Here is a 72,089-nt window from a genome sequence, read left to right on the forward strand (position 1 = left end):
GAGAAAATAATTTAGGCAGATAAAGAGCCGTTAGAGCAATTTTAGGAAGCATAAAAGGCAATTAAAACGGGCAAAAAAATAGCCGTTGCTGACATTTTCCGTCGCAGGGGTCGACTCATGCCTGGGGGTTGACTCATGAGGGTCGACTCACAGGGTGTGCCAACAAAAATTCTGCGTGCCAATCAGCTCATAGTGCCATGAGTTGACTCATGAGTCAACTCATGCACTTCAAACCTTCATAACTTCAAAAATATAAGTCCAAAAATAATAAAATTTTCACCAATAGTTTACAAATCATTTGTTCTATCAAATGATACTATCAAATCAGGATTTTAGTGAAATTATGATTTTGCCCTTGAAGAGCATAAGGACTTTTTCAATTTAAAATTGTTTGTATCCCTTCAATCTGCTTTGTAATCATCAAAATCAATCTAGGAGCAACATCCTTCGCTCGAAACTCGAACTCGAAAGTAGGGGGACTGGTGTTGGGTATAAAATTCTCCCCAGCCGAAGTTCGTGTCAGGAGTAACCACTCAGGGATTCTACCGACGTCCGACCTTCGACGACATCTCTCTGGCGACCGAGCCTCAGTAGCATTCCCAAGTTCTGCCGATGGATAAACCCCCTCCAGCGTCGACCAGATTCTTCACGACTGACGGACTCCTATGGGAGCCGGACTTCGTCCCCGACTCCGACTACAGGAAGACTTCGTCCGGACTCCTACGGGAGCCAGACTTCATCCCTGACTCCGACTGCAGGAAGACTTCGTCCGGACTCCTACGGGAGTCGGACTTCGTCCCCGCCTCCGACTGCAGGAAGACTTCATCCGTACTCCTACGGGAGCCGGACTTCGTCCCCGACCTCAACTACAGGAAGACTTCATCTGGACTCCTACGGGAGCCGGACTTCGTGCCCGACTTCGACTACAGGAAGACTTCATCCAGACTCTTACGGGAGCCAGACTTCATCCCCGATTCTGACTGCAGGAAGACTTCGTCCGGACTCCTACGGGAGCCGGACTTCATCCCTGACTCCGATTGCAGGAAGACTTCGTCCGGACTCCTACGGGAGCCGAACTTCATCCCCGACTCCGACTGCAGGAAGATTTTGTCCGGACTCCTACGGGAGCCGGACTTCATACCCGACTCCGACTGTAGGAAGACTTCGTCCGGACTCCTACGGGAGCCGGACTTCATCCCCGACCTTGACTACAGGAAGACTTCGTCCGGACTCCTACGGGAGCCGGACTTCGTCCCCGACTCCGGCTGCAGGAAGCCTTCGGGAGCCAGACTTCATCCCCGACTTCGACTATAGAAAGACTTCGTCCGGACTCCTACGAGAGCCAGACTTTGTCCCCGACTTTGACTATAGGAAGACTTCATCCGGACTGCTACGGGAGCCGGACTTCGTCCCTGACTCTGACTGCAGGAAGACTTCGTTCGGACTCCTACGGGAGCCGGACTTCATCCCCGACTTCGACTATAGGAAGACCTCGTCCGGACTCCTAGGAGAGCCGGACTTCGTCCCTGACTTCGACTACAGGAAGACCTCGTCCGGACTCCTAGGGGAGCCAGACTTCGTCCCCGACTTTGACTACAGGAAGACTTCGTCCAGACTCCTACGGGAGCCGGACTTCATCCCCGACTCTGACTGTAGGAAGACTTCATTCGGACTCCTACGGGAGCCGGACTTCATCCCCGAGCTCGACTACAGGAAGACTTCATCCGGACTCCTACGGGAGCCAGACTTCATCCCCGACTTCGACTACAGGAAGACTTCATCTGGACTCCTATGGGAGCCGGACTTCATCCCCGACTTCGACTATAGGAAGACTTCGTCCGGACTCCTACGGGAGCCAGACTTCATCCCCGACTCTGACTGCAGGAAGACTTCATCCAGACTCCTACGGGAGCCGGACTTCATCCCTGACTCCGACTACAGGAAGACTTCGTCCGGACTCCTACGGGATCCGAACTTCATCCCTGACTCCGACTACAGGAAGACTTCGTCCGGACTCGTACGGGAGCCAAACTTCATCCCCGACTCCAACTGCAGGAAGACTTCGTCCGGACTCCTACGGGAGTCGGACTTCATCCCCGACCTTGACTACAGGAAGACTTCATCCGGACTCCTATGGGAGCCGGACTTCATCGCCGACTCCGACTGCAGGAAGCCTTCGGGAGCCAGACTTCATCCCCGACCTCGACTACAGGAAGACTTCGTCCGGACTCCTACGGTAGCCAGACTTCGTCCCCTACTTCGACTACAGGAAGACTTTGTCCGGACTCCTACGAGAGCCGGACTTCATCCCCAACTTCGACTACAGGATGACTTCGTCCGGACTCCTACGGGAGTCGGTCTTTGTCCTCGACTCCGACTGCAGGAAGACTTCGTTCGGACTCCTACAGGAGCCGGACTTTGTCCCCGACTCCGACTGCAGGAAGACTTCGTCCGGACTCCTACGGGAGCCGGACTTCATCCCCGACCTCGACTACAGGAAGACTTCGTCTGGACTCCTACGGGAGCCGGACTTCATCCCCGACTCTGGCTACAGGAAGCCTTCGGGAGTCAAACTTTATCCCCGACCTCGACTACAGGAAGACTTCGTCCAGACTCCTACGGGAGTCGGACTTCGTTTCTGACTCCGGCTGCAGGAAGCTTTCGTCTGGACTCCTGCAGAAATCGAACTTCATCTATAGAAAGCCTCTGACTGGGCTCCTACAACAAATGACCCTCGCCTATAGTACTAACGCTCAAGGCACCCAATGGTAGACGGCCCGCCAGCAACATTCGAGCTCCTTTCAGAGGGATAGCCACCTCTCTCCGTCAGACGCATCAACCGAGCTTCGGCCGACAGGCCTGGACTCCCTGACAGGTCATAGTAATGGCCACGACTCTGCTCTACCTCCTGCAATGGATTCTACGTGGCTCCACCACTCCCCGTAATAGGCTCCATGTGGCAGGCCGCAGTAATGGCCATGATTCTGCTCCACTTCCTGCGACGGATTCTGCGCAGCTCCACCACCCCCTGACGAGTCGCGACAACGGACGTCGCTCCACTCTCCGCAACAGACTCCACGTGGTGAGCCATGGTGACAGCCACGACTCCCCCTATTACTCTTCATAATAAACTCTTTCTGGCCTTGAGCGGCCCACTACTAGGCAGTTACAAACGTCGCTATCAATCCGTTGCTCCCTCTGCCTATAAAAAGGGGGCCCTAGATACGTTGTTCTCTAAGCTCTAATTTCTATCCCAAAACTCTGCTAAAATTTTCGTTCGAGCACTCCATTCTTGTTGAGGCAGAGAACTGACTTGAGCGTCGGAGGGTCTTGCCGGAGCAACCCCAACTTTGGTTTAGACTTCTTTTGTAGGTCCTGGCAGCGACTGCGACTCCCTCGACTCCAGCTTTTTCGACACAGGCAAATTTTTGCACCAACACTAAAGATTATTCTTAATTAGTTAAAATTCTCTCATTTCTTATATAAAATAGATAAAATAATCATTTTGATCATTTTGAAAAAGATCTCCCCTTTTTTTATATAAAAAGTGTTCAATTTGTGAAAAAAAATTTCTTATTGAAGCAGAGATGGTTCATAAAAGAATTTTATTCTTTTCTTCCTTATTTTTAATATCAGAGCAATAAATGTGAAGAAATATATTTTTTTTTATTTTGATATCAAAGCAAGGATAAAACCAAGAATTAAAAGAAAAAAAATTGAAGCATTTTATAAAATAAAAAATGAATGTATTGAGGTATTTTGGCATTCATGCAAAAATAAAATTATCAAAAATATCAGAGCACTCAAGAAAAATAGATGTATCAGAGTAATTTTTTAAATAGTATCAAAATGAGGATAAAAACAGATGTATCAGAGTAAAAAATGAGCGTATCAGAGGCATACCAAGGGTGTATCAAAAGCATACCGAAGGCATATCAGTATAAAATATTGTATTAGATCAAAAATTTAAAAGAGCTTAAAAGAGCAAAAGATTTAAAAAAAAATGTAGATAAACAATACACTACTTTTACCATTATGATACCATTCTTTCCCTTTTTGACATAATAAAAAAAATAGACTAAAGGAAGTAAGATTTTTCATGATTGCATATCAGGTATCAACGTAATAGTGCATTCATTCATGTATAATAGGTATTCATCCATTTATTCATCTAAAAAAGAAATGAGCCAAATACAATGATAATAACCTCATTCATTAACACCAAAAAGAAAACTTATAAGAGTCATAAGGAGAATAAAGCTCTCATACATCCAATCTACAAAATATAACTAAGTAACCTAATACAAAATGATGAAATCAGTGAGACTGGGCATCGAGCACAAGATCAAGATAGGTGAAACATGATCAGCCTTGTCCTCGATCGAAGGGTCTGGTCTGAGAGGAAGATACCGGAGGATAGAAAGCAATGGGCTGAACAAAGGCTGGCTCACTAGATGCAGAGGGCCTAAACTGTAGCTGAGTCCTAATAGCATCAAGCTGGGACAAGATCTTCCTCACTGTAAGCCGGAGCCCATCTAGATCAGCAGATACGAAGTCTCTGGAGTCTCTGATATTTGTCTGAGTCAGCTCAAGAGAAAAATGAAGCAGGCTGTGGAGTCTCTCTATCTCTTGAGCTAAATCATCCAGCTGAGGTGAAGTGGTGGTCGAAGTGCTTGCTCCTTCTGATAGAGAAATTAAAATCCATCTGATCTCCCTCTCGATATCAAAAATCTTGCCACTAAATTTGAAAACAAAGCTCTCCACACCCTCCAATCTAATACTCAAGTCAGACAGGAGCTCCATCAAAGAGGAAATGTATGGCACAATGGACGAATCCAAGGATAGAATAGAGAAGTCACTCAAATGAGTTGGGTGAAACTGCTGTGGCTGCTATTGTGCCTACTACTACTGTACTTACTGTAGAATCTGCTGCTGTACCTATTATAGAATCTGCTGCTGGAACTGATGAGACTGCTGAAGAAGCTGATCCTAAAATCACTATAGCTGAACAGATAAAATCTTTGTCACTCTCTCAGCTAGCTGTCCCATATCAACATCCTCCAAGCTAAAAGTAGGCACGATATGGCTCAATGGGGGTACTCTGACTGAGGATCTTGCCTCAGACTCTAAAACATGGTGATCAACTGGACTCAATCTTGGCATAAGAAAAAATGGATCCTCCCCCTCAACATGCTCCTCCTCCTCATCCTCCTCATCAACTATAGCTGCATGGCCCTTGGCCCAATGGCCATCAACTCTGACAAACCCCATGCATCGAAGAGAGTGGTTGTTGTAGGTATCGGTATATGACAGTCTACAAACAACCTCTCCCTCGAAACTCACTCCAGACTTCCTAAAAATCATAGTGAGAGCCATGCCATATGGCAAGAGAGCCTTGGATCTGTTCAAATCTTCCCTCATGGCATCGATCATCAAGAAAGATAGGTTCAAGGGAGTCTCAGAAACTATATGGTACATCAGACAAATATCTCTACCAGTCATCAAATCATATCTTCCCCCTCTAGGGAAGAAAATCCTAGACACCATGTGGTAAAGTAGCCTTATCTCCACACTTAGATTCTTGGCTTCAATTTTCAGAAAATCTTCCACATCATCTCTCCCAAGAATAGTTCTAAGTCTAATTTTCTTTTTGGGTAGCTCATCTAGGCAACTACCCTCATAAGGCATCTAAAGAAATCTTCCTAGCCTAGTTGTATTTAAGATAATTTGGACTCCCTTCACAGTAGACCTCAAAACACCATCAGAGAAAACTAAATTTGAATAAAATTCCTTGACCAAATCCATATACACTGGCTTAGACAAACTTAAGAAAGACTTCCACCCTTGCTTAATTAGTTTTTCTCAAATAGAAAAACCATCATGCTTCAAAAATTTGAAGTCTATATTTTTACCCAAAGCAACCTTCCTTGCAGATAGGAAAATCTTACTTGGAGTGACCGATGGAGATGCTTGGATCGACTCATGTGCTGCCTTCTTCCTCCTTTCCTCTACCTTCAAGGATCTAACCGACTTCCTTCTTTGTGGCATTCTCATTTTGGGGGCCATGTCCCAAGAAGAGGATGAATAATGGTCAAGAAGGTGGAGAAGGATATGGATTGAAGTAAAACTAAGAGAAGAAGATGATTTTGGAGAGTTTCATATGGATTCTGTGGGTTAAGGTTTGAAATTTGGGAAAATCAAGAGAGTGAGTCATGAGATCAAAAAATTTGAGGAGAGTGATCCACGATTTTGTGAGATTTTGAGGTTTGGAGAGATCTAGAAGGAGATTCCTAGGTTTGGGATGAGAGGGAGATTAAGGGTTTTGGGATTTGACATGCTCCAGAGGCCCTTTTAATGAAATAGGATTTGGGTCGACTCACATGAAAACTGTTTACCCAATCAATTGGGATGTCCTACATGGGCATCCCATCTAAGAAAGGTTCAGATGATGAAAAAAGATTTAAAAATGAGAAAAAATTTAGAAGAAAAAATTTAAAATTGGTCATATCGAGTTGAGATGATCATTGAAAGTCCGGATAAATTTTGATATGATTTTTGATTGAGTATTTCAATGAAAAAAATCCGAAAAGATATCTGAATAGCACTGATGATTTTTAGTTATCTTGAAAAAATCTCAAAAAAAAATAGACAGCTCTCAAAATTAAGATAATGATGTCAAGAGATTTTAGAAAGATTTTGGGAGTGAAATTATGATTGAAATTCAAGCAGAAGGATCTAAGATATCCAATTCTCTTCTAATTTCACAAAATTTATTTTTATTTAATACTTTGGTGAAAATATCAGCTAGTTATTTTTTAGTGTTTATGTATTCAAGTGTTATATCATTATTTTGAACATGTTCTCTTATGAAATAATATCTAATTTTAATGTGTTTTGACCTAGAGTATTGAATTAGATTTTTGGTCAAATTGATGGCATTAGTATTATCACATTTTATAGGGATGTTTTTAAATTTAATATCAAAATCTATGAGTTGTTACTTAATCTACAAGATTTGAGCACAGCAACTTTCAGCTGTAATGTATTCGACCTCGGTCGTAGACAATGTCACTGAATTTTGCTTTTTGCTAAACCAAGAGATTAAATTTACTCCTAAAAATTAGCAAGTTTTACTAGTACATTTTCTATCTAGTTTACTTCCAGCAAAGTCTGCATCTAAGTAACCTATTAAGTCTATAGAAGATTGTTTTGAAAATAAAAGACCTAGATTTTGTGTCCCTTTTAAGTATCTAAATATTCTCTTAACAGTATTTAAGTGAGATTCCTTAGGATTAGATTGATATCTAGCACACATACATATACTGAATATTATATCAGGTCTACTAGTAGTTAGATATAATAAAGAACCTATCATGCCTCTATAGAGCTTTGAATCAACATTTTTACCATGCTCATCTTTTTCTAATTTACAGGAAGGGGTCATAAGTATACTTACAATTTTTGAGCTCTCTATTCTAAATTTCTTTAATAGTTCTCTTGTATACTTACTTTGGATGATGGAGATCCTTTCTTTTATTTGTTTAATCTGGAGTCTGAGGAAGAAAGTGAGTTCTCCCATCATGCTCATCTCGAACTCCCCCTGCATGAGCTTGATAAACTCTTGGCACAAATCTTCATTAGTAGATCTAAATATAATGTCATCAATATATATCTGTATAACTATAATTTCTTTATCTTTTCTTTTTATAAAAAGAGTAGTATCAATATTTTCTCTTGAAAAATTATTTTTTAATAAAAATTTACTTAATCTTTCATACCATGTCCTAGGAGCCTATTTTAATCTATATAAAGCTTTGTTTAACTTAAACACATGATCTGAAAATTTATTATTTTTATTATTCTACATATACTTCTTCAGCAATATAACCATTAAGAAAAGTACTCTTAACATCCATTGGAAACAATTTAAAGTTCATAAAACAAGTAAAAGCAAGTAACATTCTTATTACTTCTAGTCTAACAACAGGAGCAAATATTTCATCAAAATTAATTCTTTCTTGTTGATTGTATCCTTTAGCAATTAATCTTGCTTTGTTTCTTATTATATTTTCATCTTTATCTAATTTGTTCCTATATACCCATTTAGTTCCTAGTATGGGGTGATTTTTAGGTCTAGCAACTAGTATCCATACATTATTTTTTTCAAATTGATTTCGCTCTTCTTGCATGGCAGTTATCCAATTATGATCCTTTTCAGCTTTATCTATTATTTTAGATTTTAGATGTGAAACAAAAGCTACATAATTACAAACATCTCTAAGTGAGGATCTAGTTCTTACTCTTTGTGTCGGATCATCAATTATTAATTCTTTAGAATGATTGTAGACATACCTTCATTCCTTTGGAAGATTACCTGTGTCTTGAGATTGTTCTTGAATATTTTGATCATTGATGCTTTCATCCAATTGATTTTTATTTTATTCATTTGAGTCATTGAGAGTGAGTTTTTTTATTCCATCTTCTATGATACCTGCATTATCAGTATCTTCTCTCTTTCTTGATGGAAGATCATTAGTTTCATCAAAAACAACATGAATTGACTCTTCCACTACTAGTGTTCTTTTATTGAATACTCTAAAGGCTTTGGTAGAAGTGGAATAGCCAAGAAAGATAGCTTCATCAAATTTAGCATCAAATTTGTCTAAGCTATCTTTGCCATTATTCAAAACAAAATACCAACAACCAAAAATGTGAAAATAACCTATATTAGATTTTCTATTTTTTATAATTCATAAGATATTTTTTTTAAAATAGGTCTTATTAAAGTGTGATTTAAAATGTAACATGCTATGTTAATTGCCTCTGTCTAAAAATATTTTGAGAGTTTACTTTCACATAGCATGGTATGGGCCATTTCTTCTAAGGTTCTATTTTTTCTTTCAACAACTCTATTTTGTTGTGGTGTTTTAGGTGTTGAGAATTATGATCTATATCCTTTTCATCACAAAACTTTTTAAAATCTTTATTTTCAAATTTAGTGCCATGGTCACTTCGAATAAAAATAATTGATAAACTTTTTTCATTCGAAATCTTTTGACAAAACTCAGAGAATGCTGAAAGTACTTCATCCTTAGAAGCTAAAAATAAAATTCAAGTAAAATACAAAAAATTATCAATGATTATAAAACCATATCTCTTTCCTCCTAGACTAGTTATCCTTGTAGGACCAAATAAATCTATATGCAAGAGTTCTAAAGGTTTAGAAGTTGAAACAATATTTTTAGATTTAAAGGAAACTCTTGTTTGCTTACCTAATTGACATGTGTTGGTGCAAAAATCTGCTTGCGCCGGAGAAGCTGGAGTCGAGGGAGTCGCGATCGTCGTCGGGACCTGTAAAGGAAGTCTAAACCAGAGGTGGGGTTGCTCCGGCAAGACCCTCCAATGCTCAAGTCAGTTTCCTGCCTCAACAAGAATGGAGTACTCAAATGGAGAATTTAGCAGAGTTTTTAGGTAAAAAACTAGAGCTTTTCCAATAACGTATCTGGGGCCCCCTTTTATAGGCGGAGGGGGCGACAAATTGATGGCGACGCCTGTAACCGTCTAGTAGTGGGCCGCCCGAAGTCAGGAGGAATTTATTCCGGAGGGTAGTAGAGTGGGATCGTGGCTATCGCCGTGGCTCGCCACGTGGAATCAGTTACGGGGAGTGGAGCGGCGTCCGCTGTCGTGACTCGTCAGGGAATGGTGGAATCGCACAGGATCCGCCATAGGGAGTGGAGCAGAATCATGGCCGTTAATACGGCCTGTCAGGGAGTAATGGAGCTGCGTAGGGTTTGCCGCAGGGAGTGGAGCAGAATCGTGGCCATTAATACGGCCTGTCAGGGGGTCCAGACTGGTCGGCCAAAGTTCGATTAGAGTCGGTAGCGAGGTCCGGTACCCGTAGGAGTTTGGGTGGGGTCTTCCTGCAGTCGGAATAGAAGACGGAGTCTGGCTTTCGTAGGAGCCCGGACGAAGTCTACTTGCAGTTGGGGTCGTGGATGGAGTCCGACTCCCGTAGGAGTCTGGATGAAGTCTATCTGCAGCAGTTGGAGTCGAGGACGGAGCCCGGCTCGGACTCCCGTAAGAGTCTGGGCGGAGTCTTCTTGCAATTAAAGTCAAAGGCGAAGTCCGGCTCCCGGAGGAGTCCGGACGGGGCTTACCAGCAGTTGATGTTGAGGATGGAGCCCGGCTCCTGTAGGAGTCCGGGCGGAGTTTACTTGCGGTTGAAGTTGTCGGCAGAGTCCGGCTCCCGTAGGAGTCCGAACGAAGTCTGTCTGCAGCCGTTGGAGTCGAGGATGAAGTCTGGCTCCCGTGGGAGTCCGAGTGGAGTCTTCCTGCAATTAAAGTCAAAGGTGAAGTCCGGCTCCCGTAGGAGTCCGGGCGGGGCTTACCAGCAGTTGATGTTGAGGACGGAGCCCAGCTCCCGTAGGAGTCCGGGCGGAGTTTACTTGCGATTGAAGTTGTCGGCGGAGTCCGGCTCCCGTAGGAGTCCGGACGAAGTCTGTCTGCAGCTGTTGGAGTCAAGGTCGAAGCCCGACTCCCGTGGGAGTCCGGGTGGAGTCTTCCTGCAATTAAAGTCAAAGGCAAAGTCTGGCTCCCGTAGGAGTCCGGGTGGGGCTTACCAGCAGTTGATGTTGAGGACGGAGCCCGGCTCCCGTAGGAGTCCAGGCGGAGTTTACTTATGGTTGAAGTTGTCGACGGAGTCCGGCTCCCGTAGGAGTCCGGACAAAGTCTGTCTGTAGCCGTTGGAGTCGAGGATGAAGCCCGGCTCCCGTGGGAGTCTGGGTGGAGTCTTCCTGCAATTAAAGTCAAAGGCGAAGTCCGGCTCCTGTAGGAGTCCGGGCGGAGCTTACCAGCAGTTGATGTTGAGGACGGAGCCTGGCTCCCGTAGGAGTCCGAGCGGAGTTTACTTGCGGTTGAAGTTGTCGGCAGAGTCCGACTCCCGTAGGAGTCCGGACGAAGTCTGTCTGCAGTCGTTGGAGTCGAGGACGAAGCCCGACTCCCGTGGGAGTCCGGGTGGAGTCTTCCTGCAATTAAAGTCAAAGGCGAAGTTCGGCTCCCGTAGGAGTCTGGGTGGGGCTTACCAGCAGTTGATGTTGAGGACGGAGCCCGACTCCCGTAGGAGTCCGGGCGGAGTTTACTTGCGGTTGAAGTTGTCGGCGGAGTCCGGCTCCCGTAGGAGTCCGGACGAAGTCTGTCTGCAGCCATTGGAGTCGAGGATGAAGCCCGACTCCCGTGGGAGTCCGGGTGGAGTCTTCCTGCAATTAAAGTCAAAGATGAAGTCCGGCTCCCATAGGAATCCGGGCGGGGCTTACCAGCAGTTGATGTTGAGGATGGAGCCCGGCTCCTGTAGGAGTCCGGGCGGAGTTTACTTGCGGTTGAAGTTGTCGGCGGAGTCTGGCTCCCGTAGGAGTCCAGACGAAATCTGTCTGCAGCCGTTGGAGTCGAGGACGAAGCCCGACTCCCGTGGGAGTCCGAGTGGAGTCTTCCTGCAATTAAAGTCAAAGGCGAAGTTCGGCTCCCGTAGGAGTCCGGGCGGGGCTTACCAGCAGTTGATGTTGAGGATGGAGCCCGGCTCCCGTAGGAGTCCAGGCGGAGTTTACTTGCGGTTGAAGTTGTGGATGGAGCCTCGCGAGGGTCGACCCTGCCAAGAACTTCGGCCGAGGGTATTTTATGCCCAACAACATGCATCACAAATTTTGTCTTTGTCAAAATTAATTTTTGGCAAACCAAAAACTAAATTATTTTTAATGATTTTAGAAAGTGTGTACATACTAATATGTGCAAGCCTACGGTGCTAAAGCCAACTAGTCTCATTAATTTTAGCATTCATGGCCACAAGACATTGCATATTTCATAAGGATAGATCATCCAAATCAACTATGTATACATTGCCATACCTATGTCCAATGAATCTAATGCTAACATCAATGGAACTAGTTACTATGTATATAGATGATTCACAAACTACTTTATAATCTTTATCACATAATTAGCTAATACTTAAAAGATTATGCTTAAGACAATCTACAAGTAATATATTTCAATATAAGTGGAGGGAGTGATACCAATGTTACCAATACCGATGATCTTCTCTTTGCCATTATCTCTAAAGATGACCATCCCTCCATTTTGACTTCCAATATGATGAATTGAGATTCATCACCAGTCATGTATCTTGAGCATCCACTGTCGAGATACCACTTTCATTTTGTTGCTTGGGATGCAAGACACACCTACACATATGAAATCAACTTTTAATCTTAGGTACCCAAGCTAACTTAGATCCTTTGGAGTTAATCACAATAGTTCCTTTTGGAATCCAAATTTTTTTAATATTTCTAATATCAAATTTATTTGATAAATATGAACAAGCTTTATGCCCTACCTTGCCACATCTAAAACAAGTAATATTTGACAGTTTTCTTGTAAATACATTAACAAAAATATTTTTCAAAAATTTTTGCTTTCTTAGAGTGTTATAGCCAAGTCTGGCTTTATCATATATAGCTTTTTGACTGTCAATGATCATCTGAAGTTTATTTGAACTTAATGTAAATTTGTCAACTATAAATTTAAACTTGGTTACCTCTTCCTTTAGTTTTTGATTTTTTTTCACAAGAGTTTTATTTTGACTAAAAATTTCATCTTTTTATTTTATTAGAGACTGATTCTTTAGTTAAAATTTTTTATTTTTCTTATCAACTTTTTCTTTTTCCTTAGCTAATGCATGATTTCTTAATTTTAAATTTTTATTTTTTATTTTTAACTTTTTTAGGTCATTCAAAATTTCATGAAAAGCCTCTAACAGTTCATCATAAGTAAATTCACTTTGAGTTTTGGATGATACCTCATTTTCATGTGCCATAAGGCACAGGTTAGCTTCTTCATGAGTTTCTTCATCAGTGGTAGAGTCATCACTGTCACTCTATGTAGTCATTATGGCCTTCTTCTTTTTAAACTTTTTTTGGCCTTTCTTGAGCTGGAGGTATTCTGATTTGAAGTGGCCCGACTTCTTACATTCATAGCAAATGATGGACTGTTCCTTTTTTTTTCTCTGCTCGGCTCCCCCTTGACTAGTGGTTTTCTCTTGGTCTCTTATCTTTTTCTCCTTATGAAGAATCTAAATTTTTTGGTAATCAGGACCAAGTCCTCATCTTTCTCGCTATTGTCTGATTTTTCTGTGTCTTTATCTTTCTGAGCTGTCGACTTGAGAGCTATGGTCCTCTTTCTTTTGGTTTCCTCCTCAGTGTGTTGCTTTATGATTAGTTCATGAGTCATGAGGGATTCAAGCAGCTCCTCCAATGGTAAAGTATTCAAATCCTTGGCCTCTTGAATTGCAATGACTTTTGCCTCTCATGATCTTGATAAGGACCTGAGTACTTTTTTTACAAGATCACTATTAGAATAATATTTGTCAAGACTTTTTAAATCATTTATGATGTCAGTAAAATGAGTACATATTTGAATTATTATTTCTTTAGGTTTCATTTTAAATAGTTCATAGTTGTGCACAAAAATATTGGTCTTAGATTCTTTTACTTGGTTTGTGTCTTCGTGTGTGACTTCTAATCTATCCTAAATCTCTTTAACTGAGTTGCATATAAAAATGTGATTAAATTCATTAGCATCCAAATCATAATATAAAATATTTATGACTTTAGCATTGAGCTGAGCTATTTTCTTATCAAGTTCATCCCATTCACCTTCCGACTTAGGGAGAGATACCATCAATCAATTTAGTGGATGTATATGGTTTATTTACTATGACACTCCACATATCATAGTCAAGTACTTGAATAAAATTTTTCATCCGAGCTTTCCAATAGGTGTAGTTTGTGAAGAAAAAATGGGTAGTTCAAAGCATGTATTTTTAAAACAGTAAAATAATAAAAAAATAAATATTTTAATTTTTTAAACATGTCTTAGATTAGATCTAAATTATCATTAAGGATTTATGATATAAAAAATTTATATAAAAAATCTAAAATAAAATAGAAAATTGTATCAATCATATCGATACCCTAAATTTGATCTAACCTTTAGATTATGTTGGTAAAGTTCAGAACTCATCACCTTTTTATGGATTGATGATCTCTGCTACTGGTAAGCATGTATGAAGCTCTCACTGATGTCGAGCAGCTACACAAGCGTCCGACCTCTATGGATGGTCCACACGAAGTCCCTCGACCGATCAGCCCTCCACAGGAGTGCTAGCTCGCACAGTCGGCTTTTGATAGCAGATCTGACTTGATCTCCTTCTTCGATCACCTCAGATCTTTCTAATGTCGAAGATAGATTAGAGAAGGATATTGGATGGTGAAAAAAATTTAGATGAAGATTCTCTTCTCTTTAGTTTTTTCCTCACCCAAAAACTTAGAATAGTTCTAGGTCTCTCACCCAAGAGGAGAACGGTCTCCTCTTTTGTTCATGCCAAGAAGGAAAGAAACCCACCCAATCCTTACATCTCAAAGAAGTATTTTTGACTCTCTTTCTTTTTAATATCTCATGGTGAAGAGCTCTCTTCTTTTGGCACACAAAATTGTAGCCTTTTTATAGTTGTCGCACAAACCAGATAAAACTGGATAAGGACTGGAGTTTGTTGCAATTCAAATTCTTTTAAATTTTAATTTAACTCTAACTTTTTCTCATCCTTATCTAACTAAAAGAGAGACTTACTAAAGATAATTGGGGATAAAAATTAATTGGGAAGATCTCCTTTTCTCGTACACAATAGACCCCTTCAAAAGCAACCAACATGTGGAAGGATATGGATAAGGTTTTAAGTTAAAATTCAAACTAATTTGAATTTAAATCAAAACTAATCAATTTCTATCTTAAATGAGTGAAAAAAGAAGGATTATTTTTTGGTTTTCTCACATGCAAACTGATTTTATGCAGTGAGAAAAGATGTGAGATAATTTAGGTGGCACAAGGGATAGTGTCCTACTCATTTAGGACTCTAGAGTTTAACCAATTGGATTTCTTTCAAACCCAATCCAATTAGATCCAAATAAAATATGATAAATCTAATCTAATTATATTTTTATAATCTTAATTAAATTTGATCAAATTAATAAATTAATTGAGCCATAGATCCAATCAAATCTGGATTATTTCTTCCTTATCGATTAGGTCATCTCATAACCTAATCAGACTTGACTTAATTGAATCAAATTCAATCAGACTTGATCCAGACTTTAATGCTTAATCAAATTAAGCTAATTAGTGATCTAATCACTAATTAATCCTTCATTAAAGATAGAGTTCAAGTCTAGTGAGACTCTTCTCTAGAGTCCCCATCCAATGGGACTCTTCAGCAGAGTCTCTGTCAAGTGGGACTCTTCACCAGAGTCTCCGTTGACTGAAATTCTTTAGATTAGCCAAGTGATCAGAGAAGAACTTCTAATGTGTGTGACCTCATAGGTTCGAATCTAAGTCGGTAGCACAGGAACTGATTTCTGTACCAATCGGAGTAACTATCTAGCAATAGTATCCGACGTTCGGATAGGCCGAATGTATGTTAAGCAACACTCAAGATCCTATTTGAATATAGTTATCGTATAATTCATCCCTTTGACCCAAATGCTCAAGATGACCTAGGGTTTAACTGTCAATCCTGATATGATCATCCACATTATATTTCAATTTTCAAAATCCATCATATGGATTATCCCAGACAAGATTTTACTGAATTGAAATACACTGATACATTAACTCCTACTTATTCGGAGGGGTTAATTTCATTTTAACTCACACACCAATTTTACAAGTGCTTGACTACGTCCAAAAATCTTTCATTGCTGAATTAGAAATTCAGATAGTCCGACACTAAAGCATAGTGAGTTACTTGCAAGTCACTATAGTGATCTCAGGTCGAAGGGATATTTATACGTATATCCCTTTAGAGTGACTCTTGATAGTAGAGTACTTCAGAGTTGGTCACGTTCAGTAAAATATACTCCTATATTTCACCTACATGCCATACCAGCATCTCTACGCTCCTTAGTTAAGAGGACAACCAATCTATATAGCACACAACGATCTACACTTGATATATCTATCATCTTAATAATAGCATATCATTTGGTTGCAAACTCATTTAAGGACTAAATGATATATTCTTCTATATCGAATCAAATAGTCCTAAAGACTTCATCACATAATAGAAGTTCAAAATGAGATGTACACAGTGATGAAAAAATCAAATAATATCTATTAATTCAATAATTTATATATAATTACAATGATAAGTACAACCGTCAATAGGCTGACGATTAGTTTTGAGGCATAATTTCTAACAGTTTGACCCATTGAAAAGTGGAGGTCGGTTTGTGGATTACCCCTCGGCTAGGGATGTGCCAAATTGGGCTGCCATTGATCTTTAGCTCTTGATGGTTAAATCAAGCAAGAATTAGAGCACCGTGCTCTGATACTACTTATTGCCCAGATATAGAGCCCATGAGGGGGGAGGGTGAATTGGGTCTTTTTAAAATTTTAAAGATTAGTGCACTAAAATAATGTGCTAAAGTGTTTGAATGGAGAGGATTGATTTTCAATAAAAATAATTCAAATACAAATGATAAGATTGCAAGTATAAGATACAAAGAACAAGTAAAGAGAGGTCAGCACAATAAACACAAAGAATTTATAGTGGTTCGGTGCTAACCTTGCACCTACATCCACTCTCCAAGTCCCTACTTGGAAATTCAATCCACTAAATAGATTCAAAAGATTACACCACATCAGACACCTCTGACCTTTGCTATCCAAGCAAGAGTACTTATTTTTTAGATACAAGCCAACCCTCAACAATCTGATTCAAGGTTCGGATCAATCTAATCGAGTTTTGAAACCCCCCAAAACTCAAAAATCCAAATACAATTTCAAAAAAATAGGGTACAAAAAATTCAGCACACAATCCCCTTAAATAGATACAATAAATGCAATAAAATTATAATACTCAAGGGAAAGAAACTTTTGCTAAACACCCTCAAAGAATTCCACACATGATTGCTGCTAGAGAGTAGTTGGTGAAGTGATTAAATGCTTCTTTTCTCTCTTTTAGGGTTGAATGAGCTTTTCTTGGATTTAAAACTGAATGCCTACAAAATTTTATGATTTTTCACTTTAAGAAAGCATTTATAATCATCATTTATCCTTGAAAATATCTTAGAGTTGGTTTAGAGCCATTGGAGAGTGTTTAATATGCATTAAATACATAAAAAATGGACTGAAAACTAGCCGTTACGAACTCATCCAGAATAGATCATCCCAGGTGGGTCGTCTCACTGTGACTGAGAAGTCTCATGGGATGTCTCATTTGGCCAGATAGAAAGTTTAGCTTTTTATTTTGGTGTCAGGGTCTCAGGGGTCGTCCCAGGTGGGTCGTCCCAATTGGGTCATCCCAAGTGCATGTCATGAGCCAAAATGAAGCGTGCCGGCTACCCAATGAAAGGGGATGACCTAGATGGGTCATTTTATTTTATTGCAACCTAATTTTTTATGCATTTAAGATCCAAAACTTATCAAAACACTTTCAAATACTCTCAAATACATTCAAAATAATTTGTCACTCTCAAAAGGCTTCGAAAACTTCTCCAATTTGCAGAAAACTTCAATTTTGACACACTTGATAAAGTTTTTCAAATTTAATCTTTTGGACTACCTGAAATATCATAAAAATATTCTTTCAAAGATAAGAAATACATTAGTAGTCTTCTCAAATAATTTGTAATCATCAAAATCAATTCTTGAAGCAACACCACCTTTCTACATGCCAAGAGTTGAGGAGTTGTTCATCTACGTCGAGGAACGAAGAAAAAAGGCTGCAAATCAAAGAGTTGATTTTGCAGTCTAGATCAAAGAGTTGATCAAGGTTCTAAAAAATTGAGATTCTACTTGGAGAAGAAGGATCTATTATGAGAAGATCGATTTGAGGTTAATATCAGTAGATACCTGTAGAAGCCGGATACGTATGCGGCTCGAGAAACTTCGAACCTGAGATCATCAATAGTGGTGAATTTCTACCTGTACTAAGGTATTGAGATTTGGTCTTATACTTATTTTATTTTTAGATTATATATATGTCATTTCTCCTAAGCTTGAGTAGGATTAGATATGATCTAATGCATGTGGGGTTAAAAAGTTTAACCTGATTATTTTTTTGCTGCGATCAAAAAGATTTTTGAAACCTACACATGCACCCTACCTGATTTTCTAATAGTGGTATCAGAGTCATCGATTTTTAAAGACACATATGATCTGATTTTTGTCTTAGACATAAAATTTTTAATGATTTAAAATTGATCTTGTGCTAATATAAGGTTGTCCTGGTATAGGGTTTACCCCTTATATTATAAAGGTTGTCCAGTACAAGGTTGATCAATTTTGAAAATTATTTTTGAAGTAATTAAATTAATCTTTTAGATCTAAAAATTAACATATGTGATATATTTTATTTTATATTTAGATTCAAAATTAGAATGATTAAAAGTTTACGTCAAACTAGTATAAGGTTGTCTTGGTATAAGGTTTACCTCTTATATTGAAAAGGTGGTCCTAGTTTAATGTGAATCAATTTTTTGAAAAATATTTTCAAAATATTTTAATTTTTATTTTAGATCTAATTATACAAGTATTTAATACATGTATTTTTAGTTTTAGATCTAAAATTTGATGTATATGTGATGCATGTTTTAATTTAGATCTAAAACTACATATATATGAAATATGACATTAGGTTTAGATCTGAAATAGTTTCAAGATCAAAAACCACTAATGTATGCAATGAAATATAATCTAAAAATTATTTTTGGATCTAAAATTATATTGTTGTATGTGGGTATGGGTTGAACAAATTAGGTCCAATGATCAAACTATAATTAGAGTCAAATTGATTAGATCAGGCTAGAATTCGTTGTCGATTTTGAGCAGTTGATTGAACCTAATTGATGGTTGATTAGGATTAAATCAAAGGGGCTCAAAGTCGAGTTTAGTTATAGTTGGTCACATTGATTCATATTTTGATGTGCATTGATTGACTCAAGATCAAATTTGGCTCAATAGTTTGGATCTGTTTTAATAGGTTAACCTGATCGATTCTAATTGATCAATTTAGTGTCTAAGATAAGTATTTAGGTGGTAGTTATTTAATTGATTCCGTTGTCTGACTTGATCAATTTTAATTGGTGTCTAAGAAAAGCAATGGGGGGATCCCCACTCATCTTAACTTACCTGGCCATCATGGGAGATTCAGTTTCATACTAGATTACTTGTTGACTCGAGTTCACCCATGCCGACTAGGCTGGTTAGACATATTGATATGCTGACCTAAATTTAATCAGTTAGATGTCAAATCTGCTAATTTAGAAGAGACTTAAACTTAAATCTTCTCACTAAATATTAAGTCTAGAGGTCTTCCATCATTGTAAATATGCAGGTACCTTCTTGACTTGATCATTCTCGGCTGGTTACAGTAGTTTGGTTGCATCGAAAAGGTACAACTACTCTATTGACATTTGATATTTCAGGGTAGAGATGGGGTTGGGCTCATAACTATTAGGTGAGGATCTCAATGATGGCTTTGTGTCTGCTGATGAATGATGGGTCTGACTTAACTAAGAAATGTGTCAATAATTATTAGGTGAGGCCACAGGACTTCGAGACCAAGCCCACTGCATCTTGCTTAGTGAAGCAATGGATAAAGTGTTATCCACTCATTGGTTTGTACTCATCAATAACTATTAGATGAGGTGTGTATAGATTAATGGGATCGCAGTACCCACTTGAAATTGATCACATATAGGTTTTTGTTTCTCCACCCGAGGAGTGTGAGAGATTCAAAGAAATAGTGAGAGCCTTTATTTATTTTTAAAGTCTCTAGAATAAATAATTTTATAAGTATAAATATTTAACTAAAAATTATTCTCTCTACAGATAGCAATGTTGAGTTTCAACCCTTTAGCCCGTATCTTCGATACCAATAGGTTGATCGGTACCAACAATAAAGATTGACTCTGAAATTTGAGAATCATTCTTAATTTCAAAAAACTCACCCATGTCCTTGACCAGGATGCACCTATGTTACCTGCTCATTCATCTCCTAATCAATGAGCCACACTTGAGAAGTGGATGGATGAAGATAATAAGACAAAGTGTTACATTTTAGCATCCATATCCAATGATCTTCAGCAACAACATGAAGACATGAAGATTGCTAGAGAGATGCTGACTCACCTGCAAGAGTTGTATGATGAGTAGAATCACACAGCTCGCTTTGAGGTCTCTCGAAGACTTTTCAGAGCAAAAATATATGATGGGCAATCTGTCAATGATCATTATTTGACAATGATCAAGAATATCGAGGAGCTTCAGAAACTTGATATGAATATGGATAAGGAATTGTAGGTACATATGATCCTTCAGTCTCTTCCTGATTCATATGGGCAGTTCATTATGAACTATCATATAAACAAAATTGATAGCATTTTACCTGAGTTACTGAACATGCTGGTAACAGTAAAGGGCATCTAGAAGAGTTCAAGAGGTATAGTTCTGGCTGTGGAGCGAGTTTCTTCCAAAAAAAAATTTTTTTTCAAGAAGAAAAAAAAGCCTACGAAGAAGCAAAAGAACAAGGCCAAGCCCAAGAAATAGGTTCTAAAGAAGGTCGACAACAAGGAAAAGTATTTTCATTGCAATGTCGAAGGCTACTGGAGAAGGAATTGTCGGGCCTATCTGGCGACTATTAAAAGCAGAAAGAAAGATGGACCTTCTGAAGTATGTTTGATATGCTCGTTATTGAAACTAATCTAATGATTTTCTCTTATTCTAGTTGGGTTCTAGATTCTGAATCAAGTGCTCATTTGTGCACTTTTATGCAAGGTCTTAAAGAAGTGAGAGGGCTGAGGGAAGGCTAGATCACTCTTTGGATCGACAATGGAGTAAGGATTACTGCTATGGCCGTTGGGACCACCCTCTGTGATTATCATTAGGACTTAGTTTAATTCTTAAAGACTGCTATTATGTACCTATAGTCATTAGAAATTTGGTTTTCATATCTATGCTGGCACATGATAATTATAATTTTCATTTCAATAAAGACGTATTCAATTTATTACAGAAAAAAATTATTGTATGTGCTTTCTTAATTGACGGTCTTTATCATTTGCATATGGATACGAGTGTAAATATTAATGAACAAATTGTGAATGCAATAGGATCTAAGAGACTTAGAGATAGGATTAGCCAAAAGTATCTGTGACATCTTAGACTAAGCCATATTAGAGAGGATAGACTCAATAAACTAGAGAAATATGATCTTCTCAGACCATTAACTTTCGAGTCTTATCCAGTTTGTGAATCATGTCTTCAAGAAAAAATGGTCAAGCTGCCTTTTGTGGGACAAGGAGAAAGAGCCATTGAGATATTAGCCTTAGTACACACTAATGTGTATAGTCCATTCGATGTACAAGTCAGGAGTGGCTATATCTACTTCATAACTTTTACTGATGATTATTCATGGTATAGGTTTGTGTGTTTAATGCACCGAAAGTCTAAAAGTTTTGAAAAATTTATAGAGTTCAAACATGAAGTAGAAAAATAGATCGAAAAATTTAATAAAGGTTTTTCGATCAAATCGAGGAGGAGAATACCACAGTGAAAAATTTTGAGTCTATCTCAAGGATAATGGTATAGTCTTATAGTGGATATCTTTAGGGATGCCCCAGCTCAACAGAATATTTGAAAGAAAAAATTGAATCCTATTAGATATGGTTCAATCCATGATGAGCTTCACAGACCTTCCAATCTTTTTTTGAGGATATGCATTGCTCGTTGCGATTCATCTTTTGAATCGAATTCTCTCTAAATCTATTCCTACCGCACCATATGAGTTATAGCATGATAAAAAGCCAACTCTTGACTATCTCAAAATTTGAAGATATCCGACCCATATCAAGTGACAGCAGGCGGACAAGTTAGAGGCTAGATCTCTTAGGATTCACTTTATAAGGTATCCTAAGAAAACCATGGGATACTACTTCTATCTTTTTGAGGATTAAAATATGATTATGAGCAGTCATACCATCTTCTTAGAAAAAGAGTTTATCCAAGATAAATGCAGTGGAAGGAAGATTGAGCTGGAAGAAAAAGTTTTTGAAGAGCATCGAGTCTAAGAACCTGAACCCAATAATGAGCCAGTAGATGCGATCTCTCCTCCACCACATAGATCAAGTAGGGTCTCCCGTCTTTCTGAAAGGTACTTAAGTATTCTTATAGAGGATTTAGAGGAAGCATTCCTTGTGAGAGATAGGGATATTATGAATGATCCCAAGATCTATGATGAGACAATGTTTGTTGCCCAGCTATGCAACCCAAGAGGGGGGGGTGAATTGGGTTTTAAAAAATTTAAGTTTAACTAATTACTTATGAAAAATATATATCAAAAGCTTGATGAATGAGGAGAGAGACTTTAGTTTGAGATTAATTGCTTAAAGCAAGAATGCAAGGATATAATGGAGAATTAAAGAGAAACAATAAAGCATGCCACAAACACAAGGATTTATAGTGGTTCGGTGCCAACCTTGCACCTACATCCACTCCCCAAGCTCCTACTTGGAAATTCTAATCCACTATACTTTGTATTCAACCCGAATACAAACGTCGGAACCTCCGACACTAGCTATCTCAAGCTAGTCCACTTGTTTCCCGGGTACAAGCCGACCCAATACACTCCGATTTCAGGTTCGGATCAACCTTCCCTTGTTTTGGAAACCCTCCAAAACAAAACAATTACTCACAAGATAAAATCAGTTTAGAGCACAAATAAGTACAAGAATAGCTCCTTAAATGAGCGAGAATAACAATAAATACGCTTTACTCAAAAGAAGAAGCCCTTCTTTGATTTCCTCAAAATGGATGAGAAAAGGAATAAAAGCTTGAGGAGTTGGTGAGCTTTGATTGAAGGCTTCTTGAAGGCTTTAAATGAGCTCTTGAATGAGATTGAGAAGTTGGCTTGAGAAACCCTCTCTTGAATGCACTTGAATGCCCTCTTGAATGCTCTTTCTTTTTGTCTTTTCAAATCTCTTGAATGCCTCTTGGATATTTGATGTCTCTCCTTATTGTTTTCCACCTTTTGAAACCTTTTATAGCCTTAAGAAACAAAGGAAAACAAACTAGGCAGAAAAAGAGCCGTTAGAGCACAAAAGGTGAGCATTAAAAGCAACTAAATCTGGCAAAAAATTAGCCGTTACAGGCAAATCCCATCGCAGGGGTCGACTCATGAGTCGACCCATGCTTCAGGGGTCGACTCATGAGTCGACCTCTGATGCAACATCCAGAAAAACAAGTTTCTGGAAATTTTGGCCCACACTAACAAAGGTCGACTCATGAGTCGACTCACAAGCCGTGCCAAGCCAAAAAAGGTTGCGTGCCAACAGGATTTTTGCGTGCCAATCAGCTCATTGTGCCATGAGTCGACTCATGAGTCGACTCATGCACTTCAAACCTTCATAACTTCAAAAATATAAGTCCAAAAATAATGAAATCTTCACCAATAGATCACAAATCATTTGCTCTACAAGATGATACTATCAAATCAGAGTTTTGATGAAATTATGATTTTGCCCCTGTAGAGCATAAGGACTTTTTCAAAATAAAAAATATTTGTATCCCTTCAAACTGTTTTGTAATCATCAAAATCAATCTAGGAGCAACAATGTTAGATATAGACTTTGAGAAATAGATAGAAGTGATGAAGTTAGAAATTGACACCATGCATTCCAACCAAGTTTGATCCTTAGTAGATCCACTTGAAGGTATTGTACTAATTGAGTGTAAATAAATTTATAAAAAAAAAATTGGATTGGATGGTAAGGTAGAGACCTATAAGGTAAGGCTAGTCACGAAAGGTAATAGTCAACGCAAAGGCATTGACTATCATGAAACTTTTTCACCCGTGATAATGCTGAAATTTATCTGTACTTTGCTTGCGATAGCAGCCTTTCATGATTATGAAATTTGATAGATAGATATAAAAACTACCTTCCTGAATGAATATCTGGAGGAAGATATCTATATGGAGCAGCTTTTGAATTTTTATAAGGTCTGCAAGCTGCAAAGGTCCATATATAGACTCAAGCAAACATCTCAAAGTTGGAATACTCACTTTAATGCTATGATCAAAATGTTTGATTTCATCAAAAATGAGGAGCTGTGTGTGTACAAAAAAGTCAATGAGAGTGCTGTCACATTACTCGTACTCTACGTGGATGATATCCTCTTAATTGAGAATGATATTTTCATACTGACATCGGTCAAAGTATAGTTATCAAAAGAGTTCACCATGAAAGACCTAGGAGAAGCTTCCTACATTCTTGATATAAAGGTGTATAGAGATAGATCTAAGAGAATGATAGGACTCTCACAATGAATGTACATAAAGGAGGTGCTGAAGAGGTTCAGCATGAAAAACTTCAAGAAGGATCTTTTGCCCCTTAGACATAGCATTCATCTCTCTAAGAAGATGTATCCTGACACACCTGAGGAGATCCAACGTATGAGCAAGATCCCTTATGCTTCGATAATAGAGAGCCTCATGTACGTCATGTTATGTACACAACCTGATATAGCCCTTATCGTGAGTGTTATGAGTAGATATTAGGCGAATCCAAGTGAAGAACACAGGATTGCTGTTAAAAATATCCTTAAGTACTTGAGAAGGACTAAGGATTTGTTGTTGATCTTTGATAGAGGATCGGAGCTGAAAGTTGAGGGATATACTGATTCAGACTTCATGACTGATATCGATGATAGAAAGTCTACATTGGGGTCTATCTTCTTGTGTAATGATGGTGCGACTAGCTGGAAGAGTTTCAAGCAGCCGATCATTATAGATTCGACCATGGAAGTCGAGTACATCATTGCCTCTTAAGTTGCTAAGAAAGTTTTTTGATTCAAGAAGTTTGTTGCAGAGCTGGGTGTGATGACATCAGATGCCATTGCACTACACTATGACAACAATGGTGCCATAGCCCTCGCTAAGGAGCTCAGATCTCATTAGAAGTCCAAGCATATAGAGCAGCAATGTCATATCATACGCAAATACCTCGAGAAGAAGTTCGTCGAGATGTAAAGAGTTGACTCCACACTAAACGTGGTGAACCCGCTAACCAAGCCTCTCAGCCAGTAGAAGATCGAAGCTCACCTTGAGAAAATGGGTCTTAGGTATATGGCCAATTGGATTTAGGTCAAGTAAGAGTTTGTTAGTGAAGGAAATTTGCGATAGTACAGTACATATAATTTTTAAATTTCATGCAGTAAAAATAATAGATTAAATAATTTAATCTTAATTATATGTATAAGATCTAATCTTATACTATCACATCAAGATCTTTGATATGAATTATATATATTTTAGATCTGAAAATAAAAATTACATCGATCTCATCGATGCTGAAATTCTAGATCTAACTATTAGATCTACCATAAGAATCAAAATAAGTTAGAGATCATTATCAAACAAATTTTGATCTTGATCTTTCCTAGTCCAATGGTTGAAGAGGGTGTTCTTCAAGTCACTCACAGCCACACAAAGTCATCTGATCTCTATAAGAAAATTCATGCAAAGACTGGCATAGATTAGGGGCTCGAAAATACTAATTTGCGAACAACTTCGACAGCTGATCTCTTCCTTCTTCTACAAGCACCTTGGATACTCCAAAGTGATAGGAGATCTAGAAGATGAAGAGAGAAGGAGGAGAAGAGGCTCTAAAAATAAAAAATCTACAAGAGAATTGATTATGGGACGTCTAAGAGAGGGGTCCCCTTTTTATAGACTAGGAATTGGGACTTTCTAGAAAAGGATACCATGAATCAATGCCAAAATCTTCTTTTGGCATCCCAAAAAATTTCAAAAAAATTATTAGGATATGGAGAAAGAATCTAGAGTCTCACACAAAAGAATTCTTCAAAAAAAATAAGAAAAAAATGATATGGCTCTAATAATATACCATATACAAAAAATCCCTTTCCTAGTCTACATCTTATCTCTAATTCGGATTGCATTCGAATTAGGCAAGAGATAATATTATGACTCATCAGCTATAGCTGACCACCCTTATTGGATCCTCTCTCATGATGCCAAAAATCACAATCCAAATCTAATTAGGGATGGAGAAATTGGCATGGATCCAGATGTGGCACAAAAGATAAGGATAGAGTCCTAGTTTGACTTGGACTCTTCATTTTTAATTCAATTCTAATCCAAATCAAATTTGGATTGAAATGACTAATAGAAATAAATTTAATTCAATTAAAAATATAAATATCTCATCAAATTTTTAACCCAATTAGAAATTAGTCGAGTTCAAACCCTGATCGAATCAGGATTAAATTTTTCTTGTAATCGGATTTGATCATATCAATCCCAATCTGAGTCAAACTGAATCTAAATCAATTAGACTTATTCTAAAGCTCTTTACTCAATCAAATTGAGTCAATTAGTAATCTAATTACTAATTAATTTTTTATAAATAGTAGAGTTTCAGTCTCAGTGGGACTCTGTCACAGAGTCCTAGTTCAAGTAGGACTCTTCACCAGAGTCACAATCCAATTGAACTCTTCAACCATCAAATCTGATCAAATCTTCTAATGCATGTGACCCTATAGGTTCAAACCTAAGTCGGTAGCATAAGAATAACTTTCTATACCAATCAATGTAACCATTTAGCAAAGATGACCTGACGATCGGATAGGTCAAAGTGTTGCAAAGCAACCTTCTAGAACCTACTGGCATCGGTTATCATATAATTCATCCCTTTGACCCAAATGCTCAAGGTGATGTAAGGTTTTACTGTCAATCTTAATTAAGTCAACCATATTATATTTCAATCTTTCAATTTCATCTCATGGATTATCCTGATCAAGATTTTGCTAAATTGAAATACACTGATGTATATCTCTTTCCAATTCAGAGGGGTCAATTCTATCTTGACTTACACACCGACTTGATAAGTATTTGACTGCACCCAATATTTTTTCATCACTAAGTTAGAAACTTAGATAGTATGGTACTAAAGTACAATGAGTTGCTTATAAGTCATCGTGGTGGTCTCAGGTTAGAGGGACATTTATACCCATACCCTTCACAAGATACTCTTGACAGTAGAGTGCTCAACACATGATCACGTTCGATGTGAATGTACTCCTACATTCCATCTGCATACCATAACAGTGTCTTCACACTCTTTGGTTAAGTGGATAACCAACTCATATGACACACAACGACCTACACTTGATATCGCTATCGTCTTAGTAATAGCGTATCGTTTGGTCGTAAACATTTTTAAAGACTTAACGATAAATCCTCCTTTATCGATTAATAATAGTCCTAAAGGTTTCATTACAATGCAGGAGTTCAAAGATGGTCAATTTATAATAAAAATATTAAATAATTTTTATTAATAAAAACTCATATACAATTTATAAGATGAGCACAATCGTCTAACGATTGGCTTTGAGATATATTTTTCAACAACTCTCACTTGGACTAAAGTCAATCGGTACAGTATCGTATATCCATCTTCAATTTATGGTCATCGAACTCTTTGATTCTGAGAGCTTTAGCAAATGGGTCAGTCAGATTCTCCCTCCCATCGATCTTCTGAAGATCGACGTCACCTCGATCCATGATCTCCCGGATAAGGTGATAACGATGCAGAATATGTTTGGTGCACTGATGGGATCTCGGCTCTTTGGCTTGAGCAATGGCTCCAGTATTGTCGTAGTACAATAAGATAGGGCCATCAATGGAGGGTGCCACCCTGAGCTTATCGATGAATTTTTGCAACCATATAGCTTCTTTCGTAGCATCGGATGCCGCGATATACTCCGCTTCACAAATAGAGTCTGCCACAGTATTCTACTTAAAATTTTTTCAGCAGATTGCTCCATCATTTAGGATAAAAATATAACATGACACACTCTTACTATCATCATGGTCTGACTGAAAGCTAGAGTTGGTGAACCCCATAAGTTTCAAGTCAGTTTCACCATACACAAGCCACTGGTCCTTAGCATTTCTTAAATACTTAAGAATGGTCTTTACGACCTTCCAGTGATTTTCTCTTGGATCAGACTGGTATCTACTCATTATCCCTAATGAGTATATCACATATGATCTCATACATATCATGACGTACATAATAGAATCCACTGCTGAAGCATATGGAACTCTACTCATATGCTCTCTCTTGAGGAGTTGTCAGACAATCTCCTTTCGAAAGAAAAATTTTTTGGCCTATCGAAAGATAGATTTTCTTGAAATTCTCCATTCTGAATCATTTCAGCATGATATCTATATACGTGGATTGAAAAAGTTCGAGCAGCCTCTTAGATCTATCTCTATATATCTTTATCTTTAGGATGTAGGCTGCTTCTCTCAGATCCTTCTTAGAGAATTATGACGACAGCCAAACTTTTATTCCCTATAATACAGGGATATCATTTTCGATTAAGAGAATGTCACCCACATACAACATAAGAAATATAATTATTAGACCATTTGCCCACTTATACATGCAGGGTTCTTCTCCATTCCTAATGAAGCCATACGTTCTGTGTTGGGAAATATATCCCAAAAGCCATTTGTCAAGCTGTTGACGGTTGAGCAACTTTATATTATATTTGATTTGTTAATAAATGAAATATATTTTTGATATTTTCATCCCAAGTTTTCATCTTCTAATGAACTCCGTTGTTGTGATGAAGTCCTTAGGACTATTTAGGTTCGATAAAGAGAAGATTTATCGATTAGTCCTTAAAACTGTTCACGACCAAATGATAGGCTGTTAATAAGGATGACAGCTTCTATCGAGCATAGGTCGCTGTAGGCCATATGGGTTGGTTGTCCTCTTAACCAAGGAGTGTGGAGACACTGGTATGGCATACAGATGAGATGTAAGGGTACATCATCATTGAACGTAACCAACTCCAGAGCATTTTGCTGTCGAGAATGTCTCTGATGGGATATAGGTATTAGTGTCCCTTAGACCTGAGATCGCCTCAGTGACTTGCAAGTAACTCACTGTGCTTTGGTACTAGACTAATTGAATTTTTAATTCAATGATGGAAGGCTTCAAGGCACTATCAAGTACTTAGAAAGTCAGAGTGTGATCGAGATGGGATTGACCATTCCAAGAGTTGGAGAAGAATAAGTCACTGTATTTCAATTTAACAAAACCTTGGCTAGGATAATCCATTAGATGGATTTGATATTTTGAAATACAATATAGACAACCTAATCAGAGTTGACAGTGGAACTCTGAGGTATCCTATGAGCATTTTGGTCAAGGGAATGAATTATATGGAAACTATATCTGCATGGGTTTTAAGGATGTTGTTCTACACATTCGATCTATCCGACCGTCGATTACCATTGCTAGATGGTCACTTCGATTGGTATAGAAATTTATTTCTATACTATCAGCTTAGGTTTGAACCTATGAGATTACATACATTAGAGTTCATGATCCAATCGGATGGTTGATCAATGATTAAGAATCATTCTCGGGTTAAACGATCAATATGATTGACATTTAACCTAGTGCAAGTGTTGCAGGAGGATCGATTAGCAATTTGATTGCTAATCAGCTTAATTTAATTAAGCCAATGAGCTAAAATTAAGTCTAATTAAATATGATTTAATTAGATTTGGTTTGGGCTTGATTGGATCAAGTTCAATTGGTTTATTGGATAAGCCAAGTGCAAGGAAAAACTAGTCCTAGTTCAATTAGGACTTGGGTCAACCTAATTTCTAATTCAATTAAAAATTTAAATCAGATTTAAATCTAATTTAATCTGATTAAATTAGATTTTTAATTGGATTAAGATCTATTTTAATTGGGTTAATTTATTTTTGGTTTGATTTGGTTTGAGAAATCAGATTGGAATAAGACATAAATTGAATCCTAGTAAGACTAGGATTCCACCTTGCGTCAATTTAGCCCCCACGCCCACTTTGTCTTATCCCACGCCCACTCTCCCTTATTTTATGCAATAAAACTTCTCTCTCAAGTCTTCACACATGTGTAAAACTTTCCTCTCTTTCTCTCTTATATGGAAAGTGGTTGTGGATCAAGTCAAATTAGGAATTAGTTTGGATTTCAAATTCTATGAGATAGAGTTTTAGGAAACCAAAACTCTTTTCTTATGGCACTGATTTTATTCAAATTTTTTTTGAGATTTTTGTGACTTTTATAGAATATAATATGCATCCTTTGCTAGTGGTCCACACACAAAATGAAAGAGGAGGCACCCAAGAGTTGGGTGCCCCTTGTCTTGCCTTGTTTGGATAATCCTTGACTAGGTATTTGACCTAGATAAGGACTCTATCATATCTCTCTATTTAAAATAAATTTTTTCATAAAATTTTCATAAAAAATAGAGAAAAGAGAGACCTTTGGGGCATGTAGAAAAGGAAGAAAGAAGATTAGGGTATAGAGATACAATAGACACAAGACTAGGTATCTAGGTGAGAGCAAAGAGAAGAAGAAGAGGGTCATCTTCTAGGGTTGCTGTGTTCACCTCTTCCCTTCCTCCATCCTGAGTTTTCTGAGAGTGTCTCAGATCTAAAACTCCTTCTCCTACTTTTCATCTTTGAAAGATTTCTAATCAAGAAGAAAGAAGCATCTGATCGACCATCGAAGAAGGATCAGTGCAGTACTAGCATATTATGTTGATTTTCTGGACTAAGACTTTTGATTGTGATTCATGGGCTCGTGTGGACGACTCCTAGAGGTCGGATGCATGTGCGGCTCGCAACATCATCCTTAAGCCTAGATCAATAAAGTTAGAATATCTAACTTGCAAGGTAATAGATCTGATCTATTATATTTTACATACATTAGATGTAGTATAGAAACATGTTGATATGATCAACATGTAGTTCTTGCTCTTTATATTTTAATTTTTGATTTAATATCATATAATAATCATGTAATAAGATCTTAGATCTAGGGATTCTCTAATTTTATAAGATAAATTTTGATTTATTTTAGTCTTCCACTGCCTGATCTTGAAAAAGTTTCAAGATCTAACCCTGAAACCCTAGATCTGGTTCCTTCAATTGGTATCAGAGCCAGGTTGTTTATTACATGATTATTTATACATACTTAGATTATTTTTTAGATTAAATCTAATTTATAATCTAATTATTAAATTTAAAATTAAAATTTTTAGATCAATCACAAACTGTAAGTTGTCTTGCTGTAAGGTTTACCCCTTATAGTGCAAAGGTTGTCCTAGTTCGTGTAGATCTATCTTTAATCATAAATTTGTTAGATATAATCTTGATTAAATTTATAATTTATTAGATTTAAAAAATATTTAAATCTAAAATAAAATCTCTTTGTTAATAATTTTCGTGCAAAGAACCATCATATATTTGTCTGAAAAATTTGCGCAGTTTAAAGTTGAAATTGTTTCAATTACATGAACCTGTTTAGATTAGATCTAAAGTAGTTCATGCTTATTTCACTTGCATTTTGATTATGAATCAAACATGCAACTTGATTGGTAAAATCATATTGTAAAAATATTTTACAAATATGAAAATTATTTTCAAAAAATCGAACCCCAACCCTCAGTCCAAAACTTAATTGAGAATTAAAAAGTTGTTTGATTAGGTTCTAGGATTGTGAATTGAAGAACCTAAGACACAAACCATAACACATTGGGTTAATGAGTTAGTGAGAATTAGGTCCATTAATTGGGTTAGACCTAAGGTTAGATTAAAGATGGACTTAATTAGAGAATTGACTAAATCTAATCAATTGTTGTCTTAGATTAGGTCAAGGATTCTCTAGATCAATTACAATAGTTGTAGTTGGTTAAGTCCATATCTTTAACAAGAACCAAATGGACTTGATTCTTGGCTAAACGGTCTAGCACAAACTATTAGGTTGATCTAATCAAAACTAATTAAATCAGTTGGTGTCTAAGGTAAACCAGACCGGTGGTTTTTAATTGACAGCCTACTTATCTGGCCATTTTTGATGGTGTCTAAGGCAAGCTTTGGCAGATCCTCCCACCGATCGAACTTATCTGACCTCTTGGTGAAATTATATTTTGATCGAATCACTTGACTATTTGAGCTGACCCATGTCAGCTAGGTAAATCAGTGTGACTGATTTAGGTGCTCTTAGACCAGCCCTTTTAATGGTCTCCCTTAAGCTGACTTGATGAAACTAGTGGGAGGATCATGATAAGCTGGTTCATCTGATCTCATCTTCTAAATCAATTAAATCTTCTAAAATTATTAGGTCCTTAAAATGAAATAGTTATGGTGATAACTAGATCATAGCCTCCCATTAAGTGGATGATAATGGATCCATCAGTTGGATAATCATTGGAGGCCCAAAGGCCTGGTGCTTATCGGCTGATGGAATTGTCATTCATAATATGATTTCTTGACTGTATCTTTCTAAATAGTGGTTAGGTTAGCCAACCAAAGTTGGGCCTAATCATTCATTGGCTAGATGGGCCAAGTATGGTCATGTTTGGACCTAACCAGACCTTTTCAGTGGAGGCCAAAGCCTACTGATTAGGGACTGAGGCAAAAATAAAATTACTAAAAATTATTTAGAGAAACAATTGGATATGAACCTATCCTTAGATGTACATGGGTTGGCCAACCAAAGTTGGGCTTGTGTATAGTCTAAGTGGATTCTAGTACCCACTAAGGAATTAGGATAATTCCTCGAATTGGAGGTAGAGGCTGCCAATTCGAATAAAATAGTGGGAAATTTTTTTTGATTAAAGTCTAAATCTTTAGGTTTAATGAATCAATTACTAATTAGATTATGATTTTTCTTTGTTCAGATATGATCACTTCTCTATCACTCCGATCATTGTTGGACAATGATAAGTTGGTGGGACCCAACTTCGATAGCTGGTACCGAAAGTTGAAGATAGTCCTGAAGCATGAACGAATCCTATATGTGATAATGGATCCTACACCTGAGGAGCCAGCTGTCAATGCACGTGGAACAGTCAGAGACACTTACCAGAAGTGGCTCAGTGATTGGACCACGATGCACTGCATCATGCTGGCTGCCATGAGCAATGAGTTCAGTCGCAGATTTGAGACGGCTCAGCCAAAGGACATGCTTCAAGTGTTGGAGGATGCCTTTGGCACACCCAATGACATAGAGAGGCACAAGACTAGTTGTGCTATCCTCAACGCCAAAATACGGGATAGTGCCTCGGTCACTAATCATGTATTATACATGATCGAGCTGATGGAGCATTTGAGCAACCTCGGCTTCCCTTTGCATAAGTAGCTTGGGAAAGATGCAATACTGAATTCGCTGCCCAAGTCTTATCTCCCATTCTTCACTCATTATAGAATGACAAAGCCTGAAGTAAACTACCATGGGTTATTGGGGTTGCTTCAGAACTTTGAGAAGGATCGCCAACTCCATAAGGAGTCGGTGAATTTAGTGGGAGGTTCGTCTTCTGGTTCTCGACCCTTTGAGAAAGGGAAGAAGAACAAGAAGAAGAAAGTGAAGAAGGTACAAGTTCACACTAGGACATCAGTGCAGAGCTAGACCAGAAAGATCAAGCCTAATAAGAGTCAAGCTGAATGCTTCTTTTGCAAGAAGTGGGGGCACTGGAAGAAGAACTATCCTCAGTACATTGCCTCCCTAGACCCGAACAGGTAGAGAAAGAAGCAAGCTGTTGCTGGGCAAGGTATTTATATGATAACTCCTTGCAATTTCTCTATTTGTGATATAACTGACTGGGTATTGGATACCGGTAGCCCTTACCATATTTGCAATTCATTGCAGGGGTTGCATGTCAGTAGGAGATTCAAGCAAGGCGAGAGGTTCCTGAATGTTGGAGATGGAAGATCAGTTCCTATTCTAGCATTAGAAATCTTGAAACTTATATTTGAGTCCCATACCGTTGTTCTTAATGATTGTCATTTCTGTCTCAGTTTCTTTTTAAATATTATTTCTATAGGCCTTCTGGCCAAAAATGATTATGAAATTTCAATAAAGAAATAAGTTTGTAATATCATTATGAATCATGTTACTATATTTTGTGGATATTTGAATAATAGTGTGTATATGTTATCACAACCTGTTAATGTAGTCTATTCTATTGGCAAGCATCCTAGATTAGATAGTGTATCAGATATCTACTTATGGCATTGTACGCTAGGTCATATAAACAAGAACAAAAAAAAAAGGTTGACTCAAGAAAAAATCCTCGAAGTCAGTGATTGTGAATCACTTCCAACCTGTGGTCCTATCTTCTTGGTAAAATGATCAAGTCACCTGTTATTGAAAAAGGTGAGAGAGCTACTGAGCTCTTGGGCCTAGTACATACTGATATATACGGGCCCATGAGCACAAGTGCTAGAAATGGATATTTCTACTTCATCACTTTCACAGATGATCTATCTAGATATGGATATGTCTATCTGATGAAACATAAGTCAGATTCATTTGAAATGTTCAAACGATTCCGAAGTAAAGTAGAAAAATAAACTGGAAAGAGTATTAAAACTCTTCGGTCTAACCAAGAAGGGGAATACCTTTCTGATGAGTTTCTCACATATCTAGGAGAGAATGGGATTCTCTCCCAATGGACTCCTTCAGGTGAAGTGAATTTCAGTGCAGGGGTAAAACGATAATTTTAAAACTTTTTCAAAATTATAATTTTACAGTAAAAAATATTAATTAACCTAATTAATTAATATATATTTATCCTACACTAGGATCTAAATATGATATATACATAGCATGCATTTAAATTTGAAATTCAAACTTCTATAGTAAACATTTTACTGTTATGTGTTCAGAACACATTACCTTTGTGCGGATAGTTGATCGCCGTAATTTGATCATCATCAGAAGGATCTGATTATTGAAATATAGCCACACAGTATGTCTGGCCTCTGTGGATCATCCACACGAAACTTTCGGTCTGATCGGCTCCTTACGAATGCTAGTTCATGGTTGAACCCTTTTGATGGCCGATGTTGATCGAACTCCTACAATCTTGATCTACCAACTTCTCAGATGCTCCAGATCGTCAGTAGATGCACTTGAGAGGTTGTTGATGCTTTTCCTAAAGTTTGGTGGGCTCACGACACTCGTAGCTCACGTTCTCACTTCTTGAACCCTAGGCCAAAACCATAGGGTACTCACCGAAGAAACTTGCACCCACTTGTTTCTTTCTTTTCTCTCCTTTTCTTTTCTTTTCTCATGCAAGAAAGCTCTCTCATGCCACCCTTTTTTCTCAGATGTCTTCTACGCATGCCCTATCTTATCTCCTTTTTAAAATGATGCAAGACCGCATCTTTGCAGTATTTTTACCGCGTGAGAGGATAAAGATAAGTGGTTGCTCATTTGAATTCAAATCGAATTTGAATTCAAATGCCAACCAACTCATTCCTATCTACTCTATGCATGAGAAGAGAGGGGCGTGGGCTCTCTTGTGCATGGAGAGTTTACATGAGAAACTCTTTCTCGTGTAAAGGAAGGGGTGCACAAAATGGATAAGGACATGGTGCATGGGATTAGTTATCCATTTAAATTCAAACACCCTTTGAATTTGAATGGCTAACAAATCATGTTTATCCAAATAATTGGCACACAAGAGTGGGCGTGGGATGCCTTCTGTGTGGGAGAAAATTCATGAGATGTTGCTTCTCATGAATTCAAATGGGCGCAGAGAAGTGAGGTGGCGCAGGGAGTTGAATTCAAAAGGTGGTTTGATCATAATTGAACCAACCTAATCAAAATAGGTTAAGCACAATTAGACTAAGTTAAACTCAACTTAATTAGGCTTATTTAGAATCAATAAAATTTTAATCAAATCAGAAATTGACTAAGCCCAACCCTTGATAGATCAGGGACCAAAACACCTTAGCGATTAGGTCAACACTTAACCTAATCGGGTCAAACCCAACTGAATCCAATTCAATTGGACTTGATCCAAAAATAATTACTCAATCAAATTGAGTTAATCAATGATCAAATCATGAATTAAACCTCTCATAAATATTGAGTCCAAATTCGATGGACAATCGGGCATCAGAATCCATCGATATGAAACCCTGATCAAAAAGTCCCAAACTAGTGGGACTCTTGACCCTGGTACCCAAAATGTGTGGTCCTCATGATCAGAGAATCTTGATTCTCGATCACAGAGTCTCAGACATATAGGACTCATAGTCCACGAGTATTAGAACTCTTCATCAGCCATCAGATCAGATAGGAACCTTTAATGTGTGTGACCCCGCAGGTTCGAACCTAAGCTGGTAGCACAGGAACCAATTCTTGTACTAATCGAAGTGACCATCTAGCAATGGTACCCGATGTTCGGATAGGTTGAATAGTCACAATTGCAACACTCAGAACCTATGTGAATATGGTTACTGTATAATTTATCCTTTTGACCTCTGTGTTTAGGATGACTCAAGGTTAAACTGTCAACCCTGATCAGATCATCCGAATCATGCTCAACTCAAACAGTCCTGTGACTCCTCACTAGGACTACCCTGTCCAAGGTTTTGCTAAATTAAAACATGACTGTACACAGCTCCTGAACTAGAGTGATCAATCCCATCTTGACACATGCACTGACAAGTCAAGTACTTGACTACACCCAACAGCCTTCCGTCACTGAATTAGAAATTCAGGTAGTCCAGTGCCTAAGTGCAGTGAGTTGCTTGCAAGTCACTGTGGCGGTCTCAGATCGGAGGGACAGTTATACCCATATCTCATCGGAGTAAATTTTGACAGCAAAAATAGTTTCGGAGTCGGTCACGTTTAGTGCAGATGTACCCTTACATCTCACCTGTATGCCATACCAGTGTCTCTACACTCCTTGGTTAAGAGGACAACCAACCCATATGGCACACAACGACCTATGCTTGATAAACATTGTTGTCCTTAGAAACAACGTATCATTTAGTCGCAAACAGGTTTAAGGACTAAACGACAAATCCTCCTTTGTCGAGTCTAAATAGTCCTATGAACTTCCCCACAATACAGGAGTTCATTAGAAGATGAAACATTTTGTGATAAAAAATATCAAAATAAATTTTATTTATTTATAATTTATATACTAATACAAGAAAGAGCACAACCATCAACAGGCTGATGATTGGCTTTGGGACACTATTCCCAACAATCTCCCACTTGGCCTAAAGCCAATCGGTGCAGTATCTAATACCCATCTTCGACTTGAAGTCATCGAACTCCTTCACCGCAATGGCTTTAGTGAATGAGTCGGTCAGGTTCTTCTTTCCGTCGATCTTTTGAAGGTCGACATCACCTCGATCCATGATTTTTCAGATGAGATGGTAGTGGTGCAGAATATGCTTCGTCTGCTGGTGTGCCTTTGGTTCCTTCGCCTGAGCAATGGCTCCAGAGCTGTCACAGTAGAGCAGAACTTGACCAATAAGAGAGGGTGCTACTCCGAGCTTGATGATGAATTTCCTCAGCCATATCGCTTGTTTGGCAACATCTGATGCAGTGACATACTCCTCGCAAACTGAATCAGCCATAGTGTGCTGCTTGAAACTTTTCCAGCAGACAGCCCCACGATTAAGGGTAAAAATAAATTTTGACACACTCTTGCTATCATTGTGATCAGACTGGAAACTAAAGTCTGTAAACCATATAATTCTCAAGTCCGATTCACCATAAACAAGCCACTGGTCCTTAGTATTTCTTAAATACTTCAGGATGATTTTAACAACCTTCCAGTGATTCTCCCCTGGATCAGATTGGTATCTACTCACTATCCCTAGTGAGTATGCCACATCTGGTTGTGTACATATCATGGCGTATATGATAGATCCCACTATCGAAGCATATAAAATTCTATCCATACGCTCTCTCTCTTGAGGTGTTGTCGGACAATCCCTCTTCGAGAGAGAAATTCCATGGCCTATCGGTAGATAGCCTTTCTTGAAATTCTCCATGTTGAACCTCTTCAGCATAGTATCGATATACATTGACTGGGATAAGCCAAGCAACTTTTTAGATCTATCCCTATAGATCCTCATCCCTAGGATGTAGGAAGCTTCTTCCAGATCTTTCATGGAGAACTGTGACGACAGCCAAATCTTTATTCCCTATAATGCAGGGACATCATTCTCGATTAAGAGAATGTCATCCACATACAATACAAGAAATACTACTACTAGACCATTAGCCCACTTATAAATGCAGGGCTCTTCTCCATTTTTAACGAAGTCATACGTCTTGATCGTCCTATCAAAATGTATGTTCCAACTCCGGGATGGCTGCTTAAGTCCATAAATGGATCTCTGTAGCCTGCACACCTTAGACTCATCTGTGGATGTGAACCCTTCAGGTTGTATCATATACACCTCTTCATCTAGCTCTCCGTTTAGGAAAGTTGTCTTCACATCCATCTGTCAGATTTCATAGTCCAGATGGGCAGCTATCGCAAGCATAATTCGAATGGATTTGAGCATTTCCACAGGAGAAAACATCTCATCATAGTCTATACCATAACGTTGATGATATCCCTTGGCAACCAGACGGGCTTTATAGGTCTCCACCTTTCCGTCTGCGCCTCTCTTCCTCTTGAAGACCCACTTACACCCTATGGATTTTACTCCTTCGGATTGGTCAACCAATGTCCACATTATCGTTGACCTTCATGGACTCCATTTCAGATTTCATGACCTCTAGCCATTTCTCAGAGTCAGGTCTCTGCATTGCATCCATGTAGGTGATCGGATCCTCATCATTTTCATCAAGTTCAACAAGATCGCCGTCTCAGACCAAGAAACCATAGTATCTATTCGGTTGATGTGGTACTTTACCAGACCGCCTTAAGGGTGCAGGAACAATGGGCTCCAAATTTGGTCTAACGAAATTCGGTTTAGGTTCAGCTACTTGTGTCGGTTTTTCTACCTGCTGAACTTCCTCAAGTTCGACCTTAGAGGCAACAGTCCCTTCACCAAGGAACTCCTTTTTCAAAAAGATTGCCTTAAGACTGACAAACACTTTTTGCTTGTCAGCTAGATAGAAATAATACCCTTTGGTCTCTTTTGGATACCCTATGAAATAACACTTGTCAGACCTAGGTCCAAGCTTGTCCGTAATTAAACATTTAACATAAGCCGGACACCTCCAAACCCTAAGGTATGAGAGTACTGGCTTACGTCCTATCCATATCTCATATGGCATTTTGGTTACAGACTTACTCGGAACCCTATTTAGAAGGTAACAAGCCGATTCGAGTGCATATCCCCAGAGGGAGATAGGCAGACCAGCAAATCCCATCATGGATCGAACCATGTTCAACAAGGTCTGATTCCTCCTTTCAGACACACCATTATGCTGTGGTGTTCCAGGAGGTGTCCACTGAGAGAGAATCCCATTCTCCCCAAGATATGTCAGAAACTCATTGGAAAGATATTCACCTCCTCGATCAGATCGAAGAGTTTAAATATACTTTCCAGTTTATTTTTCTACATCATTTCGAAATAGTTTGAACATTTCAAACGACTCCGACTTATGCTTCATTAAGTAGACATATCCATATCTCGATAGGTCGTCTGTGAAGGTTATGAAGTAGAAATATCCATCTCTTGCACTTAAGCTCATGGGTCCACATACATCAGAATGCACCAGACCCAAGAGTTCACTGGCTCGCTCACCTTTTCCAATAAAAGGTGAGTTGGTCATCTTTCCAAGAAGACAGGACTCACAGGTTGGAAGTGATTCACAATCACCAACTTCAAAAATTCCTTCTTGAGCCAACCTGTTTATCCTGTTCTTATTGATATGACCTAGCCTACAGTGCCAAAGGTAGACTTCTGACACATTATCTATTCTAGGACGTTTACCGAAGGTTTGAACCACATTAACAGGCTGTGATAGTATGTAAATTCTATTATTTAGTTGTCCAACAAATATTGTAACACTATTCAAAATGATATTGTAAATATTTTTTTTTATTAAAAATTCATAACCGTACATGGCTAAAAGGCCTACAGAAATAATATTTAATAAAAAGCTTGGACAATAGTGATATTCACTCAGAATTATATTACTAGAATTGATTACAAGGTTCATGATTTCTAAAGCTAGAACTGAAACTTTGCTTTCATCTCCAACGTTCAAGAACCTCTCGCCTTCATCAAATTTCTTACTGACCTGCAGACCCTGCATCGAATTACAGATATGATAAGGGCTTCCGGTATCCAATACCCAGGCAGTAGTATCACAAATGAAAAAGTTGCAAGGTGTTATCATATAATTACCTTGCTTCTTCTTCGGTCTATTCGGGTCCAGGAAGGCAATGTATAGAGGACAGTTCCTCTTCCAGTGCCCCTACTTCTTGCAAAAGAAGCACTCCGCCTGGCTCTGGTCGGGCTTGCACTTCTTGGTCTGACCCTGTGCTGATGTCCCAGCATGCGGCTGCACCTTCTTATTTTTTTTCTTCTTGTTCTTCTTCACTTTTTCAAAGGGTCGACGATCAGAAGAAGACCCTCCCACAACATTCACCAACTTTTAGATCTATCCCTATAGATCCTCATCCCTAGGATGTAGGAAGCTTCTCCCAGATCCTTCATAGAGAACTGTGATGACAGTCAAATCTTTATTCCTTGTAATGTAGGGACATCATTTCCGATTAAGAGAATGTCATCCACATACAATACAAGAAATACCACTACTGGACCATTAGCCTACTTATAAATGTAGGGCTCTTCTCCATTCTTAATGAAGCCATACGTCTTGATCGTCCTATCAAAACATATGTTCTAACTCCGGGATGCCTGCTTAAGTCCATAAATGTACCACTGTAGCTTGCACACCTTAGACTCATCTGTGGATGTGAACCCTTCAGGTTGTATCATATACACCTCTTCGTCCAGCTCTCCATTTAGGAAAGCTGTCTTCACATCCATCTGCCAGATTTCATAGTCTAGATGGGCAGCTATCGCAAGCATAATCTGAATGGATTTGAGCATTGCCATAGGAGAAAATATCTCGTCATAGTCTATACCATAACATTGACGATATTCCTTGACAACCAGACGGGCTTTATAGATCTCTACCTTTTCGTCTGCGCCCCTCTTCCTCTTGAAGACCCACTTACACCCTATGGGTTTTACTCCTTCGGGTGGGTCAACCAATGTCCACACATCGTTGACCTTCATGGACCCCATTTCGGATTTCATGGCCTCTAGCCATTTCTCAGAGTCAGATCTCTGCATTGCATCCATGTAGGTGATCGGATCCTCATCATTTTCATCAAGTTCGACAGGATCGCCATCTTGGACCAAGAAACCATAGTATCTATCCGGTTGACGTAGTACTCTACCAGACCGCCTTAAGGGTGCAGGAACAATGGGCTCCGAATCTGATCTAACCAAATCTGGTTCAGGTTCAGCAACTTGTGTCGATTTTTTCATCTGCTGAACTTCCTCAAGTTTGACCTTAGAGGCAACAGTCCCTTCACCAAGGAACTCCTTTTCCAAAAAGATTGCCTTAAGGCTGACAAACACTTTTTGCACATCAGCTAGGTAGAAATAATACCCTTTGGTCTCTTTTAGGTACCCTATGAAATAATACTTGTCAGACCTAGGTCCAAGCTTGTCCGTAATTAAATGTTTAACATAAGCCGAACACCCCCAAACCCTAAGGTGCGAGAGTACTGGCTTCCGTCCTATCCATATCTCATATGGCGTTTTGGTTACAGACTTACTCGGAACCCTATTTAGGAGGTAACAAGCCGATTCGAGCGCATATCCCCAAAGAAAGATCGACAAACCAGCAAACCCCATCATGGATCGAACCATGTCCAATAAGGTCCGATTCCTCCTTTCAGACACACCATTATGCTGTGGTGTTCCAGGAGGAGTCCACTGAGAGAGAATCTCATTCTCCCCAAGATATGTCAGAAACTTATTGGAAAGGTATTCACCTCCTCGATCAGATCGATGAGTTTTAATACACTTCCTAGTTTATTTTTCTACCTCATTTCAGAATAGTTTGAACATTTCAAATGACTCCGACTTATGCTTCAATAAGTAGACATACCCATACCTCAATAGGTCATCTATGAAGGTTATGAAGTAGAAATATCCACCTCTTGCACTTGAGCTCATGGGTCCACATACATCAGAATGTATCAGACCCAAGAGTTCACTAGCTCACTCACCTTTTTCAGTAAAAAGTGACTTGATCATCTTCCCAAGAAGACAAGACTCACAGGTTGGAAGTGATTCACAATCACCAACTTCAAGGATTCCTTCTTGAGCCAACCTGTTTATCCTATTCTTATTGATATGACCTAGCCTACAGTGCCAAAGGAAGACTTCTGACATATTATCCATTCTAGGGCATTTACCAGAGGTTTGAACCATATTAACAGGCTGTGATAGTAAGTAAATTCCATTATTTAGTTATCCAACAAATATTGTAGCACCATTCAAAATGATATTGTAAATATTTTTTTTATTAAAAATTTATAACTGTACATGACCAAAAGACCTACAGAAATAATATTTAATAAAAAACTTAGACAATAGTGACATTCACTCATAATTACATTACGAGAGTTGATTACAAGATTCATGATTCCTAAAGCTAGAACTGGAACTTTGCTTCCATCTCCAACGTTTAGGAACCTCTCATCTTCATCAAATCTCCTACTGACCTGAAGACCCTGTATCGAATTACAGATATGATAAGGATTTTCGGTATCCAATACCCAGGCAGTAGTATCACAAATAGAAAAGTTGCAAGGTGTTATCATATAATTACCTTACTTCTTCTTCGGTCTGTTCGGGTCTAGGGAGGCAATGTATAGAGGACAGTTCCTCTTCCAGCGCCCCTGCTTCTTGCAAAAGAAGCACTCCGCCTGGCTCTGGTCGGGCTTGCACTTCTTGGTCTGACCCTGTGCTGATGTCCCAGCATGCGGCTGCACCTTCTTATTCTTTTTCTTCTTGTTCTTCTTCACTTTTTCAAAGGGTCGACGATCAGAAGAAGACCCTCCCACAACATTCACCGACTCCTTATGGAGCTGGTGGTCCTCCTCAAAGTTCTGCAGCAACCCCAACAAGCTGTGGTAGTTTACTGCAGGCTTTGTCATCCAAAAATGAGTAAGGAAGGGGAGGAAGGACTTGGGCAAAGAATTAAGGATCGCATCCTTACCAAGCTGCTCGTGCAAGGGAAATCTCAGTTTATTTAAGTGCTCAATCATTTCGATCATGTACAGTACATGATCAGTGACTGAGGCCCCATCCCTCATCCGAGCATTGAAAATGGCACAAGTAGTTTTGTGCCTTTCAACATCGTCAGGCATGCCAAAGGAGTCGTTCAATATTTGAAGCATCTCCTATGGCTAGGCGTTCTTAAACCTGCGGCTAAACTCATCATTCATTGCCGCCAGTATTATGCACTGAACGGTGGTGCGATCGTTAAGCCACTTCTGATAAGTATCTCGGACCATCCCTCTAGCATTCGGGGCTGGCTCCTCAGGTGCCAGATCCGTTACTACATAAAGGATCCGCTCATGCTCAAGGATAATTTTCAATTTTCGATACCAGCTATCGAAATTAGGTCCCATGAGCTTGTCATTTTTTAATAATGATCGAAATGATAGGGTAGTGGCCATAGCTGCATAAAGGAAAATCAGACCTCTATTAGTATATAAATTATTAATACTAAAGACTTGGACTTTAGTCTAAAGTTTCTCCCAGTATTTTTACGAATTGGTAGCCTCAACCTTCAATTCGAGGAATTACTTTAATTCCTTACTAGGTACTAGAATCCACATAGACCACACACAAGCCCAACTTTGGTTGGTCAACCCATGTGCATCTATAGGTAGGTTCATAACTGGTTATTTCTCTAAACAATTTCTAGTAATTAATTTTGCCCCATAACCTAATCAGTAGGCTTTGGCCTCCACTGAAAAGATCTGGTTAGGTCCAACCATTAACATGACTTGATTTGATGAATCGGACTAATAAATGATCAGGCCCGACTTTGGCCAGCCAACCTGACCACCATCAGAAAGACTCAACCAAATTATCATACTATGAATGATAATTTCGTTAGTCAATAAGCACCAGGCCTTTGGGCTTCCAATGATTATTAAACTAATGGACTCATTATCACTCACTTAATGGGAGGTTATGACTTAGTTATCACTATAACTTAATCATTTTAGGGACCTAATAATTTTGAGGATTTTATTAAAGGATAGAAGAGAAGAAATTAACCAGCCAATTTCAATCCTCCCACTGACTTCATCAAGTCAGATTAAAAAAAGATTTAATTAAAGCCGACATTAGGAGCATCTAAATCAGTCACACTGATTTACCTAATGACATGGGTGAGCCCTAATCACCAAGTGATCTAATCAAAACCTAACTCACCAGGTTGGTCAGGTAAGTGAGATCAGTGGTGGGGATTGTTGCCCAGCTATGCAACCCAAGAGGGGGGGTGAATTGGGTTTTTAAAAATTTTAAGCTTAACTAATTACTTATGAAAAGTATTTGTTAAAAGCTTGATGAATGAGAAGAAAGACTTTAATTCAAGATTAATTATCTAAAGCAAGAATGCAAGGATAAAATAGAGAAATAAAGAGAAACAATAAAGCACACCACAAACACAAGGATTTACAGTGGTTCGGTGCCAACCTTGCACCTACATCCACTCTCCAAGCTCCTACTTGGGAATTTCAATCCACTATACTTGTATTCAACCCGAATACAAATGTCGGAAACTCTGACACTAGCTATCTCAAGCTAGTCCACTTATTTCTCGGGTACAAGCCAACACAAAACACTCCGATTTCAGGTTCGGATCAACCTTCCCTTGTTTTGGAAACCCTCCAAAAACAAGAACAATTACTCACAAAGAGTAAGACAGTTTAGAGCACAAATAAGTACAAGAATAGCTCCTTAAATGAGCGAATATAACAATAAAAATACTTTACTCAAATGAAGAATCCCCTTTTGGATTTCCTCAAGGTGGATGAAGAGTTGAATGAACGCTTGAGGAGAAGGTGAACTTTGATTGAAGACTTCTTGAAGGCTTTGAAAGAGCTCTTGATCAAGGTTGAAAAATTGGCTTGAAAAACCCTCTCTTTGAATGCTCTTGAATGCCCTTTTGAATGCTCTTGCTTTTCTCTTTCACAATCTCTCGTGTATATTGTAGATCACCTGTCACTCTCGTGTATATTGTGGATCCCCTGTCTTTTTCTCTCGTGTATATCGTTGATCTCGTTTTTCTTTCACCTTTTGAAACCTTTTATAGCTTTAAGAAACAAGAGAAAATATTTTAGGCAGAAAAAGAGCCGTTAGAGCATTTTAAGGGAGCATAAAAGGTAATTAAAATGGGCAAAAAATTAGCCGTTGCGGACAATTTCCGTCGCAGGGGTCGACTCATGAGTCGACTTCTGTTGCAACAGCCAGAAATGTGGTTTCTGGATTTTTTTGGCCCAAATCAGCAGAGGTCGACTCATGAGTCGACTCATGCCTTGTGGGTCGACTCATGAGTCGACTTACAGGTCGTGCCAAGCTAAAAAAACCAGCGTGCCAAGGGAAATTTTAGCGTGCCAATCAGCTCATTGTGCCATGAGTTGACTCATGAGTCGACTCATGCACTTCAAACATTCATAACTTCAAAAATATAAGTCCAAAAATAATGAAGTTTTCACCAATAGATTACAAATCATTTGTTCTACCAAATGATACTATCAAATCAGGATTTTAGTAAAATTATGATTTTGCCCCTGAAGAGCATAAAGACTTTTTCAAATAAAAATATTTGTATCCCTTCAATCTGCTTTGTAATCATCAAAATTAATCTAGGAGCAACAATCTCCTCCTTTTTGATGATGACAAAATACTTGAACAAAAGCATTTATGTGAATGCATTAATTTCAAAAGAATGCATTATAGGTGTATATGCTTGAAAAGAGTATGATTCTTTTGGCATGTGATATAAATAGTCATATGCAAGAATAGTTTGCCCATTTGCTTAAAGATTTAAAGATATGCTCATTGGATTATGTGATTTTGGTGATAGAGCAGAAAATTTGTTTTTATTATCGGAGCAAGCTGTATTTTGAAAATTTGCTCATTCTCATTTGATTTTAGTTTTAGCATCAGAGCAAAAAATAATTATGTGCTTTAATTACTTTTGATACAAAAAATAATTATGTGTGCCAAAGCATGTTTAAGAGTTGATTTGGAAAGTGTATTAGATCATTTTGAGTTTAAGATGTATCAGAGCAAGAGAAAAATAAATTTTGCAATGTATCAGAGCAAGAAAAACAATTTTACAATGTTATCAGAAAAAATTTTACAATGTATCAGAGCAAGTTAAAAAAAATTTTAAGATGTATCAGTGTAAGTTAAATTTCTTAAGATGTATCAAGGTAAATAAAATTTCAAAAGATGTATTATAGCAAGTTGGAATTTTAAAGTATATCAGAGCATATTTAAAATTTTTAAAGTAAATCAGAGCATATGTAAAGAAGTAATTTAAAAGTTACTTATTTGCATTGTACTTAGCATTGTACTTTTGATATTGTTCTTTAAAATTTTTAATTCATTCATTAATTTCTCATAATTTGTAGTTTTGCTTTTGATGGGTTGCTTTTTCTTTAATTGCTCATAATTTATGGTTTTGCTTTTGATGGATTGCTTTTTCTTTAATTACTCATAATTTATGGTTTTGCTTTTGATGGATTTTTTTTTTTTTTTGATTAATTTCTCCCCCTTTTTGACATCATCAAACATGGTTAACTCCTCCTTTTTCTGAAACATTCTTTAATTTCTCCCCCTTTAGAGTTGATCACAGATGTTTGCTCCCCCTTAATACAGTAATTATTAACAGCAAACAACAACAAAGAGAAGACAATATTTCAACAAGGAGAATATATATAACCAAAATATGATCGTCATCATTACAAAAGGTAGAAATATAAGTAAAAGATGATACCATAAAACCATAATTGTTTCAATACATAGTTCATAATATAAAAGTCAACCAGCTAATTGTCAATACATGGCCCCAAAATACAGATCCTAGAACTAGACACTAACACCTAGGATCTAGTAAAGATCATGAGAAGTCATGGATCAGAGTCATCAGATATGGGATGAGAGACTGATGGATCTCGATCAGAAGTGCGTCCTCTACCCTGTCTGCCTCTGGCATGAGTAGGAGAGCGAGATGAACTGGGTGGCTGAGTACGCTGAGAGGCTAAGGACTGAACAGAAAGGGTGAGTCTGATGGAATCAAGTACGTTCAGTGCTCTGGAAACAGACTGAAGTAGAGCAGTGAACTAAGTGGATGCATGCTCACTCGATCCTCAGATCTCTCTCCTCAGTAACTCATATCCACCCTCCAGTGCTCCTCTGAGCCTGCCAGCCTATGCAGTGAGGTCTGTGACCTCAATAGTTGACTCCTGTGGCTTAGGATGGGCCAAGGCAAGGACTTGCCCCTGCAAGTCAAGAACTCTGCCAGTCAGTCTCCAGACTGTATCCTCAAGCTGCTGAATCCGGATGGACTGATCTGATATCATCTGAAATACAGTGGAGATGTGGGGAGTCACGGTCTGATCAGAAGAAGTGGCTCCTGATGCAAAAGTAGTACTGCTCCACTGACTAGATAGCAAAGAAGCCACACGCTGTGATATTTGCTCGATCTGATCGTCAGCCAGTCTGAACTCTGATTGAGGTGCTCTGCTCTCTGGCTGATACACTGGTGTGGGCATCCTAGTAAACTCTGAAGGGCCAGCCTCTGTATCAGGAATGAACTGGATATTTGGTGATGCTGCCCTGAAGTCATGGACAAGAGATGATGGACCTTCTTCTTCAGCTCTATCTTCAGTTCTGTCTTCAGCTCTCTCCTCAGCTCTCTCCTCAGCTCTTTCTTCAGAGCCCTTGATCCAACCACCATCAGTCTTTGTAAATCTCATTCGGTGCAGGGTGTGTTGGTTGAAAGTGTCCACATGAGAGAGCTTAGTAGATGCCTCCCCCTCACAGCTGACTCCAAACCTCCTAAATACTCGAGTAAGGGCCATACCATAAGGCAAGTGTGCCTTGGATCTGTTCAAAGTCTCTCTCATGGCCTCTATCATAAGTGCAGGGAGGTTCAGGGGGGTCTGAGTGATGACATGAAACATGATACAAACATCTCTGCTGGAAAGTAAATCATGCCTACCACTCCTAGGAAAGAAGAGCTTCGTTACCATCTGATGCAGGATCCTCATCTCAATGGACAAAATCTTTGCTTCCAATTTATTTAAACTTCCTGAATAAGTTTCCTCTAGAATAACTCTGATCCCCTCTTCTTTTACTGGGAGTTCCATATAAGAGTAACCCTCACTAGGCAACTGAAGTATTTCTCCCAATATACTAGAATCCAAGCAAATATCAATACCCTTGACTGTTGAAGTCACTGACCCATTTCCATAATGTAGATTCTGGTAGAATTCTCTAACTAGGTCAACATAGGTGACTTCCTTAAGGGAGCAGTAGAAATCCCATCCTTGGTTTTTAATCTTAGTTGCAAATGTAAAACCCTCTTTTTCAAAGAACCGAAAATCTATATTCTTCCCGGTTTCAACTTTTCTATCAGAAAGAGGATTCTTACTGGGGCTTAGGAAGGATTGAGGGGGACCTTGAGCAGATACTGAAGCTGGAGTGGGAGCAGTGGAAGACTGAGCAGCTTGCCTTTTCTTTCGGACAATTTCTTCAGGCTCACGGACTGACTTTCTTCTTTGAGGAAGCTTCATCTTCGGAGCCATATTCACTACAGTAGCAGACAAGAAGACTTGGAGGAACAAGTGAATGAGTGGAGGAGGGATCACAAGAGAGTGAAGAGGGATTTTGGTGGAGAAAAGAGGTGAATTTGGGAAGAACGGTGGAGTGCTAGGGCACGCTCCAACCGTGCCAAACAATGGGAGAAAGCACAAAAATCCCTTTCCAAGGTGGCGATTTTTGGTGGAGAGGAGGAGGGAGAAGTGCCTCGAACTAGATCCTTGGATTTGGAGCAAAAGGAATTGGAGAAGTCGGCTTTTGGAAGGAGGAAGATGAGAGGATGAGTCGGCTCACGAACAGGATCCCGTATAAAAACAATGAGCCCGTGGGAAGTTTAAGGAAATAACAAGTTTGCCATTGAGTCGACTCATTGGGGTCGACTCATGAAGTTCAAAAATTCAGAAAAAATGTGAATAAATTCCAAAAAAATTTAAAATTTTGGGAGAAGGAGTTTTGCTCAAAGTAGGTTTTTAGAATGATAAACTTGAGCTTTTGGGACCAGGATAGATGTTGGAAATTGAGCTCTAAGAATTTTTGACATCAATTCTTGAAAATTGAGAAAAATTTAGGCATATGGATCTAGAATTCCTAGATTTCTCCTAATTTCACAGAATCTATCCTCACTAAGGGCCTTTGTAAAGATATCAGCTAATTGATTTTCAGTGCAAACATATTCAAGAATTATATTTTTGTTTTGAACATATTCTCTTATAAAATGATGTCTTATTTCAATATGTTTGGATCTTGAGTGTTGAATTGGATTTTTAGATAGATTTATGGCACTTGTGTTGTCACATCTTATTGGTGTTTCATTAAGTTTGATTCCAAAGTCTTCGAGTTGTTGCTTAATCCATAAGATTTGAGCACAACAACTTCCAGCTGCAATGTATTCGGCCTCAGCCGTAGACAGTGCCACCGAATTTTATTTCTTGCTAAACCATGAGATTAGGTTAACTCCAAGAAATTGGCAAGTTCCACTTGTGCTTTTTCTATCTAATTTGCATCCAGCAAAATCAGCATCTGAATATCCTAATAAATCAATTTGTGAGTCCTTAGAGTACCATAACCCTAGAGTTTGAGTACCATTTAAGTATCTAAGGATTCTTTTAACAGCATTCAAATGAGATTCTTTAGGATTAGATTGATATCTAGCACATAAACAAACACTAAACATGATATCAGGCCTACTTGCAGTTAAATATAATAATGAGCCAATCATACCTCTATAGTATTTTAAGTCTACACATTTTCCTTCATCATCCTTGTCAAGCTTACATGAGGGACTCATTGGTGTGCCAATTGGTTTGCAGTTCTCCATTCCAAATCTTTTGAGTAGTTCCTTAGTGTACTTGCTTTGGGTGATGGAGATTCTCTCTTTTGATTGTTTGATTTGGAGTCCGAGGAAGAAGGTGAGTTCTCCCATCATGCTCATCTCGAACTCCCCCTGCATAAGCTTAGCAAAGTCTTGACAAAGGGATTCATTAGTAGACCCAAAAATTATGTCATCAACATAAATTTGTATAACTAGCATATCATTTTGATTTCTTTTAATAAAGAGGGTTGTATCTACATTACCTCTTGAAAAACTATTATTTAGTAGAAATTTGCTTAGCCTATCATACCATGCTCTAGGTGCTTGTTTTAATCCATATAAAGCTTTATTTAATCTAAAGACATGATTAGGAAAAGCATGATTTTCAAATTCAGGGGATTGTTCTACATATACTTCTTCAGCAATATATCCATTTAAAAATACACTTTTAACATCCATTTGAAATAATTTGAATTTCATAAAGCAAGCATATGCAAGTAGAAGTCTAATAGCTTCTAATCTAGCAACAGGTGCAAAGGTTTCATCAAAATCAATTCCTTTTTCTTGATTATATCCCTTAGCAACCAGTCTTGCTTTATTTCTTATTACATTTCCATGCTCATCTAATTTGTTTCTAAAGATCCATTTTGTGCCAATTATTGAATAATTTGTAGGTCTTGATACTAAGGTCCAAACATTATTTCTTTCAAATTGATTAAGTTTCTCTTACATTGCATTAATCCAATTATGATCATTTTCAGCTTCTTCAAAAGTTTTAGGTTCAAGATGAGATACAAAAGCACAATGATTAACTACATCTCTAAGTGAAGAACGGGTTTTTACCCCATGCATAGGATCACCAATAATTAACTCCTTAGGGTGGTTGTGAACATACCTCCATTCCTTGGGTAGGTCATTTGTACCTTGAGGTTGTTCTTGAATTTCTTCACCTCTCTCATCTTGTTTGTCTTCTTGATCCTTGTCTTCTGGAGTTGCTGAATCTTTCAGAGTGATCTCCTTCATACCTTCTATTAGTGGATCTGCATCATCAACACCCTCATTCTTCCTTGAAGGAAGATCGTTAGATTCATCAAAAACAACATGTATGGACTCCTCAACTACTAAAGTTCTTTTGTTGAAAACTCTAAATGCTTTACTAGTGGGGGAGTAACCTAAAAAGATTGCTTCATCTAATTTTGCATCAAATTTACCAAGTTTTTCTTTGCCATTATTTAATACAAAACATCGGCAACCAAAAACATGAAAATATGCAATATTTAGTTTTCTTCCTTTCCAAAGTTCATAGGGGGTTTTCTTTAAAAGTTGTCTAATCAAAGCATGATTTAAAATGTAACATGTTGTGTTAATTGCTTCCACCCAAAAATATCTTGGAAGGTTGCTTTCACAAAGCATGGTACGGGCCATTTCTTCTAAGGTTCTATTTTTCCTTTCAACTACCCCATTCTGTTGGGGTGTCCTAGGAGCAGAGAAGTTATGGCCAATTCCATTTTCATCACAAAAATTTTCAAAGTCTTGATTTTCAAATTCAGTTCCATGATCACTTCTAATATTTTGAATTGAAAACCCTTTTTCATTAGTGACTTTTCGGTGAAATTTAGTGAAAATATGAAAAGTTTCATTTTTGTGTGCCAAAAAGAAAACCCAAGTAAAACGAGAGTAATCATCTATAATTACAAAGCCATATCATTTTCCTCCTAGACTAGTGGTTCTAGTTGGTCCAAATAAGTCCATATGCAAGAGCTCTAAAGGTCTAGAAGTTGAAACAGTATTTTTGGATTTAAATGAAACTCTAGTTTGTTTACCTAATTGGCATGCATCACAAATTCTATCCTTTTTAAAATTCAGTTTTGGCAAACCAAGAACTAATTCTTTCTTAATTAATTTTGAAAGAGAATGCATGCTAATATGTGCAAGTCTACGATGCCACAGCCAACTAGTCTCATTAACTTTAGCATTCAAGGATACTAGGCATTGCATGTCTAATTTGGCTAAATTATTCAAATCTACCATATAAACATTGCCATGCCTATGTCCTATAAATTTAATGCCATCGTTAATAGGACTAGTCACAATGCAAACAGATGATTCAAAAATAACTTTATACCCTTTATCACAAAATTGACTAATGCTAAGTAAGTTATGCTTTAAACCTTTAACTAACAAAACATTTTCAATGTATTTGGAGGGAGTGATACCAATGTTACCTATCCCGATGATCTTTCCTTTGCCATTATCTCCAAAGGTGACCATCCCTCCATCCTTAGCATCAAGCGTGATGAATTGTGATTCATCACCAGTCATGTATCTCGAGCATCCACTGTCAAGATACCATTTCCTGTTTCCTCCTTGGGATGCTAGACACACCTGCAAGCAAAGGTCAAGTTTCTGTCTTAGGTACCCAAGCTTTCTTGGGTCCTTTTAGGTTAGTCAAAATGGTTCCTTTTGGAACCCATATTTTCTTTATAGTTGTGTTTGCAGATTTGTTAATAAGGCATGTGTATGATTTATGTCCTATTCTACCACATTTGAAACAAGTAATATTTGTAGACTTGTTACTTGAATAATTTACATAAATATTCTTCAGAAATTTTTATTTCTTCAAGGGGTTATAGCCAAGTCCAGCCTTATCATATACAGCTTTTTGATTATCAAGAATCATATTTAATTTGTTTGAACTTAAGGTGAACTTATCTACTATAGGATTCAGCTTGTTAATTTCATTCTTTATGCTTTGATTTTCTTGAATCAAGGTGGATTTTTCAATTGAAAGGTTTTCAGCTTGTTTCACTAAGGACTGATTTTCTAATTTCAGTTCTTTGTTTTTCATTCCTAGTTTCTTTAATTCATCAATTAAATCATAGAATGCTTCATGCAATTCTTCAAAAGTAAATTCACTAGGGGATTCAGAAGTTACCTCATTTTCGTGTGCCACAAGGCACAGGTTGGCTTGTTCTGTTGAGGTTTCCTCATCGGAGCTTGAGTCATCACTCGCACTCCAAGTCACCATCATTGCTTTCTTTTTGAACTTTTTGGGACCTTTCTTCAGTTGTGGACATTCGGATTTGAAATATCCTGGCTTCTTGCACTCGTAGCATATAAGGGGTTGATCTTTCTCTTTCTCTTTGCTTTGTTCCCCTTTTGTGAATGACTTCTTTCTCATCCCCTATTTTCTTTTTCTTAGAAACTTCTTAAATCTCCGGGTGATGAGTGCCATCTCTTCATCCTGTTCTTCATCTTCAATGTCATCCGTTTCATCATCAAGCGAAGCTGTGGATTTGAGGGCAATGGTTCTTTTCTTTTTGACTTCATCCTCTTGATGTTGCTTCACGCTAAGTTCATGAGTCATCAAGGATCCAAGAAGCTCTTCTAGAGGTAGAGTGTTCAAGTCCTTTGCTTCTTGGATGGCAGTCACCTTGGCTTCCCAAGTTCTTGGCAATGACCTGAGAATCTTCCTTACAAGCTCACTGTTAGTATAAGATTTGCCAAGACTCTTCAAACCATTAATTATATCAGTAAAATGAGTAAACATAGCAGTTATGGACTCATCATGCTCCATTTTAAACAATTCATATTTATGCACAAGCATGTTTATTTTAGACTCTTTTACTTGATTTGTTCCCTCATGGGTTACTTCTAACCTATCCCATATTTTTTTAGCAGATGCACAAGTAGAAATGCGATTAAATTCATTTGCATCTAGTGCACAATAAAGAACATTCATAGCTTTTGCATTTAATTGTGCCAATTTCTTATCAACCTCATCCCATTCTTTCTCGGGTTTGGTTGACTCCTCACCATCTATAATCTTGGTGAGTGTGTGAGGACCGTTCACTATGATACTCCACATATCATAGCGAGTGCTTGTATGAATATCTTCATCCGAGCTTTCCAATAGGTGTAATTAGACCCATTGAAAAGTGGAGGTCGGTTTGTAGATTGCCCCTCGGCTAGAGAAGTACCGACATGGGTTGCCATAGATCTTTGGCTCTTTGATTGTTAGATCAAAGAAGGGCTAGAGCACCGGGCTCTGATACCACTTGTTGCCCAGCTATGCAACCCAAGAGGGGGGGTGAATTGGGTTTTTAAAAATTTTAAGCTTAACTAATTACTTATGAAAAGTATTTGTTAAAAGCTTGATGAATGAGAAGAAAGACTTTAATTCAAGATTAATTACCTAAAGCAAGAATGCAAGGATAAAATAGAGAAATAAAGAGAAACAATAAAGCACACCACAAACACAAGGATTTATAGTGGTTCGGTGCCAACCTTGCACCTACATCCACTCCCCAAGCTCCTACTTGGGAATTCCAATCCATTATACTTGTATTCAACCCAAATACAAACATCGGAAACTCCGACACTAGCTATCCCAAGCTAGTCCACTTGTTTCTTGGGTACAAACCAACCCAAAACACTCCGATTTCAGGTTCGGATCAACCTTCCCATGTTTTGGAAACCCTCCAAAAACAAGAACAATTACTCACAAAGAGTAAGACAGTTTAGAGCACAAATAAGTACAAGAATAGCTCCTTAAATGAGCGAATATAACAATAAAAACACTTTACTCAAATAAAGAATCCCTTTTTGGATTTCCTCAAGGTGGATGAAGAGTTGAATGAACGCTTGAGGAGAAGGTGAACTTTGATTGAAGACTTCTTGAAGGCTTTGAAAGAGCTCTTGATCAAGGTTGAAAAATTGGCTTGAAAAACCCTCTCTTTGAATGCTCTTGAATGCCCTTTTGAATGCTCTTGCTTTTCTCTTTCACAATCTCTCGTGTATATTGTAGATCACCTGTCACTCTCGTGTATATTGTGGATCCCCTGTCTTTTTCTCTTGTGTATATCGTTGATCTCTTTTTTCTTTCACCTTTTGAAACCTTTTATAGCTTTAAGAAACAAGGGAAAATATTTTAGGCAGAAAAAGAGCCGTTAGAGCATTTTAAGGGAGCATAAAAGGCAATTAAAACGGGCAAAAAACTAGCCGTTGTGGATAATTTTCGTTGCAGGGGTCGACTCATGAGTCGACTCATGCTTCAGGAGTCGACTCATGAGTCGACTTCTGTTGCAACAGTCAGAAATGTGGTTTCTGGATTTTTTTGGCCCAAATCAGCAGAGGTCGACTCATGAGTCGACTCATGCCTTGTGGGTCGACTCATGAGTCGACTTACAGATCGTGCCAAGCCAAAAAAACCAGCATGCCAAGGGAAATTTTAGCGTGCCAATCAGCTCATTGTGCCATGAGTCGACTCATGCACTTCAAACATTCATAACTTCAAAAATATAAGTCCAAAAACAATGAAATTTTCATCAATAGATTACAAATCATTTGTTCTACCAAATGATACTATCAAATTAGGATTTTAGTAAAATTACAATTTTGCCCCTGAAGAGCATAAAGACTTTTTCAAATAAAAATATTTGTATCCCTTCAATCTGCTTTGTAATCATCAAAATCAATCTAGGAGCAACAGGGATATACCATTAACTCATCAGAGATCGAATCAATACGAGTAGCTCCCACTTAAGAACCACTAGTCAAACTGCCAAACTTATCTTAGACACCAACCGGTTTATTAGTTTTAATTTGATCAACTTAGTAAATAGGGTTCCACCATGTAGCCATGAATTAAGTCCATCTTGGTCTAGTTAAAGATATGGACCCATTCAACTACAACTATTGGAGTTGAGTCTAGAGTGTCCTTGACCTAATCTAATTCAACTTTTGATTAGATTTGACCAATTACTCTAATTTAGTCTATTTCTTTAAGCTAACCTTAGGTCTAACCCAATTATGGATCTAATCCATCTAACCCATTGACCCACAAGTTTATGCAATTGTCTTAGGTCTTAATTCATAATTCTAGACCAACTTGATAACACTTAATTTTTTTAATTAAGTATTTGGACTGATGGGTCAGGGTTTGGTATTTCAAAAATAATTTTCAAATTTGAAAGGTTTTATTTTCTGTTCACCAAATATGTTGACTCATTTCATAAATAGATCAGCACATTTCATAAACAGCAATCCTATTGCTAATTACATAACAGAAAATAACTCAATCAAAATAAATCATGAATATTCCTTTAGATCTAATCTAATACATTCATGATAAATTTTATAATTAAATCTTTATAATTAAGTCCTTTCGCTACTTTATCTGCATGGGATATAATTGCAGTGGCGCCCCTATCGCCATAGGAGAACCCCATCGAATGGAAGGAGAGGGCCTTTAAACTCTACTTTTCTCCTATGACCGGACGACCATGGCAACCAACCCAATTAGACTACTAGCTACTTGGATCAAGTATATCTAAATATATCAATTTTAAAATTTAAATTTCAAATTTTAAATTTTAAATTTTAAATTTTAAATTTCAAACAAATTTCAAATTTCAAATTTCAAATTTTTGAATTTCAAATTTTAAATTTTAAATTTTGAATTTCAAATTTGAAATTTTAATCAAATTTTAAATTTCAAATTTTAAATTTTAAATTTTAAATTTTTAAATTTTGAATTTTAAATTTCAAATTTTAAATTTTGAATTTTAAATTTCAAATTTAAACTTTTAGATTATAACTTAATCAACGCATGCATATATATATATATATATATCATATTTTAGAACCCGCTCTGATACCATTTGAAGTGAATTTCAGTGCAGGGATAAAACGGTAATTTTAAAATTTTTTCAAAATTATAATTTTACAGTGAAAAATATTAATTAATCTAATTAATTAACATATGTTTACCCTACACTAGGATCTAAATATGATATATACATAGCATGCATTTAAATTTGAAATTCAAACTTCTACAGTAAATATTTTACTGTTATGTATTCAGAACATATTACCTTTGTGCGGGTAGTTGATCGCCATAATTTGATCACTGTCGGGAGGGTCTGATCATTACAATACAGTCACACAGTATGTCTAGCCTCTGTGGATCGTCCACACAAAGCTCCCGGTCTGATCGGCTCCTCACGAATGCTAGTTCATGGTTGAACCCTTTTGATGGTCGATGTTGATTGAACTCCTTCGATCTTGATCTGTCGAGTCTTCGAACACTCTGAATCATCAGCAGATGCACTTGAGAGGTTGTTGATGCTCTTCCTAAAATTTGGTGGGCTCACGACACTCGTAGCTTACGTTCTCACTTTCCGAATCCTAGGCCAAAATCCTAGGGCACTCACCGAAGAAACTTGCGCCCACTTGTTTCTTTCTTTTCTCTCCTTTTCTTTTCTTTTCTCATGTAAGAAAGCTCTCTCACACCACCCTTTTTTTTTAGATGTCTTCTGCGCACGCCCTATCTTATCTCCTTTTTAAAACGATGCAAGACTGCATCTTTGCAGCATTTTTACCGCGTGAGAGGATAAAGATAAGTGGTTGCTCATTTGAATTTAAATCGAATTTGAATTCAAATGCCAACCAACTCATTCCTATCCACTCTACATGTGAGAAGAGAGGGGTGTGGGCTCTCTTGTGCATGGAGAGTTTACACGAGAAACTCTTTCTCGTGTAAAGCAAGGGGCACACAAAATGGATGAGGACATGGCACATGGGATTAGTTATCCATTTAAATTCAAACACCTTTTGAATTTGAATGGCTAACAAATCATGTTTATCCAAATAATTGATGCACAAGAGTGGGTGTGGGATGCCTTCTGCATGAGAGAAAATTTACGAGAAGTTGCTTCTCGTGAATTCAAATGGGTGCAGAGAAGTGAGGTGGCGTAGGGAGTTAAATTCAAAAGGTGGTTTGATCATAATTGAACCAACCTAATCAAAATAGGTTAAGTACAATTAGGCTAAGTTAAACCCAACTTAATTAGACTTATTTAAGATCAATAAAATTTTAATCAAATCAAAAATTGACTAAGCCCAACCCCTGATCAGATCAGGGACCAAAACACCTTAGCGATTAGGTCAACACTTAACCTAATCGGGTTAAACCCAACTGAATCCAATTCAATTGGACTTGATCCAAAAATAATTACTTAATCAAATTGAGTTAATCAGCGATCAAATCATTAATTAAATCTCTCATAAATACTGAGTCCAAATCCGATGGGTAATTGGACATTAGAATCCATCGATATGAAACCCTGATCAAAAAGTCCAAAACCAGTGGGACTCTTGAACCCGGTACCCAAAATGTGTGGTACTCATGATCAGAGAATCCTGATTCTCGATCACAGAGTCCTAGACATGTAGGACTCATAGTCCATGAGCATTAGGACTCTTCATCAGCCATCAGATCAGATAGGAACCTCTAATGTGTGTGACCCCACAGGTTCGAACCTAAGCCGGTAGCACAGGAACCAATTCCTGTACTAATCAAAGTGACCATCTAGCAATGGTACCCAATATTTCGATAGGTCGAATAGTCACAATCGCAACACTCAGAACCTACGTGAATATGGTTACTGTATAATTCATCCTTTTGACCTCTGTGTTTAGGACGACTCAGGGTTAAACTGTCAACCCTGATCAGATCATCCGAATCGTGCTCAACTCAAACAGTCCTGTGACTCCTCACTAGGACTATCCTGGCCAAGATTTTGCTAAATTGAAACATGCACAGCTCCTGAACTGGAGTAGTCATCCCATCTTGACACACGCACCGACAAGTCAAGTATTTGACTACACCCAACAGCCTTCTGTCACTGAATTAGAAATTCAGGTAGTCCAATGCCTAAGTACAGTGAGTTGCTTGTAAGTCATCGTGGCAGTCTCAGGTCGGAGGGATAGTTATACCCATATCTCATCAGAGTAAATCTTGACAGCAGAAATAGCTCTGGAGTCAGTCACGTTCAGTGCAGATGTACCCTTACATCTCACCTGTATGCCATACCAGTATCTTTACACTCCTTAGTTAAGAGGACAACCAACCCATATGGCACACAACGATCTATGCTTGATAAATGTTGTTGTCCTTGGTAACAACGTATCATTTGATCGCGAACAGGTTTAAGGACTAAATGATAAATCCTCCTTTGTCAAGTCTAAATAGTCCTAAGGACTTCATCACAACACAGGAGTTCATTAGAAGACAAAATATTTTGTGATGAAAAATGCCAAAATAACTTTTATTTATTTATAATTCATATACTAATACAAGAAAGAGCACAACCATCAACAGGCTGACGATTGGCTTTGGGACATTATTCCCAACACCAGGGACACCACAGCATAATGGTGTGTCTGAAAGGAGAAATCAGACTCTGTTAGACATGGTCCAATCCATGATGAGTTTTGCCAGCTTGCCGATATCCTTCTGGGGATATGCACTCGAATTGGCCTGTTATCTATTAAATAGGGTTCCAAGTAAGTCTGTAATTAAGACTCCATATGAGATATGGACAGGGCGTAAGCTAGCACTTTCACACCTTAGGGTCTGGGGGTGCCCGACCTATGTCAAATGGTTAGTTATAGATAAACTCGAACCTAGGTCTGACAAATGCACATTCATAAGGTACCCTAAAGAGACCAAAAGATATTTTTTCTACCATACTGATGAACAAAAGGTGTTCGTCAGTCTTAAAATAACCTTTTTAGAAAAGGAGTTCCTTGGTGAAGGAACCGTTGCCTTTAAGGTTGAACTTGATGAAGTTCAACAGATAGAAGGACCGACACCAATAGCTGAACCTGAGTCGGATTTTATTAGATCAGATCCAGAGCTCAATATACCTGCACCATTAAGGCGATCCGGTAGAGTACCACGTCAGTCGGATAGATACTATGATTTCTTGGTTCAGGATGGTGATCCCATCAAACTCAACGAGAACAATGAGGATCCGATCACCTATATGGATGCAATACAGAGACCTGATTTTGAGAAATGGCGTGAAGCCATGCAATCCAAAATAGAGTCCATGAAGGTCAATGATGTATGGACATTGGTTGACCCACCTGAAGGGGTTAAACCCATTGGGTATAAATGGGTCTTCAAAAGGAAGAGGGGTGCAGATAGAAAGGTGGAGACCTATAAAGCCCATCTGGTTACCAAGGGGTATCGTCAATATTATGGTATTGACTATAACGAGACGTTCTCCCCTATGGCAATGCTCAAATCTATTCGGATAATGTTTGCACTAGCTGCCCATCTGGATTATGAGATCTGACATATAGATGTAAAGACAGCTTTCCTGAATGGAGAGCTGATCGAAGAGGTGTATATGATACAACTTGAGGGATTTACATCCACAGATGAGTCCAAAGTGTGTAAGCTTCAGAGATCCATTTATGGATTGAAGCAAGCTTCTCGGAGTTGGAACATGCATTTTGATAAGGTGATCAAAATGTATGGCTTCGTTAAGAATGGAGAAGAGCCCTACATCTATAAATGGGCAAATAGTCCAGTTGTGGTATTCCTTATCTTGTACATGAATGACATTCTCTTAATCGAGAATGACATCCCCATACTACAAGGAATAAAAGTTTGATTGTCATCGCAGTTCTTCATGAAGAACTTGGGTGAAGCATCCTACATCCTAAGGATGAAGATCTATAGGGATAGATCTAAAAGGATGCTTGGATTATCTCAATCCATATACATAGACACTATGCTGAAGAGGTTTAGCATGGAGAATTTCAAGAAGGGTAATCTACCGATAGGTCATGAAATTTCGCTCTCTAAGAAGGATTGTCCAACAACTCCTGAAGAGAGAGAGCGTATGAGTAGAGTCCCATATGCTTCAATCATGGGATCTATCATGTACGCTATAACATGTACAAGGTCAGATGTGGCATACTCACTAGGAGTAGTGAGTAGATACCAATCTGATCCAGGAGAAAATGACTGAAAAGTGGTTAAAGCCATCCTTAAGTATTTGAAAAATACTAAAGATCAATGGTTGGTTTATGACGAGTTAGATCTGAAACTTGTAGGGTTCACAGACTCTAGCTTTCAATCTGACCATAATGACAGTAGAAGCGTGTTGGGTTATATCTTTACTCTGAATGGTGGAGCCATTTGCTGGAAGAGTTTCAAGCAGCATACTGTGGCAGACTCTGTTTGTGAGGTGGAGTACATCACAGCATCGGATGCCGTGAAGAAAGCTGTGTGGCTGAGAAAATTCATCATCAAGCTCGGAGTAGCACCCTCCCTCGATGGTCCGATCCTGCTCTACTGCGATAGCACTGGTGCCATAGCTCAGGCGAAAGAACCCAAAACACACTAGCAGATGAAGCATATTTTGCTCCGCTTCCACCTGGTTTGAGAGATCATGGATCGAGGTGACATCGACCTTCAGAAAATCGATGAAAAGGAGAACCTGACTGACCCCTTCACTAAAGCCCTGGTAATAAAAGAGTTCGACAACTGCAAGTCGAAGATGGGTATTAGATACTGTGTCGAGTGGCTTTAGGACAAGTGGAAGTTGTAGAAAAATATGTCCCAAAAGTCAATCATCAAGCTGTTGACAGTTGAGCAACCTTGTATTGTAATTGATTTGTTAATAAATAAAATATACTTTTGATATTTTCATCATAAGTTTTTATCTTCTAATGAACTCCGTTATTATGACGAAGTCTTTATGACTATTTAGGTTCGATAAAGAAAGGATTTATCGATTAGTCCTTAAAACTGTTCACGACTAAATGATAGGTTGTTAATAAAGATGATAGCTTCTATCGAGCATAGGTCACTGTAGACCATATGGATTGGTTGTCCTTTTAACCAAAGAGTGTAGAGACACTGGTATGGCATATAGGTGACATATAAAGATACATCATCATTGAATGTAACCAACTCCAAAGTATTCTACTGTCGAGAATGTCTCTGATGAGATATAGGTATAAGTGTCCTTTACACCTGAGATCGCCTCAGTGACTTGCAAGCAACTCACTGTGCTTTGGTACTGGACTAACTGAATTTCTAATTCAGTGATGGAAGACTTTTGGGCACAGTCAAGTACTTGATAAGTCAGAGTGTGATCGAGATGGGATTGACCACTCCAAGAGTTGGAGAAGAATGAGTCGCTATATTTTAATTTAGCAAAACCTTGATCAGAGTAATCCATCAGATGGATTTGATATTTTGAAATATAATATGGACAACCTGATCAGAGTTGACAATTGAACTCTAAGGTGTCCTATGAGCATTTTGGTCAAGGGGATGAATTATATAGAAACTATTTTTGCATGGATTCTAAAGATGTTGTTCTACATATTCGACCTATCCGATCGTCGGGTACCATTGCTAGATGATCACTTTGATTGGTATAAAAATTTATTTCTATATTACCAGCTCAGATTCAAACCTATGAGGTTACACAAATTAGAGTTCATGATCCGATCAGATGTTTGATCAATGATTAAGAATCATTCTAGGGTTAAACGATCAATATAATTGACATTTAACCTAGTACAAGTGTTGTAGGAGGATCGATTAGCAATCCGATTGCTAATCGACTTAATTTGATTAAGCCAATAGGCTGAGATTAAGTTTAATTGAATATGATTTAATTAGATTTAGTTTGGACTTGATTGGATCAAGTCTAATTGATTTATTGGATAAGCCAAGTGCAAGGAAAAACTAGTCCTAGTTCAATTAGGACTTGAGTCAACCTAATTTCTAATTCGATTAAATAAATCAGATTTAAATCTAATTTAATCTGATTAAATTAAGTTTTTAATTAGATTAAGACCTATTTTAATTGGGTTGATTTAGTTTTGGTTTGAAAAATTAGATTGGAACAAGACATAAATTGAATCCTAATAAGACTAGGATTCCACCTTGCACCAATTTTGCCCCCATGCCCACTCTCTCTTATCCCACGCCCACTCTCTCTTATTTTGTGTGACAAAACTTCTCTCTCAGGTCTTCACATATGCTCAAAACTTTTCTCTCTTTCTCTCTTACATGGAAAGTGGTTGTGGATCAAGTCAAAGTAGGAATTTGTCTAGATTTTAAATTCTATGAGATAGAGTTTTAGGAAACCAAAACTCTTTTCTTATGGCACTAATTTTATCTAGATTTTTTTAAAATTTTTTGTGGCTTTTATGGTACATAATATGTGCCCTTTTCTGGTGGTCCACACACAAAAAGAAAGAGGGGGCACCCAAGAGTTGGGCGCCCCTTGTCTTGCCTTGTTTGGATAATCCTTGATTAGGTATTTGACCTAGACAAGGACTCTATCATATCTCTCTATTTAAAATAAATTTCTTTATAAAATTTTTGTAAAAAATAGAGAAAAGAGAGATCTTTTGAGTGTCCAAAAATCAGAGAGAAAGAAGATTGGGGCATGGAGATACAATAGACACAAGATTAGATATCTAGGTGAGAGCAAAGAGAAGAAGAAGAGGGTCTTCTTCTAGGGTTGCTGTGTTCACCTCTTCCCTTCCTCTATCTTGAGTTGTCTGAGAGTGTCTCAGATCTAAAACTTCTTCTCCTACTTCTTATCTTTGGAAGAGTCCTAATCAAGAAGAAGGAGGAATTTGATCGACCATTGAAGAAGGATCAGCGCAGTACTAGCATACTGTGCTGATTTTCTGAACCAAGACTTCTGATCGTGATTCGTGGGCTTGTGTGGATGACTCTTAGAGATCGGATATGTGTGCGGCTCGCAACATCATCCTCAAGTCTGGATCAGTAAAGTTAAAACGTCTAACTTGCAAGGTAATAGATCTGATCTATTATATTTTACTTTCATTAGATGTAGTATAAAAACATGTTGATATGATCAACATGTAGTTCTTGCTCTTTATATTTTAATTTTTGATTTAATATCATGTAATAATCATATAATAGGATTTTAGATCTAGGGATTCTCTAATTTTATAAGATAAATTTTGATTTATTTTAGTCTTTCGCTGTCTGATCTTGAAAAAGTTTCAAGATCTAACCCTGAAACCCTAGATCTAGTTCCTTCATTCTGATCACCTTATCAAAATATATGTTCCAACTTCGAGATGCTTGCTTCAATCCATAAATGGATCTCTGAAGTTTGCACACTTTAGACTCATCTGTGGATATGAACCTTTCAGGTTATATCATATACACCTCTTCGTTCAGCTCTTCACATAGGAAAGTTGTCTTCACATCCGTTTGCCAGAATTTATAGTCCAAGTTTGCTGCTATCACAAGCTTGATTCGAATGAATTTGAGCATTTTCACAGGAAAAAATATCTCGTCATAGTCAATACCATAATGTTGATGATAATCCTTGGCAACCAAACGGCTTTATAGATCTCCACCTTTCTGTCTGCACCCCTCTTCTTCTTGAAGACCTACTTACACCCTATAGGTTTAACCCCTTCAGGTGGGTCAACTAATGTCCATACATCGTTGACTTTCATGGATTCCATTTCAGATCTCATGGCTTTAAGCCATTTATCAGAGTCGGACCTCTGCATCGCATCCTTGTAGGTGATTAGATCCTCATCGTTCTCATCAAGTTCGACAGGATCCCCGTCCCAGACAAGAAGCTTAAGTATCTATCCGACTAATGCGGTACTCTACCAGATCGCCTTATGGATGTTTGTTCATTGGGCTTCAGGTTTGATTTCATCAAATCTAGTTCAAATTCAATCATTGGTATCGGTTCTTCTACCTGTCGAGCTTCGTCAAGCTCGATTTTAGAAGCACTTATTGCTTCACTAAGAAATTTCTTTTTCAAAAAATATGCCTTACTGCTGACAAACAGTTTTTGTTCAGCAAGCAAGTAAAAGTAATATCCCTTCATTTTTTTGGGGTACCCTACGAAATTACATTTATCAGACCTAAGACTGAGCTGGTCAGTTTGTAATCATTTAACATAAGCCGGACACCCCCAGACCCTAAAATAAGAGAGGTTCGGCATATGTCCTGACCATATCTCATATGGTATCTTACTAACTGACTTGCTCGAAATATTATTGAGCACAAAATAGACTATTTCAAGTGTATATCTCCAAAAGAAGATCGACAAAGTTGCAAACCCCATCATGGATCGAACTATGTCCAACAAAGTTCGATTTCTCCTTTCTGAGATGCCATTATGCTATGGTGTCTCTAGAGGGGTCTATTAGGAGAGAATCTCATTCTCTCCTAGATATGTCAGAAATTCACTGAAAAGATATTCACCTCTTCAATCAGATCGAAGAGTTTTAATACTTTTTTTAGTTTATTTCTCTATTTCATTATAGAATTGTTTGAATATTTCAAACGATTTGGACTTGTGTTTCATCAAGTAGACATAACCATACCTAGATAGGTTATCTGTGAACGTAATGAAGTAACTATACCCTCCTCTGGCACATATGCTCATAGGTCCACATACATCAGTATGTATCAGACCCAGCACATCACTGGCTCATTCATCTTTTTCAATAAAAGGTGACTTGGTCATCTTTCCAAGCAAACAAGATTCACAGGTAGGTAACGATTCATAATCATTTTTATCAAGAATTCTTTCTTGAGCTAATCTGTTCATCCTATTCTTGTTGATATGATCTAGCCTACAATGCCAAAGGTAGGCATCCATAATTTCATCTATTCTAGGGCATTTATTTGAAATATACATTACATTAGGCCTAGATACAACATAGATACCATTGTTCAATTATCCACGTAAAATTATAATATCATTCAAAATGATATCACAAAAATTTTTTTTATTGATATTTTATAATTAAAATTGGCCAAAAAGTCTACAAAAATAATATTTAAAAAAAAAACTAAGATAGTAATGACACTCATTAAGAATAATATACTAAGACTCGAATACAAACTTGATGATTCCTAAAGCTAGAACTGGAACTGATCTTCCATCTTCAATATTCCGGAATCTCTTATTTTCTCCAAATCTCCTAGTAATCTAAAGACCCTGCAATGAATTACAAATATGAATAAGACTTTCGGTATCTAATACTCAGGTCATTGTATCTATAAGAGAAAAGTTACAAAGTGTGATCACATAAGTACCTTGTCCAGCAACTGATTGCTTCTTCTTCTTTGGCCTGTTTGGATCAAAGAAAGTGATATACTGAGAATAATTTCTCTTCCAGTGACCCTGCTTCTTGCAAAAGAAGCACTCTGCCTGATTTTGATCAGCCTTGAACTTGAGTTTCTAGGGCTGACTCCCAGCACCAGGCACCTTCTTATTCTTCTTCTTTTTTTCTTTCTTAAAGGGATGATGACTACCCGAAGAAGATCCTCCCACTAGATTCACTATCTCCTTGTGGAGCTGGTGATCTTTCTCAAAAGTCTGTAGTAATCCCAATAGACTGCGATAGTTGACTACAGGCTTCGTCATTCTGAAATGACTGAGGAATGATAGGTGGGACTTGGGTAGAGAGTTCAGGATCGCATTCTTCCCTAGGTGTTCATGCAAAGGGAAGCCGAGTTTGCTCAATTTTTTAATTTGCTCGATCATGTACAATACATGATCGGTAACATATGTACCCTCCCTCATCCGGACATTGAAAATAGTGCAACTAGTCTTGTGCTGCTCAATGTCATCAGGAGTACCAAAAGAATCCTTCAACACTTGAAGCATTTCCTCTGGCTGAGCTTCTTCAAACTTTCGATTGAACTTGTCATTCATGGAGGCTCGCATGATGCAATGAACCATGGTGTGATTGTTGAGTCACTTCAGATAAGTGTCTCGGACTGCTCCTCGGGCGTAAGGAGGAGGCTCCTCAGGTGTCGGATCCGTTATCATATAAAGGATCCGCTTATGCTCCAGGATGATTTTTAACTTTCGATACCAGTTATCGAAATTTGATCCGATAAGTTTCTCACTGTCCAACAGTGATCGGAGCGACAAGTTTGAGGCCATATTTGCACACACAAAGAAAGTACAAAGCCTAATAAGTATATAAATTTATTAATCTTAAAGATTTGGACTTTAGCCTAAAGGTCCTCCCACTATTTTATACGAATTGGTAGCCTTTACCTCTAATTCGAGGAATTACCTTAATTTCTTAGTAGGTACTAGAATCCACACAGACTACATATAAGCCCAAGGATGGCTCGTTCAACCAATATGCATCTATGGGTAGGTTCTCAATCAATTATTTCTCCAAATAACTTCTAGTATTTAATTTAGCCCCAAATTTTATTTCAGTAGACGATGGGCCTCCATTAAAAGTTTCAGTTAGATCAAACCATTAACATGAATCTACTCAGTGATTCTACCTAATGAATGATCAAGCCCGAGGATGGCTCGGTCAACCCAACTATCATCAGATAGTTCAAAAGAGTCATCATATGATGAATGATAATTCCATCATTCAGAGAGGACACCAGATGGATGGCACCTGCAATATCAATCAGAAATAATGGACCCATTATCACTCACCTTAATGGGAGACTATGATCTAGTTATCACCATAACCAGCTCATTTTAGAAACCTAATAATTTAGAGGATTTAATCAATTTAGAAAAGAGAAGAGAAGAAAAGATCAATCAGTGGACCATAATCTTCCCACTGACTTCACCAAGTCACTGAATCAGATTAGGTCATACTGATTGAACCATACTAATTGAATTGACACCTAGATCAGTCACACAGATCAATCTTAATGGCATGAGCTAACTCGAATCATTTAGCAATCTAATCAAAATCTAGTTCACCAAATTAGCCAGGTAAGTGAGATCGGTGGGAGGGTCTGTTAAGCTTGCCTTAAACACCATCGAAATGATCAAGTAAGCCGCTCCCAATAAAAAACCATCGATCAAAATGCCAAACTTATTTTAGACACCAATTGGTTAATTAGTTTTGATTTGATCAACTTAATGATTCAGATTCAACCATTGAGCCACAATCAAGGTCCATTTGATCTAATCAAAGACATAGACTTGACCATCTATAACTATTATACTAGAAAAACTCTGATTAATGTAATTCAATATTTGGTTAGACTTAATCAATTTCTCTACATGGTCAATCAATTCTTTGATTCTAACTTTAGATCTAACCCAATTAAATAGAAGGACCTGATTTGAGCAAACTCATGCCTTATGTTTTATGTAATGTCATTAGATCTAAATCATAATTCTAGATTCGATCAGCTTGATACTTAATTCTCAATTAAGTTTTGCATCAACATGGTTAAGGTTTTAAAAATAATTTTTTGTATAATTTTTTTATATCAAATCATAAAATCTTTTAGATCAAATCTAATTTTTTTATGATTTTAAATTAAAATAATTCTGATTAAACAAGATAAGATGTAACTAATTATTTTTGCAACTTGCATCACATACAACAACATCTAGGGTTTCAAGATCTAAGGTTTTACAAGAAAGTAAGTTTTCTCTTTTCACTTTCTTCTTCATGGGACCTCACAGTGGCACTCCTACACACCATAAAGAGCACCCCATTGAATAAGAGGAGAAGATCATGAAACCCTACTTGCTCCTATGATCGAACGGCCTGGTAATTATCTAATCTGAGTATTTTGCTACTCAGAATATCTAAACTAAATAAATAATAATTAAATTTAAAAATAAAATAATTTAGATCTAATCTAAATCATAGATAATCAGATCTAATAATAAAAAAATTAGATCTAAAGTCATATTAATTCATATGAAAATAACCTGGCTCTAATACCAATTGAAAAAAATTTACGGTAGTGCAGTACATGCAATTTTTAAATTTTATACAGTGAAAATAATAGATTAAATAATTTAATTTTAATCACATGTATAAGATCTAATCTTAAACTAGCACATCAGGATCTTTGATATGAAATATATATATTTTAGGTCTGAAAATAAAAATCACATCGATCCCATCGATGCTGAAATTCTAGATCTAACTATTAGATCTACCATAGGAATCAAAATAAGTTAGAGATCGTTACCAAACAAATTTTGATCTTGATCTCCTCTAATACAATGGTTAGAGAGGATATTTTTCAGATTGCTCATAGCTATATGAAGTCATTTGGCCTTTATAAAAAAATTCATGCGAAGACTGACGCAGATCAGTGGCTCGAAGATGCTAGTCTGCAAATAACTTCGGTAGCTGATCTCTTTCTTCTTCTACAAGAACCTTGGATACTCCAAAGTGATAGAAGATCTGGAGAAAAAAGAGAGAAGAAGGTGAAGAGGCTTTGAAAATAAAAAATCCATAAAAAAATTGATTATGAGATGTTTAAGAGAGGGATCCCCTTTTTATAGACTAGGAATTGGGACTTTCCAAGAAAGGATGCCATGAATCAACAACAAAACCTCCTTTTGGTATTCCAAAAAATTTTAAAAAAAATCAGCAAGATGTGGAGAAGGAATATGGAGTCTCACATGCTAAAGAATTTTTCAAGAAAAATAAGAAAAAAAGAATATAGCTCCAATAATATACCATATAAGAAAAATTTCTTTCCTAGTCTACATCTTATCTCTAATTCGGATCGCATTCAAATTAGGCAAGAGATAATATTATGACTCATCAGCTATCACCGACCACTCTTACTAGATCTTCTCTCATGATGCCAAAAATCACAACCCAAATCTAATTAAGCATGGAGAAATTGGCATGGATCCAGATGTGGCGCAAAAGATAAGGATAGAGTCCTAGTTTGACTTAGACTCTTCATTTCTAATTCAATTCTAATTCAAATCAAATTTGGATTGAAACTACTGATAGAAATGAACCTAATCTAATTAAAAATCTAAATATCTCATTAAATTTTTAACTCAATTAAGAATTAGCCAAATCCAAACCCTGATCAAATCAGGATCAAATTTCTCTTATAATCAAATTTGATTATATCAATCTCAATCTGAGTCGAACTGAATCTAATTCAATTAGACTTGTTCCAAAATTTTTTACTCAATCAAATTGAGTCAATTAATAATATAATTACTAATTAATTTTTCATGAATAGTAGAGTTTCAGTCCCAGTGGGACTCTGCCACAGAGTCCTAGTCTAAGTAGGACTCTTCATTAGAATCACAATCCAATTGGACTCTTCAGCCATCAGATGTGACCAAATCTTCTAATGCGTGTGACTCCGTAAGTTCAAACCTATGCTGATAGTATAGGAATAACTTTCTATACCAATCAATGTAACCATCTAACAATGATGATCTGACGATCGGATAGGTCAAAGTGTTGCAAAGCAACCTTCTAGATCCTATTGGCATATGGTTACCATATAACTCATCCCTTTGATCCAAATGTGCAAAGTGATGTAGGATTTAACTGTCAACCCTAATTAAGTCAACCATATTATATTTTAATCTTTCAAATTCATCTCATGGATTATCCTGACTAAGATTTTGCTAAATTGAAATACACTGATGCATATCTCCTGCCAATTCAGAGAGGTCAATTCCATCTTGACTCACACACTGATTTGATAAGTACTTAACTGTACCCAGTATCCTTCCATCACTAAGTTAGAAACTTAGATGGTTCGATACTAAAGTACAGTGAGTTTCTTACAAGTCATCGTGGTGGTCTCAGGTTAGAAGGACACTTATACCCATACCCTTCACTAGCTACTCTTGATAGTAGAGTACTCGGCACATGATCACGTTCGATGTGAATGTACTTCTATATTCTATCTATATGTCATAACAGTGTCTTCACAGTCCTGGATTAAGAGGACAACCAACTCATATGGCATACAATGATCTACACTTAATATTGCTATCATCCTAGTAATAGCATATCGTTTGATCGCGAATATTTTTAAAGACTTAACAATAAATCCTCCTTTATCGATTAATAATAGTCTTAAAGATTTCATTACAACACAGGAGTTCAAAGATGATCAATTTGTAATGAAAATATCAAATAATTTTTATTAATAAAAATTCATATATAATTTACAAGATGAGCACAATTGTCTAACGATTGGCTTTGGAACACATTTCCCAACAGTTAGATTTGTACCCTAAAAGCTAATTATTGACTGACATATTATATAATTTTAGGGTTTAAACTTATATTTATAATATTTTTATTATCAATAAAGGGTTTTTTTTATTCCAATCATGTTTATGTGTCCATGATTTATCCTAAAAATTAACAAAGATAATTTTTGTATATTCTTAAAATATTAAAAATTTGAGACATACATTAATTAGTAATTAATTTTTATATGCTCCCGATCAAAGGATCATCACGAAGGACAGTGATCAATCTATTTGAGATTGGTGCATAGTTCACCTCCCTTATGGGCAAATGAGTCTTGGGTCTGCAGTGTAGAAACACTGAATTAAGAGTATGAGCGGTTGTTAGAGAATAACTTGCACTGAGTGTGATCAACACAAGAAACCATATAGATGACTACTCACTCGTCAGTGGTCTTCTCGATGCTGCAGTAATATGAGTGATCCTTTGACCTACGGTGTTATTAGCTATTCGCAATGAGGCTACTGAGTTTGACTACACATTCTTTTGGTCCCTAGCCATTCGAGTCCTTGCTATGTATGTTGGTTTCAGTAGGTTCAGGTTCGTTGTTTGGAGTAAGATGCACCAAAATGAAATCTATCGATCTTGATGAAAAAAGAGAAGTTCTATACGATTCGCAAGACTGAGTTCAGAAAGTCTTTGGCTAAAGCAAGTGTGAATACTAAAAAAAAATTTCATAGGATTTATAAATGAACTCGAATCGAGTCAATCTTACATATGACTGACAATGGGATCTGACGAGTTCTCCATGACCTCCGTCAAGTCGGGACTCATGATAGAAGGACTGAATCATATGATAACTGTATCTAAAAGTTTATACTTTTATTCTATTGGATTGTCACTACATACTGCTAGATGTCACTAGTGGATTGTAGGACTCATTGGGCACCGTCTTGATGACCGATGACCCTTGAAGGATAGAGTTGGAAATATTTCAGAAGAGTTTCGATGATATTATGATGGAGATCACAATATATCTCACTACTAGATAGAATGAAACCTATAGGGTTATATATTAAGAGATTTAATCTTAAAATTTTCAATTAGGTTTACGAAGTT

The sequence above is a fragment of the Elaeis guineensis genome, chromosome 5 (genome assembly GCF_000442705.2).
Source record: "Elaeis guineensis isolate ETL-2024a chromosome 5, EG11, whole genome shotgun sequence".
In the NCBI taxonomy this organism is placed as follows: Eukaryota; Viridiplantae; Streptophyta; class Magnoliopsida; order Arecales; family Arecaceae; genus Elaeis; species Elaeis guineensis.